Here is a 72,089-nt window from a genome sequence, read left to right on the forward strand (position 1 = left end):
ATTTCGCGCGCCAAATGGTGCTCGACTGAAAACGTGCGCTTTGTAATCCCTGATAATGATGCAACAAGCATTCTACCCATCATTCGAAAAGCTGGCGGTCTTCCCATCGTATCCCGTCAGTCCGATAAGGCTTCGCCAACACTTCTTTTGGATTTTACGAGCTGCTCGCTGCTGCAGTCTGGCGGAGCACTACTTCGCGTATCAAGCCGAATGATTGAAACACTATGCCGTGCGCATTTTCAGAAGACCGCCGCTCCTAGCAGAAATAGACACGGCCACAAAAATATAGCGCAGCCATTGGTACATTTCATGCGGGCACTCGCGCGTCCTGTGAACTTTTGTCCCTGATTGTACGTCCTGGATAGCTTGCTCTACATTTTGCTGCGCGCTTCCGGCATATGTTAAGAATATTCCAGCGCGCCATATGTCGACCGAGAAAGTTCACCTTTTGCAAAAGGTTTGGTTTCTAACGTCGCTCACTTCACATCACACTGCACGAAATTTCTTCAAGAAGCGCAGCCCCTCCGTATGTGACAGTGGACGAAGCTGCATGGCAGCGCTGGTTTGTAAACATGTAGCGTCTGAGCGACACCACCATGTGGCATCCGCAGGGGAAGCCGATAAGTGGATCAGGATTGCTATTGCCTCTAAAGGTTTCAAAAGCAGACGGCTTAAAAATACGAAGGAAAATTTGTACGGCTTTCCTATCCTCGAGATAAGTGACGGGACTACAAAGCAGCGCGAATATTTTCTTTGAATTGGCAAGTGGTTTTCACGGCAGGGTCCTTGTACATGCATAATCTAACGACGCAATCAGCGAGAACGCTCATTCTCAGCCCTGTAGCAGTTCGCGGTTATTCCTCTCCTCACCCCAGACCTTTCTCTTTTGCAGAAAATTTAATTGCAACTTCTTCTGAGTAACTTTAAGCTCCACAGCGCTGTGAATTGAGCCCATATCAAAACTTTCATAATTTCAATAAACACTTTCAAGTGGAGATTGGTTCGAGAAATAGATAGGGAAAACGGAAAGAATTCCAGCAGTGAGAAAGGCAATAAAACGAATGACGACCATCGCGCCCTACAAGCAGAGGCAACAACTGCCCACAAGTATTATCTTTCAGAAAGGAATAATCAGTATATCCTTCCCCTTTTTGGGCTGCTGTTTCAACTTTGGCTTAGAGGAATGTAGTATGCTAAGACAGTTTCTTTTGTAGTCATTCTAGGACATATCTTTTCGAATACATTTGCCACTCTTCTGCTAAAACTTGCCATCACCCCAATGCCTTTAGTTTCGAAACTGTGAACACGTTCTAGGCGGATATTGATGGTTGGAGCAAAATAAAATGTGTGGTTTCAGTTGTTAGCATTTTACATCCAACTCTCGGCGTTAATTTACATCCTTGAACCGCAAACATGAGCCACCGAAGCGTATGTTCGGCATTATAAACATAGGCCAGTACGGTGAAGCCGTAAATATTATGACACGCCCGCCAGAAACGAGAAAGTTACGCTTTCTCATCGATTTTTTTTTTGTGTTGAAAAGTTCTACCATACTTGTACGTTTTAATCAAAGAGAAATAAATTGTTTGCTGCACCTGCGCAAAAGTTCTCTAAATATTTGTATAATCATTGACACGAGCTGCTGCACCTCCGTTTCATGTAGCTTACAGCCATTCTTTTTTTAAATCATATTCATTCAGAACATCAGGAACTTTTCCAAAAGTAAATCAGCGCGGAATGTTCTTGATGTGTGACATTTAATTTTTAAAATATTCCGAAAAGAAGCAGTGATCATCGCTCCGTGAAATCACAGAGTGGCGCCGTCTTTAAACATCGTCTTTCTTTCGTTTGCGATGAAGCCAGAGGCGGTGAACCTAACAGTGCTGCTTATGTTCAAGAGCGAACGTAAGCAACTCACAAGACTCACAAAGAAACGCAAAACATGTGAAACGCTGGCCATCCACTTGCTTTCCGGGTCGCGGTTAAGTCGACACGAGAACGGAACTCCGTGAGAGTAGTGAGGACGTGAAAAGGCGTGCACGACCCAGAGATTTACTTTCGGACGCGGCTGCACTCTTAATTAATTATGCGCATTTCTTTCCTTGCGGAGGAGACGCACGCATTCAGGAAGCTGTATGCAAAGCAGGGCAGTCCTCACTCAGCATTTTTATGTCCGCTTATCTTCGCCCTATGCTGCTAGCTGTTACCGTTGACATCTGCGCGTGTGAAAGAACGACCTTCTCTTGCGGAGTAATTTCAGATAGACGCTGGCAGAAGTTCGCCGGCTCCACTTGTTTACGCGTCTCAAGCGAGAAAGTTTTGTATGAATGCGCCTGTTTATTTAACTTTGATCTTTTGTCACAGCCGTAGGCGGTTTTTGTTGTTAAAAAGGCGGACTTCAAATCAAGTTACCCCGGCGCTCGTTCCAAGCCCTTCACAGAGTCATTCATTGAAACAGAAATTTAACGAATGCCACTTTAATACTCGTTAAATTCTTTAACAAGTGAAGCTGCTTTCTTTTTCATGTCGCACTCAGTGTCTATCGAAGGCGGAGAAAGTGTGTGTCGGTTAGGTTTTTTTAACACAACCATTGTTTTTTTTTTCACAAAAAGCAAAATTTTTGCTATGAAACCTTTGAAGGTTGCTTTGTAAGAGCCTGCACGATGCACATTAGAAAAGGAACAGCCGCTCTGTAATAAAGAGAAATCCTCGTTATATAAATTTTTATTCACGGTTTTAGTTTCCTACAAACCTACATCGCATTTTTACATAATAGACTTTCATTTATAAGCCATTTTTGTAAAGCTGCACCAGCCTCTTTAATTTCTCGATATAACAGTTTGCAGCACTAGAACACAACCAGTTGACAACGGCGGTCTTGATTTCCTCGCCATTTTAAAACCGTTCTCTACAAAGGCACTCTTTCAGATGCAAGACGACTGCCGAATCATGAGAATCACTTCAGTGCCTTTGGAAACAATCAACAGACGGCACTGCATGCGTGGAATCTTGCTCTGAAGCGCTAATATTTATTTATAAGCAAATGGCACTGATTTTTGTAATACGCTTTGTAGTTAGCGATGTGGAGGAAGCAGCGCCCAAGTAAGCGAATCATCATAAAGATTCTGCTATTTTTTATTCTTTCAGCAGTTTTTGCTTTGCTTTTAGGCTACAAAGCCCTTACGATGTGCAATAATTCTTAAAATTTTTGCAAATCGGTCTCTGATCATTCGTGACGTTTCAATTTTAACAACATGCCTTTCGTGCTGGAATAATACTTCTGTTTTACTCAGTATTTCCGAAAAAAAAAAAAAACTGTTATCTAGTGTTTATGCATCAGTCAACCCATTCAGACTCGTACTGCGAAAAATACTGAGAGTGAGTCGTAAGAAATGCCCTGGCAGCCACGATTATATTACCCTTAATCAAAATGAAATTACTGTTGCAACCATCCGCTAAAAAGTACATTATTGGGTCAGAAAATTAAAAACCATTCAACCCTAATTAGGAGCGTTGAAAACCTCCCCGATTGGATTCTCTTGTTCTCATTTTGCAGTGAACACATGCATTTGTCACAACTATATTTATAAAAACGGCACAGTTCGCTCGTACTGCTCAGCGCTCCTAGTGGTAACGCGGCGAGCACTTCGGGAAGATATAAGTTTATATAATTAAAAAAAAAACTACCGCGTGACTAGTTTAAGCATGACAGTAATGAGAATAATGACGGCAAATGTACTGTGGCACGGCTATAGGGATTGCCTAGATGGTGCTGCAAAAATTAAGACGGGAAAATGAGGTCGCCAGAAATGTTAACACTGTCTGAAGTGATTAAATGGCGCCTCGCTACTGGTATAACTGTTCTGCGTGCAAAATAAGCAAAATGACGGTCAGGCACGTTTTCAACGTAACACGCAATCATGTTAACAACAAGGTTCGAGTAAAATGCGAAGCATAGTCGCCGCGTTCACTGCACTCCCTGCAACTGAATACCATCTCAGCTGTGCGCCTGCTCCGATAAGCACTGCTCCCCTCCAAAACTCTGCAGTGGCTTTTTTGTTTTGTTTAGCTCAACAAAATAAATTTAACGACGAAAACCTACTGCGAAGGGTATAATGCCAGTCAATGTGACAAGTAAATGGGGCTGTCGTGCAGACCACTCCACGAAGGACTCAACCCAAATGGCGCTTGGCTACCTCCGGTAAACACGCGCATTCGTAGTGGGCTATGTAAGATCGGTCTATTAAGCACAACGAGCATCGCTTTCTTCTGTTCCTCTTCAAGTCATTTATTTCCTCCTTCCTTCAATGCAGAACTTTCTTCAGGTTTTGGGACCTATGTGCCAGTGCAGGTACTGTCTATAACTGAACAATGTTTTTTTGTGATACCGGCTTTGAGTGTCACTGCGTGGCCTGGCAGGAAGACAATAATGGTACTCATATCATTGAGCATTAAATACTAGAGCTTGTAAGCCTTTAATTTCTTGCCAATAAGGAAAGGCACAGCTTTAATAATCACTGCCTTACCCCATCTGAAGATTCGTGATCATATGGCGTGGAACAGAGATTGCGTCGATAACGCCAGTGTGTTGAGACCAAGCTCAGAGTGGCCTCAATGCAGTTTACGCCTATCCGTAAAGCAAGGCCCAAGGTCAATAGAGGAAGCAGCCATTGCTATCCACCTAAGATAAGCCGCCGCGGTGGCTCAGTGGCTATGGTGCTCGGCTGCTGACCCAAAAGACGCGGGTTCGATCCCGGCCGCGGCGGCTGGAATTTCTTTGGAGGAGAAATTCTAGAGGCCCGTGTACTGTGCGATGTCAGTGCACGTTAAAGAACCCCAGGTGGTCGAAATTTCCGGAGCCCTCCACTACGGCGTCTCTCATAGCCTTAGTCGCTTTGGGACGTTAAACCCCATAAACCAAACCAAACCACCTAAGATAAAGAACAAAGTGCTGCCGAATATAGATTTCTTTCTTACTACCAATAACTTAAGAGTAGGGCCGCTTGTGAAATAAAACTCTCTCAGAAGGGCAAACAGCGATGCTAGCAGACAAAAGAATGCACTGGAACATTTGTGCTAAAGAAAGCCGAAAACGACCGGAACCGGAAATCCACCTCTAACAAGCGGAAGGCTAAAGAAGCGTCTACCGGATGTTGAGCTGCCCGGTTGCCGAAGCCAAGGACATTCATCATGATCTAGAGCGGAGCGGTGGGGTAGGAGTGAAATGGCCCTCTAAACCCTTCTTTAAACATGCTTTTATTGCCTCATGTTTTGCTTCCTTGCATTACTGCTTCATTTTATGGAGCTTTCTGTTTATTTTTTACGTTTTTCGGTGCTGCAGCTCTGTTTTTCTTTCATGCCGTTCTCAGAAATGTGCGCCATCGAGCACAAAACGATCCGTCACCACACTCATTGTATCTCACACTTTTTTTCTCAAGCGTGGACGCATTTTAATTCTCCCTGGAAGCAGCATTCTCGATCATAAAATCAGAAAGAGGAATGAAGGCAACCAGACACGCAGAAGCGTTTCAGAGGTGAGCCCTCCTGAATACTGTGGATCAGAGAGTCGGAATAAAAACAGGTTAAAGAAAAATGGTTAAATAAAAAATTATTGGCGATAAAAACGTGTTTTTAACTTTGATATATGCACGATAGTGCCTTTCCGCCTTATGGAGCCCTCTGATGAGCGTGTTGATTGACATCTTATAACATGTGTACAATATCCGAATACCACATATCTTCACGGTATATTTTATTGCATATCTGTGGTTGTCAATCCAAAGTTCCGAAGTGCACAAACCTCTTTTGTGGTCAGTAAAATGATTAAAACAAGAAGCTCCTTGGACTATACCCCAGTCCTGAAAGACTAGATATATATATTTTTTGATCAGTCGATACCATGTCTGGCGGGCTTGCTAAAGGAAACCGGCATTCGTTTTCGTTTTCAAAACGAGCGAAAGGTTCCGAATCTGTTGATTTTAAGGACAAAAATTAACGGCCTTTTTGGGTTAGTGGGTAACTGAATCGCGCTTTGAGCAACGTGACAGTATTGTTTATTGTTTATTGTAATACCCACAGCGCCACAAGTGGCATTACAGTGGGGGGGGAATAACACATCATGCAAACGAAAAAAAAAAGGTAACAAAGTGCAGCACAATGCAACCATGATGACATATTAATACAGCCTAAAAACAGCATTCACAGAGATGAAGAGAATAAATCACCTGACGTAATTAATACCACCTCTTCAGAGAGCCGGTTCCAATCTCTTATAGACCTAGGGAAAAAAGCATATTTGTACACCTCTGATTTACAGTTAATTTCCTTAACTTTTAACTGATGGTCACGGCGTAGCGAATATAGTTTGGTGAATGGATGTACAGGTCACGGTTAATGCCAGTATTGGAATAGTAAATACTATGAAAAAATTTTAACCTCAAACAATATCTACGTTTTTCAAGCGTCTTCCATCCTAGCGAGTTTTTTGCACGCGAAACGCTAAAGCTCCTGGTATAGTTGTTAAAGACATATCGGATACCCAAGTTTTGTACCCTCACAAGTTTATCTATATCCGTTTTATGCCAAGGGTCCCATACAGCGCAGGCATATTCGAGAACCGAGCGAACGTTTGTCATGAAAAGTAACTCTTTCGTTTCTAAATGGAATTGCTTGGTGTTACGCCTTAAAAAACCAAGAACGCGACACGCCTTTCCTGTTACATAGTCGACATGTCGTCTCCAGCTTAGGTTTGAGGTTATGAATACGCCGAGATATTTGTATTCTGATACTGAGGAAAGTTGTGTCCCATTAATTGTATAAGAGAATTCATGGGGCTTTTTCTTTGTTGTGCCTCGCATATACACAGATTTTTGCAAGTTAATAAACATACCCCATTTCTTACACCAATCAGACACCCAGTTCAAATCATTCTGTAACTGCACAAAGTCATTCGGACTATCAACGACCCTATACAATGCGCAGTCATCTGCAAACAGAGGAATATGAGAAGAGATATTAGAGCAAATGTCATTCATAAAGATAAAAAATAACAAAGGTCCCAGCACTGATCCTTGAGGTACACCAGAAGATACAATTCATTCGTTTGATAATTTTCCATTAATAACTACTCTTTGTCTCCTTAAGTGCAAGTAATCTTCTATCCAGTCAATCATTCTCTCATCAATGTTATACCAAGACAATTTTTCAAGCAAAAAAGAATGAGGAACAACATCAAATGCCTTCGTGAAATCCAAGAAGACGCAATCTACAGACAACCCTTCATCAAGTGCACTTGTCAGATCATGAATTAGTTCAGTCAACTGTGTTACACAAGAAAGGGCTTTACGAAAGCCATGCTGCTGATTGCTTAATAAGGAATGCGTATTCATATCATTAATAACGCTAGTGATAAACACATGTTCCAAAACTTTACAAGCAATACTCGTTAAAGAGATGGGACGATAGTTAGAAACAACATTTCGAGGGCCAGATTTGTGCACAGACACTACATTGGCTAACTAGCGGCTAAGTAGCGGCCGAGCGATAAGCGCTGCATACATTTGCGTTGACAACGCTCTCTCACAAGGGCAGCACTGCCCTAATTTTAAGGGGAAAAAATTGGCTGTGGCTTAGCTAAGGTTAAGCCTGGATAAGCGAAAAGCTCTCGGTGCTTTTCAGCCAACTCCCAAGCTACCACTTCTCGATCGGTGTTTCTGGATCGGTGTTTCTGCGTCGTCCGACTGTTGCTTCTTCTTCTCCTTCCATGGCTAGTGTCTGCGCCTGTTCTATGGGCAAGCGCGCCTTATATACGCCTCCTTTCAAATGTGCACTGCGCATGGCTGCGGCGAAAGGTCAAACGGTGGCGAGGATGGCCGCCTCTTCTATGGCCGCCACCGCCGCTCAGGCGTTCTCGCAACGCCTTGCGAAAGAACTTTCTCTTGGGACGGCGGCGGCGACCGTGCGGCAACCACAAAGGGCTAAACTGTGGCGAGGAGGAGATGCGGCGACGCTCAGATGACGGAGTCTGCGCGCGGCGGCGACGACGGCTGTGGCAGCAGCGGCCACCTGCGCTCCGCGTCACGCGAGACCCGCTGTTGACGAGCCTAGTGAATCTTCTCGCTTCAAAAAATTCACGGGCTCTCCGGGTTAGAGAGTAACTACTGGGCTTCTTCGATTATCCGCCTCTGGCAGCCCGCGGGTTGCTTGCGGGCTGCCCGAGCGCGCTCGATTTTCTCGGGTTGCTCCGCCCACTCCCGGTGGCTGCCCGGAACGCGTTCGTTTTTCTCTGGCTGGGCGGTTTCGGGCTCCCAGCCGGCGGCCAGACTCGCCAGGACGATTTTGTGCTGGCAGCGCTCGGGCAGCTAGCAGACGACAGAGAGGTGTATGGTAGCGGGAAGCTCGCGCGGCCATTTTTATAAGGACTAGAAGGACCGCGGTTCTTCATGCGATGTTTTGCGCGATGCAGGCGCTTGTTTCGACTAGGCCACGGTGCATATCGACTCTGTCGCCTGCAATGACACCTTTTGCGGTAGTTCTAGCTGTTTATTGATATGTTTTGCGTGCGTATGCGCGATCATATTTCGATCGTCTCACCACCTCGAAAGCACAATTGCTCGCTTCATATTACGATCGTATATTCACAAAATATTTCGGCTGTTAATTTCGTGCGCCCGGCGGATATTGCGATGGTGTTCGAGGCCTTTCACGAGAGCAGCCGAATTCCAGTTCCGAGTACGCGTTCAGACGCGCGCATATATGCATGTGCTGACCGTGTTTTACGAAGTGTTGGTTGAGCGCGATACGGGAGCGTATGGTCTTCATTGCGTTTGGCGCAGTGCAAAAGTGGATGTACTTTGGAAAACGCTTGAGTGAAACATGTCCTTTATTAAAAGCCCTCACGAGCACATTGCTCGAGACATCTCTGCGGGCATATATGTGGCCACACAGAATTGTCGCGCCGACCAAGTGCTGATTCTGCCGTCACCAACTGTTGTACAGCTTCATGCTCGGGTCTTCTGCCACATATGCTCAATATATCTGAAAAGTACCGCAGGCATGCACCTCCTCGCGTTTGGCTCATTTAAAAAAAATAGATAAAAATGAGCTCTAGCGCTGATCGTCATGCAAACACACGCGGAACGTGAGGCGCCGACACGCAGGGCTTTATTGTAGCGCCTTTCATTTCAATGCCAGTTCTCTGCTATAAAGCTGTATTATCACAGAAACGATAGGCAGCTATAAATTTATACAGTGCACCCGCTTGTTCTAGGTGGACGTTCAACAAGCTGATATGCGCAAATTTTGCCGAGATTATGCGTTCCTTGCCCGCAGCAAAAGCCGGCGGCCGACAGACTGCAGTTGAACGAACGTATCCCGATTCTTTTCTGCTTACTGCTTACAGGAAGCAGGTTACGAGCGTAGAAATCGCAACGACCACAGCAGAGTCCATCAGGGTCGATCGTCGGCGGTCATACCAGTCATATATACTTACTGCGTAGTAAGCAAACACGCAATAATCCGAGAGTACGGCTTGTCGTTTGATAAACAACGCACGGGCAGTTTTTCCGTTCTATGTGGTGTCGACTGAAACACGTTAGATTGCGATTGCTCATCGCATGCTTTTGAGGATTTCTTGAAGCTTACACAGTGCACCGAAGGCACACGCTCGCGTTGTCGTTGCCGATGTATACGAGTGCGAGCTTGATCAGCTGCATGTTCTGCAGTCTGCGGCACGCAGCCCTCAATAACTGCAAGTCGTTGTTTTCGATACCAAGCAGCCTATTTCTACCGTACGCGTGCGTAGCAATGAAACGCAGAACGCGAAGCTAGAGAGATCTGCCCTCCGTGATCCGCGCATTGCTTGCCGCCGTGATTGCCGACCGGCTGGTTCCGGTGGACGCCAGCCCACGTGACCATGATGTGTTTTCCTGTCAGAGACGAACTTGCGGGTCGCCAGCGGGCTGCCCGAGAGCGGTTAATCGAAGAAGCCCACTGAATCGCGCTTTGAGTTACGTAATAGTAGCGACAGAGCGAAGAGCCCTGCATACATTGGAGCTGACTACTCTCTCTCAGAAGGGCAGCACTGCAGAAATAGACCACCTGCATTCAAGTAGCAGGTGTAACTGCCTCACTAGGTTAGTGGACCCCACAGTTGGCTTTGAGTAGGCTGTGGTGTGCGCCTACAAACGAGGCAGTTATGCGGCTTTCTTTCCCTCAAAGCGAGCGGAAGGTTTCCAATCTGTTGATTTTAAGGAAAAAAAATTAGCGGGCAAATTTAGCGCAAATTAGCGCAAAAAATTAGCGCAACACATTTTTCTCTCACTTGTATCATGAACGTAACAGTTGAGCTGCTACTGATTGGGCTTGATTCTATTTGCGGAAGATCTTTAGTGGGTTCCGAGAAGCCATTTGCTATGCAGGCTATCGTCTGGAGTCACTTCTGGACAAAAAAAAAATCCATTCGCCTATAGCATACATGTTCTCAACCTGAAGCTGAGTATCGCCATCTTCTCTTCATTGTATTCGTGCTCCTTCAGCAGCGACGATGAAATACATACTTGAAAGAAAGCAGAAAAACAGTGGTAAAAATTCCGGTTTCACCATTATTATTGTGCAGTTCTTCAGCTGGACATTACTTCGAATACATGGCTCTCCATTGCTGGTTGTAAACCAATCGATTTTTTTTGCTTCAGATAACTAGGAAATTGGCCAGAAAGTACTCGCGAAGTAAAAAACTGATCGTAGTTCAACCGAAGGAAATCATTGATACTAACCAGATGTAATCTGCAGGCAGCCTAGAAATCTGCCCGTGCTGCATTATGTTTCGGTAGCTTTGTTCGAAAAATAGGTTTGCCCGAAGATACACTTTTTCAGACGCCGTTAGCCAGCAGTGCAACGTACTGTGCACCACTCGCATTATAAGGGACTGTTGATGCATTGTAGAATTTTTCGTTTCTTTTTATAAAAAAAAAATCAGATGCACGCACGAGGCTACGAAACTCTTGGTTTGGTTTGGTTTATGGGGTTTAACGTCCCAAAGCGACTAAGGCTATGAGAGACGCCGTAGTGGAGGGCTCCGGAAATTTCGACCACCTGGGGTTCTTTAACGTGCACTGACATCGCACAGTACACGGGCCTCTAGAATTTCTCCTCCAAAGAAATTCTAGCCGCCGCGGCCGGGATCGAACCCGCGTCTTTTGGGTCAGCAGCCGAGCACCATAACCGCTGAGCCACCGCGGCGGCCTACGAAACTCTTCATACGGGAGAAACTTCATCTTGGTTAGCAACCGCACCTATTGAACAGCTTATCGAATCCTTATCGCACGGCCAAGCAAAAACACACAGGCACTGTGTCGTATAAAGAAAATGCCTTGCCTCTTACTGTCATATCCGTAAGCCCCAGTAGGATATTCCTAGGCGTTGACACGGATGGCGTGCGAGCTGCTCATTTCAGAAACGGCACATTGCCTGCTTTGCTGCGCAGGCTTGTAAGTCACAACTTCACAGATAACAAAAGCTCAAAAAGAAATCGAACGTTCGACTAAACAGCACGTCATTCACGCCTGCTGTCGCTTGAAGACGTTCCGAAGCCCATTTTCCTGGGCATTTGTGTACCGCACTGTAAAGTTTTTGAAACGCTTTGACGCAGTACTTGAAGGAATCAGCGGAGCATCAATGAGGCTTGGTTCCTGTTATGATAATCGGGATTCGAGAATATGCCTGTCGCAGCCGTTTTCGGGAAGCACAGTGTGTAATCGGGAAGCGAAACCTGAAAGTGTATGGCCGGATTGAAGGAGAAAGGGAAGTGGTCTCGTCGCTGTCAAAAGACTATATGCGATTTACATGAAAGCATTGAGGCTGCCCAAGATAGTCGGGACAGCTCGCCACGCTGTGCCAAGTAGCAACCGAGCAGCACCGTCCAGGTGTGCTGCAGCGGTGTAAAGACGGCACACTGCCAGATTCGTCATAGTCTCGGCCATAGCTGCGAAAGGCCACAGAGATTGTTTAAAAAACATCTACTGGGGTACATAGCAACCCTTGCAGCTTTAATATTTCGGAAAGGCAAGGACAAGCTTTTTTGTGTTCATACTCTTATCTAAAAGTGCGTTCCACAACACCGCAACCTGTTGTAGCTTTCAACGAGGAACACTGTGCGAGTGACTCTCTCTTTTATTTTGCTTTATTAGTGGAATCGAATTTCCTTGGCTGACGTGCGCGAAGAAACTGGCGCTGCGCTTCAGAAGCAATCACAAGGTACGCGCTTAAGAATTCAATAAAGTATTGAAGGAGAAAAAGTCAATTACACGATTAGTCATTGACATGAGTTCCTTTTTAGAGTTAAGGAGAGCAAATTCAAACTCCTTAACTCACCGAAAACGCACTTTTTCAGAGCAACGATTCGTTTGCCTCAGCGACAAACTATTTTAAATCGTATGAAACAGAAACCTTAAGCGTACTGTGCAATGATTGAAGCGAATTATTCCAAGGCTTTAAGAACTGATGTTTAACGGCAGTTATGTTAAGCCTGCTCCTGTCTCAAGTACTCAAAACTCAGGGTCAGAAAGCAGTGGAGTTCCTCCTGATTCCAGCTATCCCCCTTAAGGCTGCTCTCTTGCGCAGCCCCGACGATGTGTCATAATTCATAGTATAACATGTCGATGCTCACTGCCCCATGCGATAGCAGCGTTCGCGTCTTATGCTTATGGCACAATCCGACTGCTAAAAGCATTGAGTGTGATTGTTCATGGGTGTAGACTTCAAAATTTTAAGCAGATATTCTTTCACACTATCAGAAAATTTCAATTCCACCTTCTCACTAATATCTCTCGTTAAACTGCTTTAATTTTCATCCACAGAATCTCTAGATTTTTTTTAAAACATGTGGCATTGCTAAAACAACGAACAGCGTTTCTTTTTGCTTTAAATGATTAATATTTATTTAATGCATATTTTTTGCACTAAACACAAACATCAGTGATTGAAATCCACCATGAAATTCACAGTATCTGTGGTATACCGCTCCGTTAGTCAGTCAGTAACCATGCACTTTAATCAGCTTACACTGGAAACTTAAATGAATAGAAACAAGCCGGAAAATAAGTGCGTTTCTCGTTGTAATACTGCACTGCTTACATATTATCCCAACGATAAACGCACATAACGGAAATCGGCAGATAACCTGATGATCAATTCAGTCCCTCACCGTAATTTTAATCACTGTCATGAAACTAAATTTTCACTACTGCTGCTGTCGCAACGTCGATGAATTAGCCGTCTTTTCTTGTTGCATAAGACATCTCACCAAGACGCCATCCTTAAAAACAGATTTTTATCCCCAACATATTATGTATCAGCCCGCATCTATCATCGCCATAAAGATAACATTACTCGACGTCAAACAAGGTTCGTACAATTGATTCTTCCCCAAGACATTAGTGAGTTTAAATCACCTTGTTTGGACTCTCGCTAAAATATGTGATCATTCTAAATTTAGGCCCAATTTTATGTCTTCTTAAGCGCATTAAATTTTGGTATTACTACACTTTGCTGTTCTTTTCTTTACCGTTTCCTGCAGTTCATTTACTTGTTCGACCGATGTTTTTAAAATTTTTTTACATTTTTCTGCGGGTACGCATAACACGCCACTTCTTTTTTGCCCGTCATTTCTTCTGCGCCATAGCTTTTTTTGGGGAGGGAGCTCTTCGTGACATGATATATTCAGCCGGACTGACTGAGTGCTCTCCGGTCGCAGCGGTGGCTAAGTGGCAACGGCGCTCGGCTGCTGACCCAAAAGGTGACTGTTCGATCCCAGCCGCGGAGGTCGAATTTCGATGGAGGCGAAATTCCACAGGCCCGTGTGCTGTGCTATGACAGTGCATGTTAAAGAACCTCAGGTGGTGGAAATTATCCTGAGCCCTCCACTACGGCGCTCTGGGTAGCCTGAGTCGCTCTGGGATGTTAAACCCCGATAAAATCCAACCCAAATCATTGTTCATATTTCTTGTTTGTTTTTAGTATTTGTTGCTGAAACCTGCTCCTATCCTCGTGAGCTTGATTTATATTTTGTTTTGTATTTTTGCATTTCTCTTCAATCTCGCTAATGTAAACTACTTCCCTCGGCGGATTTCTCAAGGCTGAAATAACAATGTAAATGAACAAAGGAAAATATAATTCACTTTTACTGCTGACCAAGTATGAAAGAATACATGTCGCAGAGAAAAAGCGGGAGAGTAATTTACTAATATTCGATGCACTGACACATCAAGCTCATGACTGTGTAAATAATATGCGTAACGTATTATCTGCTGCAAATCTACTTTGATGTTGTGAAATACCGCCCATATCATTCACTTTGAAATTAGCTTTTTTTCGCTTTTCATGGGATTTTATTATAATTTGTAGAGACTGTATTATTTCTTCCTTCCTGTTGTTTGCAAGACACAATGATGGATGTCTTGTATAATGGCGCCTCGACCTACTTGAAGTTGCTGATTTTGAGACGAACCTCAAAAATATCGAAACAGGTTTTGCATACATTGCACTATAGACGTGGCAATTCCGTCTCCCTTTTGCCTCTCTCGTGAATATGTTGGAATAGTATGTTCTTCAGTTGATCCTTCAGCCACTCTGTTAAATTCCTAGTTATCTGAAGCTCTCTTTTTCCTCAAACAAGGCAACACTAGAATTTCCTCGCCGCACTCGCAATGCCCTAGCTGTCTCCTGCGCAACAGACTAACAAAAAATAAAACTACCCGGATGGGACGTTTTTATGTAATACACTTCGAAGTTAGCCAAAACGGTCATTATTACGCCGTACGCCGTGTTCGCGTGGACTTCAATGCGCATTTTGTTATTTCCACTGAATAGCAATTGTGTACAGCTAGATGTTTAAATTTAGCAGGGTGTGGGCCTTTGTCCTGTTTGAGCCTTCATAGGATTTGTCTGCATGAAATACAATACACAACTCCTGCTACCTCACGCTCCCGCATTGGCGTGCATGGGTGTGTTTTTGTGCTTTTATTTGTTCAGGTTTGATCTTTGTTGGATAGTTTTTGTGGGTGTCGATTTTCTTACTGCTCGCACTAAACGCATGTGCCCGTGTCAGCGCTGGCGTCTGTACATTCTACTTGCTTGAATGTTCAAGCTGGAACTTGTGAGAGGGAAAGAATATTGCGGATAAGTCAGACATGTTGTTGCGTGTGCAGTATGCTGTTGGAGAGTTGCAAAAATAAGCGGAGTAGAAAGGCACAGTCAAATAAAACTAGCTGCACCAATGGCAGCGCGAGACATGTGAGTTCATTTTTGCGGAATGGGAAATGCAGGTGCGACACTGCCGAGTGATGCAGTTGCGAATGGAGACATTTGACAAGAGAAGACAATGCAAATCAAATAAAGACGGAAACAAGACGACTTGCCTCACGAGTCTCTATTGGTGATAACTTTATCTTCGTTTTTGTTAAATTGATATTAAATAAATTTAATTATTTACCTTTTTATGATATCAGCAATTCGATGCGTCCAAGCTGTTACCACGGCGGCGTCAGCAAGAGCGAGACCGATATGCGAAGCTATTTCTACAGTGCACTCTAGCGGTTACGGAAGAATTTTGCTTGGTGTGCCCTCTGTACCCCACGTACAACCGCTGCCACGACCTGGAATTCCAGCGAAAAGCAGAAGGCTGAGCGTTCTGGTGCAAGAAGGAGGAGATCAGAACTGCAGCTTTAGTATAAGAAAACGTTACACCGGAAGTTATACAGGGGTAGATGGACAAAAATAAAAACAAAGCAATAAAACTAAACATGTTAAATATCCCATGGTCATGATTATTTCTTTTTTATACCTTTCAATTCAATAAACTCACCCGCACTTTCCTCATTCAGTTCCCTATCTCTCGCGCAGAGATGAATTCGTTTTTCACTTTCATTCCACAAAGCATTATGGTCTTGCTGTGCGGGATTTGCAAACATTGCTGTGCGCGATTTTGCGTTGTAGGAGAGGAAGAATTGCAATTTCCGCTCTGCGTCGGTGTTTTTGCCAGAGGGTGCCGACTGGTATGTGAAAGCTTTCTGTCCTATTGTTTTTCTCTCTTTTTCCACCGTTTTTTTTTCACATTGCATTAAAAATGTTTAATTGCATCGGCATGGCTATGTTACCCTCAACTGTATGCATAGGTTACTCCTTTACGCACATGTTTGCAGCGGTTCGCGAGCACCTCCGTTCATTCATGGGCAAAAATGCATCTTTTAACTACGAACCTGCATCCACCACTCACCGACCACCAGCTTATGCCATCCAGAAGCCTTCAGAAGCCATAAGCCCCAAAAGCAGCGGTACGAGAAAGCTAGGTTTAATTCAACTGCGAAGATGCAACGGAAGGCGAGCATTTTAATAACGAAATGCAAAACCAGTTCTGCAAACGGAAGACTGCTGGTTCACACCGTATGATCGCCCATAAATTGTTCTCATAACTTATCTTTCACTTTTTACTATATCTAGAAGGCTGAAATGAAGCTTTATTCTTCTCATAAGGTCTCTTCAATTCGATGGAGTAGCTTCTCGCAGTGCATGAAAAGTACAAGATGCAGGAACTTCTTGGACAACTCTTGAAATGTGGCAAGAATGAGCGCTCCTCCCCTCCTTGTTCTCAAGAGTACTTCAAAGGAGCAAGCACGTTGTGAATGTACTATTCATCGATGTCTAGCGAGTAGATTCTGACCGAGCTGAAGGTTAAGGGATGCAGGTCACTAACGCCGTTAACACTGCTTTGCATCGGCAACCGTAACACCAGCTTATCAACCCTTTAAACGAACATTACATTGAAGGGATCATCGTTGTGTTGCGCAAGGTTCTCCTTGCTTAATTTTAAAATCAGCTAGAAGCGCTTATCACCTGTTTGTTAAATGAAAAGGTCTTACTGGAAGCTCTTATAATCTGTGGTGCACTTCGATGAGAATATTTGAAATGATATTGGGGCTATGTGCATTGTGTAACTCACCGTTCGATGACGTTCTACGTCACATCAGCGGTAACTCAGGACGTGCTACGTCCGCCGCTAAAGAGCGTGGGTGGCGCTGATGAACACTCTAAAGGTTAGGTTATTTGCAAACATAAATACCCCCGAAAGCAGAAGAATTGAAAGCCGTCGCCGTAGCTCAGCGTTAGAGCACCGGACGCGTAATTCGGAGGTCGTGGGTTCGGATCCCACCGGCGGCATGTGGTTGTTTTTTCTTCTGCTTTTCTAATCAATTAGCTTTAAGCGATAACATTAAGCGATACGCAACCGGACCATCGCTACCCCCATGCCTGCCAACGCCAACCAGCCAGCCGGCTCTTCGCCGGCACCCGTTGCTTGCCATGGTGCGCTCCGCCAGCGCGACCCGGCCGTCTTCAGCGGCACGGACGACAACGACTTGGAGGACTGGCTGTCATCTTACGACAGGGTGAGCGCTCATAACCGATGGGACGACAGTATGAAGCTTAACAACGTAATCTTCTACCTGACCGGCGTTGCCCACCTTTGGTTCCAAAACCACGAATCGGACTTCACCACTTGGACCGAATTCAAAACCAGCTTCTCTGACATCTTCGGCCGTCCGGCGGTACGCAAACTTCGCGCCGAGCAGCGTCTTCGCGTTCGTGCACAGCAGAGCGGTGAATCATACACTAGCTACATCGAAGACGTCGTCAATCTCTGCAAGCGTGTCAATGCGTCCATGGCAGAGGCCGATAAAGTTAAACACGTCCTTAAAGGAATCGAAGACGACGCTTTCAATATGCTTGTGGGCAAGAACGTCACCTCTGTTGTTACCGATATATTCGACCACTGCCAAAGCTACGATGAGCTTCGCCGACAGCGCGTTTTCACTCGGCAGCCGTCTCCACAGACAGACACAGTTACTAGCATCAGCATGACGACAGAAGACAGCTCGCTACTGCTCCTGATCAAGCAGTTTGTCCGTGAGGAGGTTGCGCGGCAGCTGTCGCTTCTTCCTGCTGTTCCGAGTCCTTCTAACCTAACTCCGACACTTCAGCACGTCATTCGGGAGCAAGTGTCCGAAGCCCTGCCATCGGTTTCCTCTTCGCCTCCCGTCGCTGCGCCACTTACCTACGCCGAAGCCGTCAGGCGTCCCCGGCCAGAAACGTTCGTTTCGTACCAGCATCCACCGCAGTCGACACCATTTCGTCCTGCCCGGCCACCACCGCAACGTTTCCGTCCATGGCGGACACCGGACAACTTCCCCATTTGTTATGCCTGTGGCATTCCTGGTCACGTGATGCGTCACTGCCGCCGCCGAGTGTTGTCCCCTGCTGCCGATCCCGACCCTCGAGGTTACGCCTACGCCCCTCCCCAGCCTTTTCACCGCACTATGCCTTCTGAGACCACTGCTTCCTCCGATCTCAGCCCGTCTATTGGCCGCCGTTCTCCAACCCCGCGTCGCCGCTCGGTTTCCCCGATGCGCCGTCGTCCCTCTTCCCCTTCGGAAAACTAGTGCCCGCAGTTCCGGAGGCAAGAACTGCGTGCTCGTCGCCAAGCTCAAGACCTCGACTTTCTCCGACAAATTTGATCGCGGTTTCTGTGGAGGGCACCGATGCTTTCGCGCTTGTTGACACCGGTGCTGCTGTATCTGTACTCAGTGAGAAATTGTGCCGCCAGTTACGAAACGTGATGACTCCGCTATATGGTTTTATGCTTCGCGCCGCTAATTCGCAAATTATCGCGCCTTTGGGGGCATGTACAGCTAGAGTTACTATTCAGGACGTTCTGTATATTGTTGAATTCATCGTCTTCCCATCGCCGTCTCACGACGTCATCTTAGGCTGGGACTTTCTCTCCCAACATGACGCTGTCATCGACTGCACTCGTTCCGAAGTCGCCCTTCTTCCATTCGGCGACGACTCAGTGAACGCTTCCACTAACTTGTGCTCCAAGCTGACTGTGGCTGATGACGTCATGATCCCGTCGTGCTCTGCTGTGCTCGTCTCTGTTCATTGCGACTCTGCATCCAACGGCCCTGTCATCTTCATCCCGTCCGACTCCTTCGCTTCTCGCCACTGCCTACCCCTGCCATTCGCCGTGCTTACCGTCTCAGCCGGCTGCAGCGCCTTGCCCCTGACGAATCCATTCCTGTGCCCCTCCACTCTTCTTCGCGGTGAATGCTTGGGATATGTCCAGCCCTTCGCCTCCGTCGTCACCTGGGACCCTTCTGAGGACGACTCCTGCCGCCTGCAAGTGTCGTCACTTACTTCTTCCCCACCGTCTCCTGATCCCGCTCCCGAGGCCGTCTTCGCGGGCTCAATCGACGCGAATCTTTCGCCACCGGAGAAGACCCAGCTTGCGACCCTGCTAGATAAGTTTCGGTCATCGTTTGACTTCTCTCACCACCGTTTGGGCCGCACTTCAGCTGTTACCCATCGGATCGACACAGGCGCCAACGCCCATATCGCGTCTCGGCCACCGAACGCCAGGTTATCGACACCCAGATGAATGATATGCTGCAGCGTGGCGTCATACAACCATCACTCAGTCCTTGGGCTTCCCCCGTCGTCCTTGTCACCAAGAAAGCCGGCTCTATCCGCTTTTGCGTTGACTACCGGCGCCTCAACAAAATCACCCGAAAAGACGTCTATCCGCTGCCCCGCATTGACGACGCACTTGACTGCCTGCAGGGAGCTGAGTTCTTTTCATCGTTAGATCTCCGTTCGGGGTATTGGCAAGTCCCGATGGCCGACGATGACCGCCCTAAGACAGCCTTTGTGACGCCTGACGGGCTGTATGAATTCAACGTCATGCGCTTCGGACTATGCAATGCCCCTGCCACTTTTGAGCGAATGATGGACACCGTACTGCGCGGCCTGAAATGGAAAACCTGCTTATGTTACTTGGACGATATCGTTGTTTTCTCCCCAGATTTCCAGACGCACCTCGTTCGCCTAGAGCACGTTTTGAGATGCCTCGCGGCAGCCGGGCTTCAACTCAATTTAAAGAAATGTCGCTTTGCTGCTCGCCAGTTGACGATTTTGGGCCACGTCGTGTCAAAACGGGGTGTTCTTCCTGACCCAGCAAAGCTTCGTGCTGTCTCTGAGTTCCCGAAGCCCTCTACGATGAAGGAACTTCGCAGTTTCATCGGCTTATGTTCTTACTTCCGACGCTTTATCCGAAATTTCGCTTCTATCATCGCACCTCTGACTGGCCTTCTTCGTGGCAGTAGCGACTTATCAAGCTGGAGTCCTGCCTGTGACGAAGCGTTCACCACGTTGCCCCGTCTACTTACTTCTCCATCCGTACTGCGCCACTTTGACCCTGATTCTCCAACTGAAATCCACACAGATGCCAGTGGCGTTGGTATCGGTGCTGTTCTTGCTCAACGGAAACCGGGGTGTGCGGAGTATGTTGTTGCATACGCGAGCCGCACCCTGACGAAGTCAGAGCAAAACTACTCCGTCACTGAAAAAGAGTGCTTGGCAATCGTTTGGGCAATCGGGAAATTTCGACCTTACGTATACGGCCGGCCTTTCGCGGTCGTCACGGACCATCATTCCCTATGTTGGCTGTCCTCCCTAAAAGACCCAAATGGCCGCCTCGCCCGATGGGCCTTACGCCTTCAGGAGTACGATATTCGTGTGATCTATCGCTCTGGCAGGAAGCATAACGACGCCGACGCTTTGTCTCGTTCACCTCTAGCCAATGAATGTGCCTCTCCTCCCGCCATCGACTGCGCCCCCTTGTCATTGGACGATATGCCCAACGAGCAGTCCAAGGACCCGTGGATCACTTCTCTTGTACGTTATCTTTCAGACCGTTCTGTCGTGTCGGTACCGCGTGCAATCCGCCGTCAGGCTGCCCACTTCACTATTCATGATGGGATTTTGTACCGCCGAAATTATCTCCCTGATGGCCGCAAATGGCTCCTAGTGATCCCTGGACATTTACGCTCAGAAATATGCGCAGCCTTTCATAGCGACCCGCAAGCTGGTCACGGCGGTGCTTTCAAGACCTACAGCTGGCTTCGCCTCCGCTATTACTGGCGCGGCATGTACAACTACGTTCGAAAATTCGTCCGTTCCTGCCCCGATTGCCAGCGCCGCAAGCTCGGTCATCATCATTCGACCGGCCCTCTGCAGCCTTTGCCTTGCCCATCCAGGCCATTTGACCGAGTTGGCATTGACCTGTATGGACCCCTTCCGTACACTGCTGCAGGAAACCGCTGGGTTATCGTCGCTGTAGACCACCTGACACGGTACGCTGAAACAGCCGCCCTCCCAGCTGCTACAGCGCGGGATGTTACCACCTTCCTCTTGCACCATTTCATACTTCGGCACGGAGCACCGCGTGAACTGTTGAGCGACCGTGGGCGGGTGTTTCTGTCAGACGTCGTTTCATCTCTCCTGCAGCAATGGAACATTACTCGCCGCACCACTACTGCCTATCATCCCCAGACGAACGGCTTGACTGAACGTTTCAATCGAACATTAGGTGACATGTTGTCAATGTACGTGGCGGCCGACCATACTAACTGGGACGTCGTCCTCCCCTTCGTCACGTATGCCTACAACACCGCTACGCAGAGCACTACTGGTTTCTCACCATTCTTCCTTCTGTACGGCCGTGAACCGTACTCGCCGCTCGACACTATTCTTCCTTATCATGCCGATTCGTCAGAAACCACAACCGTATCTGAAGCCTCCAGACACGCTGAAGAGTGCCGCCAGCTCGCCCGGTCATTCACGTCCGACGACCAAGGGCGCCAGAAATACCGCTTGGACCACTCCCATGGCACCGACACTTTTCAGCCGCAATCCCTTGTTTGGCTCCGTGTGCCTTCTGCTGCACCAGGTCTCTCTAGCAAGTTGCTGCCGAACTACCAGGGACCCTACCGCGTCCTTGAGCGCACTTCTCCCGTCACTTACGTAGTTGAGCCCGTGACGCCATCACCCGATCTCCGACGACGTGGGCGCGAGACCGTCCACGTTTCGCGTTTGAAGCCGCACTACGACCCCTGCGTCGTGTTGACCCCCTAAATCGCCAGGATGGCTCTTTTTCCCCCGGGGCCAAATGTAAAGAGGAAGATCATCAGCAGTCAGAGCAGCAGAACCGAGGCGAGGCGCGAGACGAGAAGACGACGATCGGCAGCTGAAGCAGCAGAGCCGACGCGCGGCGCGAGACGAGAGCGTGGACTGTTCCGGGTCCGGACCTGTGCTTGCTCGCTCTAACCGGCCTTCACAACTGTCAATAAAGGCCGTTACAAGTAATATTCTAAATCGAACAACAGCACAAAACAAATAAATTAATTAAAAATCCCTCGTGTCCCTTGGTTTCTGTGGCTGTTGGCTTCTCTCATATTTATAACGAGCCCCTCTTCCCCCTCTCTTGTTTGCTTAGTTTCTTGAATGGTACGCGAATACGCGACCTCCTTTTCTTCTCCGAGCTTGGTTAAGGCGCTCGTAAGTACGCGTTTTCTGTCTTCATAGCCTAACCTATTGTAAGTCAAAAGCCCTCCCGCACACGCCCTGCATCCGGGTCTCACGTAGAGCTCAGAGCATGGTGCGCGCACAGTGCTCTGTATAGCGAAAACAAATCTATTCCCACTCTTCTCAGGATTTCCTTCCCATCGATTTTTATTGTCTTGGTTTTTGAAAGGTAAAAGCCGTCCTTTTGCGGTCTTAGGCATTCTCTCATGATTTCTGACATACAATTGCACAAATGTATTTAATAGCCTATATCGACATTTCTGGTTCCTGTGCTCGGGCTTCTAGCAGCAAGAGAAATATTTAATGCGAACAGAATAAAAAACTGGGGCGTCACTGCCGTCTTTTTTTTTTTGGTACCTGCTCCGAAATGCACTGCACTGTCACTGCATGGGACCTTGTTGGTTACATGGACCACTGGGTTCGCTATTACTGCTTTCTTTGCATTCAGCTTCAATATCTTGATGCCGACAGATTTCCAGCATTTCTTATAAAAAATTAAAAGTTCACGCACATCCTTGCGCTTTTTCGTGATTACACATTTCGCCCGACTGCTTCATACACTACAGTTCAGCGCGTCCTTTTATGAGGCGGCCAAGTTCAGTTAACATTTATTGTACGAAGACAGTTGCCTAAAAATATGTCCCCAGAAGCCGGTGTTTCAGTCATGTACGTGCAGCACTTAGCAAGTCTTATAATCGCAGAATATCTCAGAATGAGAACAATAAGGCCAGCTCATCTCTAAATAAAATATTTCAAAGACGGACGTTCTAGTGACCTCTCGGGGAGCTTCTCGTTTTTGCTGAGCAAGTGTGACTCCAAACCCACTGGCTCGCTCTGTGTCCTTGTACTACCGGTGGTTCCAATGTTGATTGGGAAGAAAAACCACGAAGCCTAACCACGGCTGCCTCGCGTGGCTATGAGGCCGTGTTTTAATTGCGCTGAAATAACAAACATGGTCGAGTCCTCCCCCTTTCCCGTTTCCTTGAAGAGCACCATGCATTTGAGGCGATCGAAATTTCTATTAAAAAAAAAAAGGTAGGGCAGCTTCATTGATCTTATAGCTGCAAACAAGATGTCTCTTTCGTCTGGCATGCCTTTTTCTAGCGCACCAGAAGGACATCACAAGTCGGGAAGTTGCTGAAATGACTTGCATTAACCGAGTGTAAAATTCATTGCGCGCCTAAGTGAAAAAAAATACACCAAAGTTTAGACGTCATCCACATTTGTGAGCAAATTAAAGTAAATCACTGAACTAGCAATGCCTCAGAAATAGTGAATGTGATAAAACAGGCAGAGGGATGATTTAGTTCTTGAGGCTCAGGTATTATACTAAGCCTAAAACTGAGCGACCGAGACATGAGAAATGAAAAGGAAGCGGTCTCAGAAAGAGACTCCTCACGCTAGAAAGTTCGCGAATAGAGCACCACGGGCCTGCCCACTCCGGAAAGGGGGAGATAGAGTGAATGTAAAGATGCGGAACTGAGACTTGACAAACCCGCAAGAGTACTTTACCAATCCGCAGAGAAGATGCCTTAAATAAAAAGCGTCTTGCTCACATTCTGCGCATATTATAATCTCAAACAAATACACAAGAACAACACCACGCACGGTGAGCCAACGGGAGGTCCTTGTCGCACTAGAGCCGCTTTTCGTGGTTTCTTTTTTGTATTTTTCTTGCGGCGTTCTCTACGTTCTTCATAGTTTCACAGAATACAAGCGAAGGATTTTTTCGCCCCTTCTTAACGACTTTGTTCGCTTCCTTTTTCGTTTTCTCCTACAGAGCTCACCATCCCAAAAGACTCTTCGATGAAAGACAGCCGGCGCCACTATAGAGAGCAGTGTGATGCCATCCGTGCTGGGAAAGTGCGGCAGGCATACTTCCCCTACTTGTCACTGCACGCTCTGGTATCTTCATGTAAACACTGCGGCCACCGCACTTTTCAAGTTTCAGCTGTTATTTTCTTGTTTCCTTTCCTAGCAACTCGTGCATCTTCCTACCGCGATAGAATTCGACAGAGGAATGTTTACAAGGCAAAAATGGGTGCCCGAGATCTACTCTGAAGTATAGCACGGGTACAGGCAGATTCTTCCTGATTCAGCCTTTTTTTCTCGAATTTTAACCCACGCAAAAGAAAAGGAGCTAGGATACGGTAGAAACATGCACGGGAAATCGTAAAGCACGGAGGCTTGTGTACGATGCGTACGTAATATTTCTACGCCCGCTTCTCAGCCACACGAGAATAACAATGGGAGAAATTGGAGGGAACTGCTGCTGCTGCTTTCGTGACGTGATCCACTGTAGTGTTTAGTGGAAGAAGCCAAGCCGGGAATGTTTTCAACGACACCACTGGAACGTTGGAATTTGTGCAGTGTCCTGAAAGAGGACTAAAAGAGCGAAGTAAAACGAGGATGGAGGAAAGTATGTGGTACGTTTTTAATGCAGCTGGCATATGGCTTCCCACTCGCGAATGTTTAATGTTTTTGAAACATGCATACCAGTGAACGTACGTGACTCAAACGTAATTCTTGAAAACATCTCATCTTGGCTGTCCACCTTTAGCGCATGTTTTTTTTTTCGGTTACTTAGAATGTTTTCACGAAGACGGTGAAAGAGCTTTAAACAGTCTGTAATGAGCATGCAGGCTCAAATACTGTTACATGAAGGAACCTGTTGAGGACCGAGAAATCTTTGAAAATTCTCGGAAATTAAAGGTGGTGCAGAAAGTAGTCGACATCCACGCGGCACTTTACAACCGCACTTAACATTTCCCTTTTAGTAACTAACCTACTAGCATACTGTCTGAAAAGCAGTGGATATGTCGCTGCCGCATTAGCGATGTGAAAAGGGTGGATTCAGCCTGGTGCCTTGGTGCCGCAGCAGAAGTTGAAAGGGGAAACTCTAGATGCTGCGTGTGCGATTAGGGAGGAAAAGATCAAAATTTAAACAAAAGACCGCACCTCGACCCTATTTCCTAATCGAGTGCCATTATTTTCAATGAGAAAGTTATAGGAGCGTTTTTGCTCTGACCAGCTCATGCTCTCGGTGAATTGAATTAAACACTGCTCATTAGCCGGTGGTGCGATGTACGCCTAATTAAGGTTTGCGCTTTAACGTGGTCGTCCCAAGATTGTGCGGATTGCTCGTGTGTTTTGGAATAGTGTCAAACTCTGAACTCGAGAAAAAAAATTCAGGAGGATCGTTTCGCGGATAGATGAGCTCACGGCCCGGCTGGCCCACAGTGAGTAGATGATAGTATTTCGCACCGCTGAACTGCAAGATGGACGTGCAAATATTTCATTTCTGAGAACAAACTAAGACTATATGAAGTTGCAAAACGACGATCTGATTGCTGAGAGTAAGGCCACGTAAGCAGATTACGAGAAATTAAAGGAAACAAACGCTGACCTTGGCAGAGGTCTAGTACAGGTGGAAAAGTACTCGCAACTCAACAATTTCGAGATATCGGGTATTACTAACGCATAGAATACATGACTGTGCTAGTAGCTAACATTAGCTAAAGTGTAAGCAGCACTGTTCTCCCGTCTGACGTCTACATGGGGCACAAGGTGCGCATTTCAAAAACCGTTAAAGCAAATATCATAACCGCCAGGTTTGTATCCCTAGACTGAGAGTAGTAATTGCAGAAAAAAATTTCAATTTATATCAAGTGGATTGACGAGGAGGAATTGCGATAGCATTCTTCTGTCAACCGCCAATATATTTATATTTTCATTATATTCCCATTCTAATTATGTTCTAATCCTACATTAATAGAATTTCCCTCCTATTTTCAGATTCTGATTCAATTATAACTCCGGCAACGCAACTACGCAAAATGTATTATATTACCGGATAGCAGCAAGTCCACATACCACTACCGGTTTAGCTATGAAGCACAGCACCGGCAGGTGGTTGTGTCAAACGCCACCACCGGTTGAGCTAGTGAGGCCCAGTTTACTCTTCTCGAGCAATGCGAGAAGAAATAGCTCCTGCAAGCCTCAATATTACATAGTTCTTCTGGAGGCGCTCTGTTTTGCACGTACTACTTGCACGTAGGTCTTGTTTTGTAAGTGTCGTCTACCTTTCGTCAATTTTTCATTTCTGCTGAGTCTATTGTCTTTCTTTCACTACAAGTGAAGAGGGGTGGAGGACAGGGGAAGAGGGGTTGTTTGGCAGGTTGCAGGTACCAGCTGTAGAGATAAAATCTCTCTAAACACAAACTGCCACGATTGACCGGTGGAAGTCTCACACAGATGCTGACGCCCCGAGATGATTTTCGCCTTCATAGCCATCCTAAAGCTATCGCATTGAAAAGGAAGCAAGGCTCCTAATTGCAAAAGATATTGCCAGTGGTCGCACAACTTTTTAACTATTCCTAAGGGATAACACCCCAAAACAAGACACTTTTCCTATGAAGCATTCAAAGGCAAGAAACGCAAAAAATAACAATCCTTTTGGACCAACCAGTGGGTAAAGAAGCGAGAAAAACCGCTGCAAGACCTGTCCACGTTCCAACCTGTCTGGATGGACTACGCATCTTCGATTAACCCGCGTTGCATATCACCTCCCACCTCTTCACGGTGTTCAATCTCACTGAAGTAGTTTAATTTCAGCTGCGAGTTGTAACATTGTTCAGTAATCATTTGTTCTCCTAAGTATCACAGTCTTAACAAACAAAATGACTCTCCACTAGGCTTTGGTCAAATCTGATCAATCACTTCTAAGCTTTTTTTTATATCCGAAGCATGGCTTAGCAAAATAACACACGAACACATACGAGCAGATCCTATTACTCACCAGGGTACAACCTCGACATCAAGAACCTATCCGACAATTTATCTAAGCATATAGTTCATAAAAACACGCATGCAATCGTAGCATTTGGCGTCAAAGGTACACCGGCGTACAGGGTTAGAAATGCGATCAACCTACCGTTAGAATGGTGTGACGCACTGTTGGGTTAAGTGAAATCACACCTGAACTTAAACAACAGCGTTAGTCCGACATAAAGAGCAGGAATCTAATTAAGTGCAATGCATATCACCACATAATACCAAAGGTCACTTCTAAGGCCAACTTGCACGTGTACTAGACACCAACTGTGATTCTGACAGTGAAATTATTTTATGAGGGACATATAAGTTGGCAGCACAGGAATTGCGATCTAGGTAACACAGCTTGCACGGGATTGCTCACATATCATAAACAAACGCATTTAGTATCCGACTCCACGTGCATTGCTGAAGCAACACACACAAAAAATTGATCATGATTTATTGAGCTACCCTTGTTTCGTAAATCATTTGCCAATTTTTGTGGTAGCGATGCACTCTAAGAGGCCTGCGAGGTTGTTCTCTAAGCAGCGTTGCTCTACAGCTGAAATCCGAGAGGCAACATTCATCCGTCGTCCACAGACCCTTATAGAGCGCTAACCCAAAAAAGTGCGCGAATGACATGAAGGACTAAACTTTTTCATTTTGGCGAGATTAGCCTTCGCGCTTCCAAGTTCTCTCTCTGCTTTGCCGTCTACTGGGCTGAAAACCACGCGCAGAGCTCAGTGCATTCCAATTTGTCATCCCAACTCCTAGCTCCTCGTCTTCCCTTGTTGGCTTCTGTATATATTTTTTAGTTTTTTCGCTGCACGGAGGGCGCTGACTCTGAAACATGAGAGCGGTGCAACCCGAGTCGAAAAGCGCAACGACGTGCTCGGCCCAGTAAGCGCCGTACTGGAGCGATGGGCATTGCCTTGGGACGTGACCGCTCCCACTGAGTCAGGCGAATGCTGTCGGTGCTGACGGCAGCAGAAACCGCACCTCGCTCTCAGGCAGTGCACATTTTAATCGCCTCTGTCCCTGGGGCAATGCTTTGTTGCAACTTCTTTCCTTTTTTTTTTCAGAGCCACTAATATATTAGGTTTTTTTTTTTCCTTCTGACGCTTTTTGTTATATCAGTCTCATTTACACGTTTTTTTTAAATCTGAAACTTACATCATTACTTTCAAAACAACTGCGTCTCTTAAAAGACGGGGCTATGAAAACTGCAGCACTACGCGCATCTGCAGCATTGCAGAAATAAAAATAATTCGCATGGTGAGCGTTAAAATGTAGTCTGAAACATATAGTGGTGTGTAAGCGAGGACAAAAATATTCAGAAGTGAGCTAACTTAGGGTAGCCTCTCCTTTTTGAATTAAAGGTAATCTGACGAGGAGTGCCCCGACATCCTTAACCAATAGGAACTGTCTGTGGTGGAATTGCATCTGAAGATGGCCTCTAATTTCTTGTATACGCTATTCCGTTCTTTACGTGGCACTTCGAGGTGGACTACGAAAATTTAAACACAATCTTTTCTTAGTTATTCGCCATAATACACGCTGTTTTGAGCGATGCCTTTTTTTCACGCTTCTGCAGTTGCGCACTCCAGTCGTGTGAATATAAATTAAATTAGAAAAAAAAGGAGTTTCCACGTATTTAATTACCGTGTTCCCCAGTCTGAAAATTTTGAAGTAAGCGTGCAAATTAAGTGAACTTGTTAATTTTATTTGAACCATGTCCTGAATACATTTCTGTCCCGATCGGATAAGCGTCAATAGACTCGTTTTTTATGGATAAGTGCAGAAGAATAAGCCATGTAGTTAGCTCCCAAATCCGCACTTAGAGATAAGATTTCGAATTCCTTTCGCTATGGAAGAGCAGTAGAACAATAGCTAGCTAGGACCTTATTGGATCGGTGCGGAATAAGATAACAATCGACTAAATGAACCAGCCTCAAATAGTCACCGTTTAGTTAGTTCTGAGAACACTGGCTGTGAAAGATGCAAGAAAACAAAAGTTGTTTTCATCTCTTACGCCCCTGGTACGCTGTTTCTCAAATTATAAACAGCTAAGGCCTTCAGTATCGCTTGCATGCAAGAAAAATTCACCTGGACAGATAAAGCAGTGATCGCCATTGTGCTGCCTGTTAAAAAGGATGAATCAAGACTTATCGGTTTGTTTTAGGACGAAGTACAACGGCAGCCGTATCACAGAGGTGTAAAAAAAAAAAAACCCTTTTAACGCTCGTCATCCTCATTGCAAAATATTTCAGTAGTATCCAAACATGTGCATATCTTTTAAATCCAGCAGTTCCCGGTGATTCCCATAAGGGTTTCAGGCTTCGAATGTTTTGATTTTTACGGCATGTCACTGCATGTTCTTGCATGGAGCGAATATTTTTTTTTTGTCAACTCCCATCGCTCCCATTGGCATACGGAAAGTAAAGGGCGTTTGCCATTCCTTGTGGAGTGTCCTTTTTGTGTGTATTTTTTTCTTGCAGAGAAAGGATGAACACAGAAGGAGAAATCTTGTTTGTCCAAAAATAAAAAAAACGGCTCCAGATGCAGCCTTTTGATGACAATGGAATGCGACGGGGTCGCTCAGTGGCTCTGACGTGGAGGCAGCGACTGAACAGGACTGGCTGATTGAACAGCAAAATCTGCACTGGGCTTCTAAGGGCGCGATGGCAGCCGCTAGTTCCGTCGGCGCTGCAGTGCGTCGGACTATATGAGGAGTTGTTCTCGCCAACGTAACGCAGCGTGTGCGAGCACACGCGCGCTTGCTTTGCGTCGAACTATAGTAACGCCGTGAGGTAGAGTTCAACCATCGGGTAATGAATAATAAATAAATCCAAAGTTAATTCCCGCCTTCTTCGCAAAAAAGTATTTTTCTAGTGCGTATCTCGGGTCAGTTGCGGCGCCTGCAGTGCTTAGCAGGTTGACCAGCCGGCCAAGCAGCCAGGTGAAAGGTTCTTTCAAATGGCATCGGCTACGCTCTCGGACATAGGATCGCATGGTAAAGACAAAATTTGTCTTTCTTTTAGAGCTCTTAAATTTGACCTCTAACGGGAGCCGCGCTGCATGAGCAAAATGGCGCGTGACAATTGCCTCGATCTGCTTCTGCATCGACGCCATACCTGAGCGCTTCGCAGTCACGTCCGCCGCTGCGCGGCGGACGTGACTGCAGCCTTGTGGTCTACATCCTTGCAGCCTTGTGGTCTACATTGCAGCCTTGTGGTCTGCAATGTAGCAGACCACGACTGCAGCCTTGTGGTCTACATGAGCCTTGTGGTCTACATCGGTGTTTCTACATCTGTGAGACGGGACGATGCATCAACGATAGACTGCGTGAACATGCAAAAGATATAGAGAACAAGTCTCGCAGAAACCATCTTGCTGTGCACTGGGCTGAGTGTGAAGATTGCGAAGCGCACCTCAATCGGACCACTATCATCGCCCGTTATAAAGATGAGACCACAAGGCTCATTTCGGAGGCTTGCCATATCAAAAAGCTTGATAACACCTGTATCAGCAGCCCATCGATAAATCTACTATCAAAGGAACTTGCGTATCTTAATCAGTGACGTGCCCTTTTTTTTCTTAGTCAAGTTGTGTGGTTGTGCGGTATCTTTCTCTCATGCTTATTTTGTGTTTTTACTCGTGCCATTTCATTTATATGCTGCCTCACCTGTAGCAATAAACCATTTGGTTGTTAGACAGCGCTGGTGTTTTGTCCTTCTTGTGTCTCGTCTTTGATTGCGCTGTTTTTCCAATTCGTAAAACACGTACCAACCAGCCCGTGTTTGCCCTCTACCGAAGAAACCTGTGCGCAAAACTCTCTCAGGTACCTAATTCCTGATTTTCCTCAGGCTCAAGAGAGCTTATATTTTCAGTACCACGACTTGCGCTTCATTATCGCTTTTGAGAAACATTATTCGGTTTCGCAGGGGCTACTTGAAGAGACAATAAGGCACAGATGAGAAAGGGAAGCAACCTTCTTTAAGTTTGCCGCAGAGAGCCCAAAAGCTTACGGCAGGTCTCAGAAAATAAACGTTATTCTCCTTTTTTTTAGGCAATACGAAAGATGCTTACGGTGTGAAATAAAACAAGCCAGAAGAAAGGTGTGAAAGGGAGAGAGGAGACAACATCACTGCTCGAAGAAACTCTTGATAGGCAAATAAAGGATTCCCTGAAGAGTGAAGACAGCATCAGAATGCGAAGCATTCCCAGCGTCTGATCAAGGGAGGAGAACTCAGAAACGGGGCTCTGACGCTCGTAAACAGCAGTAATATTGCTACGTATTATTGTGCTGTCCGTTCGTTCGCGCAAGGCCGCAGGAAAGGGGTGTTATCATTTTTGTTCGTGACGCGAGGAGCGACCGGACTAATATCGATTGATCACAGCCATGAAGAGCTGCATCTACGTTCTTCCAGATTACTGTAGGGGATCTTGACCTGTTATCTCGCAGTTTCCTTGCCGGCTTTAAATTGAGCGATGCAGCGAGCTGCGGGCATTCGTAGTTCGACGACTGACCAGCACGTTTGTTGCTTATGCCACTGCCTTGCTCTTTAGTTCTTTTGCTGGCGTAAGTGCGCCCAAATAAAGAGCTTCGGTTACAAGCCTTTTTGCTGTCTTCCTGACCCCTGGACAGCCTTTACTACAACGTGACACTGTTTACGAATGCACTTGTCGTCTTTGGTGGCCAAGACATGCGCCATGCGCGTCCTCTATGTGCGTGCGGGATGCATGCCGTCCCCAAACTTCCTATGCGCACTGCGCCACGCCTTGCCCCTCGCCTTGCAACAATCTGCTGTCCAAAACCCTCCCAGCCATCCTCTTTTTTTTTCTCGGCATCCTGCTTGCTTTCTATCCCCTCCCATTTGCAACCTCAATCCGTCGGCGCAGGGATTGCGTGAACCTTGCAGCAAAATGCTAGTTAGCATCCCTGTCTGAAGAGAAGAGAGAAAGAAAAAAACAAGAGTTGTGCATGCACGGGCCAGCTTATCGCACGCCGTAGGGAAGCACAAAGAAGGACGAGGGGTTGGCGTCCTAGCGGGGATACGGACAGCGCGAGTTTAATGAGGCGGTCACGATTAGGGAGCGCCCGTCGGATTATGAGGCTACGCGTAAGAGCTGCCTTTCCACAGCGCCTGGCTGAAAAGCTTTGGTGGTATGGCGGCGGCTGCTTCGCAGAGACGGCGGGTGCGGTGTTTGGCGAATTGGCAGCAGAAGGAAAGGCACCGAGATAAATTTGGTCCATGAATTGTGCTTAAATCTACACAGTCAGCAGGCAGGTAGGAACACTGCGAAGCTTACGAATGGAATGTCAGGGCACGCAGTGTGGTCATATTGACCGCATCGCGGTCGTAGTCGGCTTTCCATGTTGAAAGGGATTTCTGTGTTGAAATAGGGCTGTGGCTAGTGCCAGATTAGAGTAAACCAGAATATGCACGAGCGAGCAGACACGAAACAATATCTTGCCGTGGTTTCTTGAATTCTCTTTTCGCGAACAGGTACGGTGATATTCTTTAACGTTAGTAGCCTGATTCTTATAAATTATAGTTGAAAGGACAAAAACGATGAGGCGTGTAGAGGCGGAGGCATGGAAGAAGGAAAGCTTATGAGAGGACCTCGCTGCGCGAGCTGCACAAAAAAAAATGTGCTGGAAGCCGGGCGTTTTCGCAAGAAATTCTGAGAGGCTATGGCAGATGGCGCAGACAATAGTAACGTGTGGCGCAGCGGCGTTGTCTGCATCACTAACCGGTCTGCGATTTGCCGGCCGTCGGGTGCGACACGAGATTTTCTGCCGAGCATGCGCATAGGAGCGTTGAGCCAGCGGTCAACTAGCCAAGGGGAAACCTCATGTCTGGCTTCAAAAATGTGACGTAACGGCCATTACTAAATTCTTTCCTTCTTTCCGGGAGGGGATTACATTTTAATTTCTCCGTAGATGTGCCCCCTTTCTTTCTTCCGCAAAGGAGCAAGGTTTAGCGCTCTGGCGACAACAGCCGACGGAAAACCGCAAGGTGCGAGCCAACAATGCACCCCATCACAGAAAAATACAATGGGTAGTGTCTCTCTTGATGAGAACGGTGTCGTGTTACTGAAGGAATATTTAGACTCAGTGCATCCCCTAACAATTTCGCGCAAGTTTGATGAAGCTAATGCTTGTCTTAGCAATTAATTGCGGAGAAAAAATAAATGCCTTAACCCTTCCAACCGCGAAGCCGCAGTTATCTGCAACGCCATCTTAACTCGCCAGATGACAAGTAAGCAAATAAGTAAGCACGAAAAGTAAGGAAATTGTATTATAAGAAAGCTGAAAATATTGCTTGCTACTAAATGAAACTAAGTTGCCACAAAAAGAGCCTCAGTGGTGACCTCCAGTGTGGAAATGAAAGGCAACGTGCAAAATGTGATGTTTTATGACCAAATGTTTTAGGGGAATCCCCCAAGGTGGAGTAGATTTGTTATAAGGGAGTAATTACTCATTGACGTCCACCCAGGCGCAGCCATACGGCTACAAAGGAGAGCTATACAGTTTTTTTCAGAAACTGGTATAGCGACTGCTCCTGTGAAGCGGTGGTTCCGGGTTCAAACCCCGGACAAGGACGAATTTTTCTTTAACTGCGAAGTTTCTGAGAAAGCTGTATAGCTTTCCTTTGTAGCCGTATGGCTGCGCCTGGGTGGACGTCAATAAGTAATTACTCCCTTATGTGATGTTTTATGTTGGTTTTCTTTTCTTGTTTTAAATGTTTTCATCACTTCATTTCTTCATCACTTCCTAGTTAAGATAATATTTATTAAAATTAGCCTATAGATACAAGACATCATGGAGCAGCCACTGCAAGCAACAACGTGTTTGCCGAGTTCACAGCATTAGTGATACACCCTCAATCTTTTGTTGTCATCTTTTTATTTTGTTGTGCGAACACAACGAGGCAAAATCGACGCGCAAAAGGGCAAAGGTTAGCTTCCCGTATTTATTACAGTTTAATAAAGGAACAGAGAAAACAAAAAGGTATTTCAAGAACAAAAGCACTGGAAACAAAACCCTTCCATAAGCTGAGGAAAGGCCATCCAACTTCCCAAAAAATTACCCAGTGAATTCTTTTGTTTCGTCTTACGAGAAGACACAAACAATAGGGAAAAACTGAGTAGAAAAGAAAACATGAAGGCGATAAATAGAATATGAAATACAGGGAAATTAAATACACCCGGTGCATTTTTAACACCTCATTTCAGAAAATACCGGGCATGCGTCCCCTGGCTAAACAAGGCCGAATGCAGCGCTCCCCATTTCCGGAGAAAGCGGGCTGAAATGCTGGGGAGTAGTTAATGTAACTCCTGTAACTTCCTGTCTCTCTTAACGCAATCTTTTCAGCAGCACACAGCCAGTGTGTTTTTAAGCTCGACTAAAAACTTTCTATGCACAACTGCACCACAAAACAAACACAAAAAAGAGGAAAAGAAGAAGCAAAGAAGAAGCAGCATGCTGTCCTTATAATGAGCATGCAAGGCTTTATAATGGTCATTAGTTTACTGGAAAATTTAGTAAACGCTCTCTCCGGCAGGTGCGGTCGAGGGATGAAGAGTGAGAGATGGCAAAGAGAGCAGACAGCTGCCGGAACTACCTGTCAAAGTGGGTAACTTGTGGTCAGCGAGCAACCAAGCCACGAGACCTGCATCGCATTTATCGCAAAAAAAAAACCTGAAGGGCAAAAATTCCTCTTTCTTTACCACCTTTTCATCCCTATGCTGGGCAAGTGCCTGACTCCTAACCTCTTAATTAGGGTTGCGCTCGGCGGGGCAACTTGCGCGGAGTGCGAAAGAAAAAGGACTGAGTGAAACCTAAATGCAAACAGAAAAAAAAAACTACTCCGTAAACAGAAAGAAAAGAAGAGTTCATGAAGAAGTGCTGTTTTTCTTTTCCTGATATTTTCATCCGCGAAGAGAACGGAAGTAGGAGCAACAGCTTTTTCATTTTCACGTCACGAGAAGATTCTTGCTGGTGCAACTCTCTCTAGCCGCAGACGGGTTTTAATATACCCGGACGTACGCGTCAAGAAAAAAACATCCCTCCGTTCGTTCAAAGCGGTTCCTTAGGCGGGCAGCGCTGTTACGGCTCCTTCTTTCGCTAACCGGTACTTTTCATCCTTTACAAGGCTCCCACGGCTATCGCGGCCGTCACTGCTTTCTTAAATTGCTTATTGAAATTTCTCAGCCGCTCTAGAGGCGTTCGGGCCGATATTTTTGTCCATACAACATCCGCTCTCTCCCCTTGGCAAAGTCACACTTTCTCCTCTTTCGCATCATCGCGCCACCTTATTCCTGCTTCCCATCACCAAAAACAAGGATTTAGGGATGACACAGTAATTGGACGGGTCACCCGTAGTGGCAGTTATCCCCGTTTTGATGTCTTTGATGCCTTCCCCCATGTCCCGGGCGTGTCTGAAAGTTGTTTCTTAGCGGGATCGACGATGGCTTTGAAGACTTCCTTCTCCTGGGTGCTGTGCCCGTTCCTCTGGTCAGTCGTTCACTTCGAACAACCACTGCTGATGTCATTTTTGTCTTGAACCTTTCTGCAAATAAGGTCAAAGCTCAGCATTTGCATAATGTTCAAAAATCCTGTCAGAGCGACCGTAGACAAAACCAACTGCACAAAATGCAATCTCTGACTGCGCATTTGTTTAAGGGCCTTCTCCGATTGCTTTTATTTTTATTTACCATCAACAAGATTCTTCTTAATCAAAATCAACCTGCCGCGAGAGGGCCAATGTTCATAGCGACATCTTTAAGAGAAATAAAATGAAATTTTGCTTATTTTTTCAGTGTTGTCGAAAAATGCGTGAAATTCGTACTAATCGAGGTTCTGATGTGACGGAATCGCGTGAGGTAAATACGGACAGAAATAAAGATTGGACATATAAAAGCGAAAAATGCAACGAAAGAGGGAAGCTTCTGCTGGAATCAGAGTATCTTGATGTTTTGCCCAGTCCTTCCTGCATTGAACTGCCGCACAGCCATCGTTCGCTCACTCGCTTCTCAAATTTCCGCTTTCGTCGGATCACTCATCTGCCATTCCCATTAACCTCCACAGCTTAGCCCCACATCCTCACTCCTGAACGACACAAGCAGAAAAAAGAAGAAGTGTAATTGATGCCAAGAGTTCTGCACGACACTGCACATGCATTTCATTCAAGGATTTAGAAGCCTTTGCATTAGATTTCATTTATTTGCTGCCTTCGTCGTATACAGTTCTTTTTCTTTATTTTAGCGACAGCATGAGTGCTCTTTCGTACTGACTGGCCTCACTCATGTAGGGCCTCTGCGTCATTGCGAAACCGAGCATATCCTGCCTGCCAGCAATGTAGGGCAGCCTGCCATGTTGGTGTATTAAGGTCACTTTCCGGAGTGACGGTAAGCACTGCAAGAGGATTTGGCCTGCTGCGTATATTTGGGGAAAAAGACAGCAAGTAAAAATGAAGCTGCAGGGAGATAAACCAAGACATCGAAGCAAGAAAAAAAAAAGCACAGAAGAACGAAACGAGGTAGCAAAGGAAGAGAAGCATGCCGTGAACACTGTGCTGATGTAGGGGCCAGCGAACCACGATTCCCATACGTGCTCCCGGAAAACCATTAACAGGGCCGGGCCGGTACCGATGCGACAGCAGCCGCCCATGGCGATGGTGAACGCTGGAGAAAAAAAAAAGTGGAATAAAAGTTGGGGAGGGGGCAAGCATCCTGGAAAGAGCTAGGAGAACACGGCGGCGAATTGAGGCACTTTTTTTTTATCTGGTGTCTTCCATATCTACAGCAGCTGGAGAAGTGAGCGAATCTTGTAGCTTGAGAAAGAAAGCTGGGATACAGAAAAACGTGGGAGAGGAGTTTAAGAGCACGCAGCCCATTCGGGCGGGGCACATTTTGGCTGAGACAGAGAGGAACAAGCGGATGCAGATGAATCGATGATGAAGGCATTTGTCGCCAGCATTGGGGTACATTAGTAGTAAAACCATATTGCCTACGTAGATTTTATGAGGGGCAGCTACATATTACATTTCGTGCGCTTTGCTGACCCCGCCTTACGCTATCATTCTCTCAATTCGCGTTTTCTCTCAGATTTCTCCCGGATTGCTCGTACAAACGCGGAAACCGATAACACAACCCACAGTCGACCGATGTAAGCCTGGAGCGAGAGGCAGGCGTCTACGTAGCGCAGCGAGACCTCGTTTTCTGACCTGTCGATGCATCTACGTACAATCTCTTCATGTTCAATGTATCTCTGTGTCTTCCTTAATAACTGTTAACTACTGAGCTACAATATTTATTTGTGCACCATACACACAGAGACTTCTGAAATACCCTGCGGTATGTATTGTTTGCTAAAGTAAACGTGATTTACATTTGGCTGTCCAGTTCCAAACAGACAAGTCGGCAGCTTGCTTATTGAAAGTTTGTTGTCAGCGGTTTTGTGGGGCTGCCCTCCTTCGTGCAAATATAACGGTTGTTAAAAGGCAAAGTAGAGAGTGGTTTTTTGTTTGTGCACATCGCCACAAACGCATTCATGATAGCAAGATATGCAATTGCACAAACTTCGTATCTTTAGGTTTATTTCTTATTAATCTAGAAGTATTGGACGGCGAACAATAGTTGAAGAAAATTTTTTGTAGCACTGAGCACTGTAATATTCCGTGCCTTAGTCATCATGTTTGCCGAGATCTAAAGATCTTTTGTGCGTTTTGTTCTGTTCAAATATCAACTCACAAAGCAATACTCAATTTAGTTGCGACATATCGAACTATTACATGATCCAAAGGCGTCCACAGTCCATGCAGGTTTCTCAATATGTGTAAACTTTGGTAGTAATTCTGTAGATTACGATAAATTTGCATGCAGTAATAAGCATTTACCCACCTTTTGTCTCAAGCCTCTTGCAGTATGAGCGCCAATGCAGTGCCTCAGCCATTCAAGTTTTTTTCAATCAAATGAATTCATAAAAAAAAATCTCGAATGAAGGTCTTCAACTTTGTTGCTAAATTCAGAGACAGTGCTAAATGCGCAGTGCTAAGTGCGCAGTGCTCAATGTTGCTACTAACGTCGTTTGATCTGGCTGTAGGCGACACTGACATGGAGCATTAAAGGTTTAAAACGCGGCGTCCTTTTCAGCAATACATTCCACTGCCCAAGACATCCATGAAGCTACAAAGTTTCTCAGATGGCAGAATGATGCTACTATATTTTCGAGGTATTTGATTTTTATTTATTTATTGTACCCCTCAGGGCCAGAGGCATTACAGAGCGGGAGTTGCAAACCACAAGAATAAGAGTAGAAAATACAGCAAAGAGACAAATTTAAAATACACCTGAGTATACAATGCTTACTATAGCTTCGCGGAACATATCATAATTATTGATATCGGCAATACCTATGAGAAGGTGATTCCAGTCACGCAAGGTAAGCAGCAAAAATTACTGGGAAAAATATGTGGTATTAGAAGAAACTAAATCGACTTTACGATTATGGTCAGTACGATGGGATACATAGAATGGCTGTGGAATAAGGCGATCGCGCAATACAGGATGATGGTACAACTTGTGAAATAAAGCGATACGAGACACTTTTCGAGGAAGTGACAGCGATGGGAGAGAAAGGCTAGACTTCATAGTAGTTATGCTGGCAGTGCGATTGTAATTAGTGATAATGAAACGGGCAGAGTTATTCTGAATCATCCCAAGAGCAGTAATATGACTGTCATAAGGAGGGTCCCAGACTGATGATGCATACTCCAGTTTGGAACAAATTAGTGTTTTATATAACAAAAGTTTCACAGAAGAAGGAACGTTGAAAAAGTGGCGACGTAAGTAACCTAGCATGCGATTAGCGTTGTTGATTATGTGCTCGATATAAAGATACCAGCTTAGGTTAGAAGTGATGTGAACGCCAAGGTATTTGTATGATGTTACAGACTCTAAAGACACGTTATTAATATAGTACGAAAGCGAGGCAGTATATCTTCTTGAAACACGCATGACTTTGCATTTCTTAATGTTTAGTTGAATTGACCATTTATTGCACCAGTTAGCTACAGTGGTAAGGTCAGTCTGAAGTAGGCAGCTGTCGTTAGTATCGGTTATTCCTCTGAAAATAACGCAATCGTCCGCAAGAAGAAGGATATGAGAGTTAACAGGAGATGGAAGATCGTTGATGTAGATTAAGAATAAAAGAAGCCCAAGGACTGAGCCTTGGGGAACGCCAATTTGAGATGCAGGGCTGTCGTAAACCAAGTGAATTCTTGACCCATTCCCAAGAATGAATAAATAAGGGAAGATGTATCGTACATGATACGCATGCGCTGTGCGTGCCAGCCACATCCCGAACCGACCGCTGCCGTTGACGCGACCACGTGCCTACATCGACCTGTTACACACACCAACTGTCGACGGAGCAGCGCTCGAGGCCTCGCGCCGGCACCTCCACCTGTCGACGAGGATGACATCACGTTTTGGCAGCTGCGCCCGTCGATGAGTCACCTCAGGCGCTGGATGTAACGGCGGACGGACGGACGGACGGGAGAATGAGGCATTAAAGGCTCTCGCCTTAAAAGATGATGTTCCGGATGACGATCTCATTAGAGAGTTACAGCATAGACCGTTTACAGCGCGCAGTTCTGTTTGAGACTAGATGGCGCCACAGGTGCGCTCAGAACACGGCGCCATTACTTTCCTCGTAAGTCGCCGGCGTGTATGCCTCGACGCAGCAGTGGAAATGTGGAAAGAGAAAATACGTGCTCTGTTGTGGATTGCGAGAATTGCGACAAACAGTTAAAGGGGCGGGATGCGATCGTTTGCGAGCTTTACGGAACCGAACTGCACTATGATTACTGCCCCTGTTCGCGCCCGTTGGACATCCACCCTTTCCGAACGGGCGAATGCAGCACACATTTTCGCCAGCGCTAGACAGCAAATATAGAAAGAAAGGTCTCGATCTTGGAAAATCTGCGAGGGTAAGTGCGCAACATAGCCGCATGAACAAGCTGTCCCGCCACCGAAACGTCACAAAAAAAAAGACGGCTAACGCTACTGCATATTGTGCAGTGCATAGCCGTGCGAGCGGACAACGCTTACCGTCAGTTCGTGTATTACACACCGCCTTGGTGCTACTGTTGAACTTCGCTCCAAATAGCGTGGTTTTCGTGAACCACAATCGGAATAAACCATTTGTGTTACGGCTGTTGTGCTCAGCGGTTGTCACTTCCTCGCGATCCATGCGAGACAGTCACTAGAAGTGACTACGGCTGATTGCTTACAACCAACGAGACCTCGAGAATTTTCATGTCCGCATATCGAGCATGGAGCGTACCATAATTTTATACTATGTGAGGCTGACATAATTGTGAACTTCTTGTAGTGAACGCTCTGCCATGAGCGCGTTATCACAAATATATCGCGGAATCCTTGTAAACGATTGCATGCAGGCTTGTGAAGGTTTTTTGATGAATGGTACTGCTTACATGATTGGGTAACATTTGTTTGTTCATTTATTTTTGTCGTCTTCCTTTGTTTAGCAAACCAACAGAAAATATTTTTAGGCTTCCTAAGCACCTTTAACAGGTTGTAAACAAATGAGTACGATGTGCATGTGAGCGTTTTAGAGCAGTCTCCGCATGCATGTACACAATACGACAACGACCTGCGCAGCCGCAGGGTCGTTAAACCTTGCTGTTTTAGATAATAACACTAAAAAAATATTATGCAAAGCCTTGCGCGGCATTCAGGCGATCCACCCGTTGCCTCGAACAGACTGAGAGCTCAGCGGCTCTTCGCGACATGAAGCCCGATCACGTTTTCACGCCTAAAGTCATCAAATGAGGGTTTTCACATGTCCTTCGAAGCTTCGGACCAAACACAGTGTCGTCTTTTCACTCCTTTCCAAACTGTTTCAGCCGAAACACTGCCTGTCGGAACTGAAACATCAGACGCAGCAGCCATCGCGACGAGGCGCGCGCCGAGCGGTCAGGAGGCGAGTAATGGCGGCGTGATCACGTGATCAAAGATGGCAGCCCCCATGATACGCCGCTGTAAAGCTACAGTGAACTAGAATATTGGGTAGTGAGCTCACTGCGCCGCGCCTCCATAGGCCGAGGTGAAGCCGCTGGTGTCGACATTCTTTAGTTTCCCGCTTGTCCGCTAGGTGCCGCCGCTGTTCCGAACACTGTAGTCGGCGCGGCACAAGTAGGCGCGGTCTCGCGCTTTGGCGTTGTTTTGGTCGTCGTTGTGTGCTGCGCTCAGTTTGTGCTTGATTTGACGGATTCACTGGCGTGCTTAGAACATTATTTCGTGTCCCACAAACTTGCAACGCAAGGATACAGCATCCTGGATAAATCGCAAGAGTGTTCAGGAAAGGAAAAAAAATGCCAGGTCTCCGGCAGAACCATTGCTTCGCGCCGGGTTGTAATACCGGCTATGCCTACAAGAAAGATGGCCCGAAGATAGCCCTCTTCAGCGTGCCGAAGGACGCTGCTTTGAGGGAACCGTGGGAAAGGAACCTCCGTCGCTCGGACAAAAAACTTGACGACAGCTGTGCGGTGTGTGAGCTACATTTCGAGACGCGCTTCGTCATCCGCGATTACGTCCACGTCGTACAAGGGAAAGAGGTTCGTATTCCTCGCGGCAAGCCAGCTTTAACACCTGATGCCATTCCGACCCTCTTGCCGAACTTGCCGAAATACCTGTCGAAGAATATGCCGCGGCAGAGACAGCCGAGGAAGAGAAAACGGTCAGTCGAAGAAAGGACCACATCCAAAGCTGCACATGAAAGCTGTCGCCAAGATACCGGAGGTGCGGACGATGTAAATGTTGCTACCAACGAAGAACAGATTCTCTCTGGCGCTGTTCCATCCGACGCCTTTGCATGGTCTTCCGTGTCGCTGCAGCGCGAAGACATAGAAAGCCTGAGTGTGCCTTCAGCGTTCTGGACGAAGCAAGCCCTTCCGGGCCAAAACGGCGCAACGTTTTACTGTACATCTGTCCTAAACTCTAGGATGGAAGTGGTGTCGGAAAAAGTTGTCACTTTTCTTCCCGTTTCCTCAGTGCTGTATTGCAAGGTGTATTTGAGGGGCGTTTTACTCAAGGAGAGCCCTGTGAATTCACAGGCAGAAGCTGAAGCCGTTCTGACAGAAGTAGATACGCTTCATCTCTGTCGTGGTGCTTTGCATAGTAAAGACTATGTCGAAGATTTCTGGACCCATAACTTGAAAGCCCACGCTGTCGCCCGTGACGAGGTCTACTTCAGCAGAAGCTGCCTTACCACTGTTCCAGTAACAGGTAATGACATATTTCAGTTCACATTTTCCTCGTATGGTGCAGAACATGTGAAGTTTAGTTTATACAGTTTTACAGGGCATTCAAATCTGCGGCCAACCTACATACAGCTGTGGCGTTTTTTTGCTTTTTCAGGTGGACAGTGCGCCTCTTGTAGATACTTCAGGCGGGCTCTGCTCACACGGCGGTCCAGAGTGAATAGGAGAACCCGAAAGTGCATTCACTCAGCTGCACAAAAACTGAGAGCCCTTGCACAGAAGAAGCGCCGACTAGCAGACCGCTTACAGCGCTCAACATCAAGCCTTGCACAAATACAAAAGAAGGCTGCTTCGTTAAAAGAGGATGCTCTGGAGGAAAATATATCAAATCTTCCACCTAGACAGCAGGAAGCTGTCAGGCAGTGTTTTGCAGCTGCGAAGGTAAAGGCCAAAGGTGCTCGATACACTAAAAAGTGGTTGCTCGAATGCATTATGATGAAGATGAAAAGTCCAAGGTTGTACGAGCACCTGAGGAAAAACAACATCCTGTGTTTGCCGAGCAAATCCACTCTAAAGCGCCACATGGTCTCCTACCGATCATCATTCGGTTTTAACAGCAATGTTTTGAGACAGCTAAAAGACTAGACTGCTGGCATTGACCCATACAAGAGACATGGAGGCTTGGTAATTGATGAAGTAAAGCTGTCTGAGCATTTATCTGTCAAGAAAGCCGGTGTTATTGAAGGATTTGTTGATTTAGGAAAATATACATCTGCTGACCAGCAACATGTGCCTTCTGACCATGGCATGGTTATTCTTTTCGTGCCTCTTGTCGGCAAATGGAACCAAATAATTGGCTGTTTTGCCACCAGGAACAACATGAAAGGTAGAATACTTGCTCAAGTGATCACGGAAGCGACGATACTTGCTGAGAACAGTGGGCTGTTCGTCGATTTTATAACTTGTGATGGGGCAAGTTGGAACAGGGCGATGTGGAGCATAATGGGAATACGGGGCAGTGCATCGTCCGTGAAATGCAAAGTGCGCCATCCTGTGGACCATTCAAGAAGCCTATTCTTTGTGTCCGACTTCCCCCATCTAGTCAAGTGTCTGCGGAACTCTCTTCTGAAGGGTCCATTCAACACTCCAGATGGTCACGTAAGTTAAATTTCACTATTATTTCCTTGCACTGGCATTTCAGCAATACTTGAGACCTTGAAGGAGTGCTCATGATTGGCGCACTTATGTTTTTATTAATCTCTGTTTGCAGGTCTCCATGGATCACGTGAAGCAAGCCTTCAAAATTGATTCCAATAATGTGACATTGAAGGCGATGCCAGGAATTACAACACGCCATCTGCAGCCAAACAACTTCGAGAAAATGAGGGTCGCCTATGCCTTTCAGTTGTTCGCGCGAAGGTGCTTCAAGGACTTCATCTTTATAAGGCAGATTTGAAGGATAAATGCGGTAGCATATCTGCAACTCAAGTTTTTTTCAAGTAAGTATAATTGCATTTTCTATTAACGTGTGCATTCTTCCATTATAAATTCCTGTTTGGCAGGAAGAACATTTAACATTTTTGCTGAGAAAAGGTGCAAGGCCTTTGTAATAGCACCACCTCAAGTTAAAAAAGTGCTTTTCACAGGCCATAGTTGCACTGCTCTAGCAACTCTTATTCTTGCATTTCTTGTAATATTTGTTTTCTATTGCAGGAAAATCCACCAGCGCGCTTTCCAGCAGAAGCCCTGCGGCCAAACTCGTCTCAAGTTGCTGTGCTGAAAGCATTTTTGATATTCATTGATAAGTGGGAAGAGCATACTAAGGGCAACGGTGGGTTCATGAGCAACTCCACTGCTACTGGTCTTCGTGTAACGATTTCAAGCACTCTAGAATTGCTTACGTACGTCACAGAAAAGCTGAAATATAAATACTTGATGTCATCTAGGCTGTGCCAAGACCCGCTGGAGAACCTTTTCGGCATTATAAGGCAATCGTCTGGCAGTAATGAACACACGACACCGACGCAGTTTTTAATTGTAGTAAACTGCCTTTCATTTTATGGCTTGGTGAAATGCATTTCTCAGGGAAACTGTGAAGATTCTCTGTTGGCCTCCTTGCTTGATGTGGGAGATAAAGACTCTGCCGAGATACCTGAACGTCGCATGCCAGCAGGAACTACAGTGAAGTTGTCAGTTGATCAGGCTGGAGCGTGCCATGATCATAGTCAGCACATAGTCAAGAGTGACTCACGACTAGTCTTTCATATTGCAGGCTATGTAGCACGAAAATGTGTTATGAAGGCAAAGTGTGAAAGCTGCATTAGCCTCCTAACTATGCCAGCCACTGATGACAGTTTTCAGCTGGCTAGGTACACAAGATACTGCGACAGGGGAGGACTCATCTACCCTTCCGCACAGCTGTATGATTTTGTGCTGAAGCTTGAGAACCTTTTTACCGAATGCTTCAGCCAAAGCAAACTCCATGCAGAGAGTATCTTTGATGTGCTGGACGTGGTCAGGGCAAGATTGTGTAAAGAGGTCGGCTGCCATCTTCACGCGGAAGACCTTTCGAAGGAAATTGTCAAATTTTACATTGTAGCCAGGCTTCACTTTTTTGTGAAAGGAGTGAACACTGAGAGGCCTAGCAGACGTGAACGGGCCAAGCACTTGAAGTTGAGCCGTAGCTAAAGCGCTGCCACAGTTGCTTTCCTGTGTGCTTATCGCAAACAATGTAAATAAATTTGTCTTTTGCCCAATTTTAAGTTGATGGCTTTGTGTACTGTTTCATTTCAAATCTGCTGAAAATTAACCCTTGGGCTGATGCTATGGCACAGGATTTACTGCATGCAAATTCAAAGGAATGGGTGGGTACAGGCAAATCAAAAGCATGAACGAGTCGCGAAATTAACTGCATGGTAGTGAAACGCCAGGGTTGGATCTGCGAGCATGTGTAGAATTTCACAGCAGTCTGAAACGATATTTGTCTTTAATATTAAGCATAATGCGACACGCCGTAGCCGAACTGGTGTGCTCTAAGCATTAGCTTAAAAGTCGCGCTGGTAGGACCATACTGAGCGTCGTGTTTGCAATTTGAGCCGATGAGTTCTCGGAATCTCAAAGTGGCGGCCGCTGCGCTCCACGCGCTAGACTCGCCCTGCCTTCGCGCTGATGAGGATTTCATTAAACCTTGATCAGCTATTGTTGGGCAAAACACATGATGCAAGCTAGTTTACTCCGCGCAAGCGCGATCTTATGGCAATAACGCGGCCTTATATCCCGCATACGCTTGGACCGGTTTTCCCAGCCTTCCTACAGTGAACACGACAGCAGCGCCGCCACGGCGCCGCGGCCGTTTTGCGACACCGGTGGCTTCACTCCAGCCCGGCCAGTGAGTACACTACCCCTATTCTAGTTCACTGTAGTAAAACGTCTATAGTACGATCCGCTTCCGCAAGACGGCACGCACTTTCGAAGTGCGAACTTATTACGCTAGATGGCGCCACGTGCCCGTAAGCTGCGTGCGCGCTTGCCACGTCGGGACCAATCGGAGCCTACGCTGTGGTGCCCCGCGGAAGCGGATAAAGACTGAGCGTCATGTATGTACGCGAAAAAGTAAGCGACGAGGCGGCGCGGCGACGACGGCTGGCGTTCGCTCTGTCGCCCACCGGCCAAACTCCATGCGTTGCGACCAAGGAGGTTATATTAAAACTTCTGGAGTGGAGGGGGCGCTCGAAAAGTGAAGCCGGCGCTCACTGACGCGGCGCCATGTTGCCAGGGGCAGGAAACAGTCAGAACGCGTAGCGTCCCCCTACAGCACGGAGGAAGAAAAACTAGGAGGGAGCATGACGTCACAATCGTGAAGCCTAGTCATAAAAAATATAATGAAAAGAATCATGGGAAATAGGCCCTCACGTGACAAGGCAGTGGTAGCTCTTAGCCGGATTTCGGTTTCGCTCTCTCGCTGTACGAGCAACTGCGCGACCATCTGCTTGTGTCCCCGAGCGACGCGTGCGCTGACTGCGGCCGTAATGGAGACATTTGAGCACATGCTCCTTCGCTGTGCCGCTTCTGCAGTGCCGCGTCGCGAGATTCTCGCGGCCTGCAGGGCGCTGGGAATCATCCCGGACAGTCTCGAAGCGCTCCTGTGGCCGCGCGGCAGTGCGCGCACCCGTGACAGAACAATGGTGAGCCTCAGCGTTCATCGAGCAGGCGGGCTTGACTTCCCGCTCGCTCTTCGCCAGGTAGTGCACGCGTGACACGAACGCTCCGTGGGTGCTACCTCGGACGGTGTACGCGGCCGGGCGCCCCACCCCGGCCGCTAATGCAGTCTGCCGCGCGCGCGATTAGTCCGAGACAGGACTCTACGAGCGCGCGGCTATGTATACATACAGTTTACTTCTTTTGTAAGTGATTGTGCGCAGTGGCCGGGAGACCCCGCGCAGGGGCAGACGTAAAGCCGCCGGCACTCTCTCTCGACAGCGAGAGAGAGAGAAATACTTCACTGCTGCATTTCACGTCGGAACCGCGTATGTGCGCGAGCGTATTCGGCACGACTTGTGCCGGGCCCATGGGCGGGCCGAAGTCCGCCTGAGAAACAGAATCTTGCGCAGGGCGCCGGAGCGCTCGTTAAACACGTCCGTCCGCCGTGAGCGCTCTGGAAGCCGCTGCGCCCTTTTTTAGAGGCTCGTTTCTTCGCCTACTCTCGAGTTCTCCGCTTACAGCATGCGCTGAAATAAACGCTCCGTATGTGTGTATAACGACGAAAGGAATTCCTCTCCATTCTCTTTATGAACCACAGTTGAACAGTGACGAGGTCGCGGCCGCACCCTTTGATGAAAAGTTTACCTGCAGTTTTCTACAGTGCACCCAAAAATTCAAGAGTGTGATCAACAGAAGTGTTGAGACGCGGAGCCTTCAGACAACCTCGAGCTCGGTACGCATTCAGCCAAAGCTGCAAGACAGGCGCTGCGCTTCAGCGCTTTATCGGAGCACGGACGTTCACTAAAAAGCACCGCTGGTTGGCAGTCTGGTAACTGTGGAGGAGGGCCTATTTCCCAAGAGTCAGTGCGCAAAAGGGCCCTCGGCAGCGGCGTCAGAGGAGGATGGCTTGCAGAGGCTGAGCGCACTCTCTCCTAGTTTTTTTTACCTCCATGCCCTACAGCTTAGTGGCTCCGTGGTGTTTTGCTGCGGTTGTGCTAGTGCACTGTTTCTTCAACGGACAGCAAGCGACGGCATCGTCAATGGTGGGGTTGTGCGTCGCATTCGGATGTACGAATCGCGTCAAGGCGCCGGGAATAACGTTTCATTTGTATTTGCGCAGCAGTGTACTAGGCTTGGTCGATCGCACCCGACACCATACTGCATGTGCACGAACACAACTGTGCAGATTACATAGCGCTTTTGAAGCGAAAAGCTTCACTAGGCAAGTCAACACCAAGGCTAGCGTAGCGTGGGCCCCGTGAGAAAAAAGCGCAGGCGCGCATGCGCGAACTGCGTAATGTCACGGTGGACACCGGAACCGCACGCTGTAAGGGCCTTAAGGAAAATGAAATGAAATGAAAATTGCTTTTAAGGAAAGCAAATGCCTGTATCTCATATCAAGGTGTGCAGAAGAGAGGAATGCACGCCACAGTACATGTCTCTAAAGCAACCTTCTAAGGCAGCACCGTATTCACTACACGCGCGGCTCCTCCTCCGCCTTGCCGCAGCTTTTCGCTTCGAGATATCCTGGCTTAACCTTAGATAAGCCACAGCCAATTTTTCAGCACTTTATTTTGCTGTAATGGAGCGTATACCGAGCCATGTTATCATGTTTGCCATTAGATAACCATATTTACAACATGTCCAAGAAAATTGCACAACTCTACCTGAAGGTCAGAATTCATCACATTGCTAAGGAGATGAACCGAGGAAATTCCAAAGAGAAGGTGCACACTCTCTTGTCCAGACTAAATATCTTTAAAAATCAGTGACTCTGGTATGCATTACTCAATGCAGTATAGATACGCCAGTTTCAGATAGTCGGCATTGCTCTTCTTGAGAGTGCTCTTTATGTGTCAGTTTTTGTTTCCGTAACTTGCTGCTTTTCATATTTGCCTTTCTACCTTAATTTCCCATGGAACCCTGATTAAATGAAAGTAAAGCACGCTTTTGTTGTTCATGTTTAAACAACCTTTCGGCTTAAATTGAAACACAAACTGCATACACATCTTTATGGCACCATGAAGCAGTTATTAAACTGCAGGGCACTGGCGATCTGGTCTATGTACGGCAGATCTTAATCCAGGCAGCAATGACAGTCTGCTCAAACATTGCAGTCGCTTTCGTTTCTTTCCGCATGTTTTAGATATTCGAGAACCCTACCATGTATTACAGAATTAACTGTAAACGCTTAATTGTCCTTCCCAGTAAAGAGTATGTTCGTCAGTTAATTTTCCGTCCTATCACTGCTAATGTTTCATTGCATGATTAGCTGAAACGACACGCTTTACGCGATTTGTTGAGAAAATTATCAGCTTTCCAAGGCAGCGACAGTTAACAGGAGAAATCGCCTACCAGAGCCTTTCAGGCAAATTCACGCGAAAATTAGGGAGATTATAGAAGCGAATTTAGTGCCCTTAGAAGCAACATCCCTACCAGAAGATGTTTCTCACTTAATCTTGCGGCTGAAGCGAAAAAAAATCGCAAAATTAGTCGTTCTCTGCTGGCGCGCATTTCACCACGGCCTGTTTTCGCCCCTGGCAAGATGGCCGCCGGTCGGTCTGGCTGGCTTCACCTATTTCTGCATGCATGCATAGGGGACCTCCACTCCAGAAGTTTTAATATAACCGCCTTGGTTGCGACAACGCGAAACAGACTCGAACGCGAAATGGAGACGACGATCAGTGTTGCTAGCATAATACACCACAAAGTTGTTTTGACCAAATGTTTAGGGGAATCCCCCAAGGTGGAGTAGATTTGTAATAAGGGAGTAATTACTCATTGACGTCCACCCGAGCGCAGCCATACGGCTACAAAGGAAAGCTATACAGCTTTCTCAGAAACGTCGTAGTTAAAGAAAAATTCGTCCTGGTCCGGGGATCGAACCCGGGACCACCGCTTCACCGCAGCAGTCGCTCTACCAATTGAGCTAATCGGGACGGCAAGCTTATGGTAGGGCGAGAGGGAATTGATCAATAACTCGAAGTGGGAACAGTGTTGACCAAATGGCTGCGCTCGGGTGGACGTCAGTGAGTAATTACTCCTTTATTACAAAGTTGTTTTCGCCTATAACAAGAGTCACATTATTCCCAAGGATTAAAATTTTTGGCAGAAAAATGCTATATAAAATGTGTGCACTGCTTTGTTAGTGAGTAAATACTGTTTAACTGAACGCTTACGTAAACCTTTGGTACTTGGTTGTGGAGTTTTGGATTGGGCGGTTTTCCCGGCGCGCTTTTTCCCTTCTGAAATGCTGGGCGCCTTATTTTTTGCTGCAGGTCCCAAAGAACCCGCTCTGACTTCACGGCGTCGATGAGCCTCTCATTGAAGCCTTGGGCTTAGGCGTGTGCAATGGTAGTAGAAGTGTATTACCTACGGGTTCTAGAAAAAACTTGCCAACGCAAAATGCGGCACTTTTACCGCGAAATTACCGGCAGTGACGTACGCTGCCGGAGTAGAAGCTAGTGGCTAATCACGTAAGCAATTTCCGGGCGACGAGCAAAATTTTCTGTGAGTGCAGATCCGAGCGACACGACAAGCGACACGGGCATTTCGCTTCGCGCGACGGCGTCGCTCGTCGTTTGCCGCTGTCGCCTTCGCGTGAGTTTTCGCGTACATGGAGTTCAGCCTTAACGGTGTGGGGTCGCGGATCACGCTATGCTACAACTCTCTATTTTCTTCCATCGTCGGCCTGGCGATGCTGCTCGCGGTAGCCATCACCACGTGATATACGACTTCAGTTTTATTTATTTATTTATTTTACCCTCAGGGCTTACAAAAGCATTGTAGAGGGGAGGGGCAGAAATACAAGGGACACTATGCAATTTGGTTAATAAAACGAAACAGAAAAAAAATATAAAGGCAACAACAACAACGACGAAAAAAGAACAAAAATGGCACGTATTCAAAGCACACGGGTCGGTTACAAATGTGCAATAGTTTTGTTGAACAGAATGCAGCAGAGTACAGCATCAAATTGTGGTGCCACAGTTCGCCGCACAGCTTTTCGGTTGGGACTACCCGGACGGCTGTGCACACAGTGTGGCTTTCTATAAACTCATAGAAAGAGCTTTAATGCATGTGCGAACATTACGCGCAAACAAGGCACCCAGGCAGTTTAATGCTTTCTCAATTCTGAAGGTTTATTGAAGGTGTGGCTTATGAGCGTTTCAAGTCTATAAGGCACTCCGTAGTGAAGGGATCCAGAAATTTCTACCACCTGGGGTTCTCTACCGTGCACTGACATCGCACAGTACACGGGCCTCGTCCATTTCGCCTCCATCGCTATGCGCACTGCCGCGGCCGGGATCGAACCAGCGTCTTTCTAATCAGCAGCCGAGCGCCATAACCACTGAGCCACCGCGGCGGCCATTCCCGAGCATAAGCACTGTTAAACGTCTCTGCAGATTTTTCTTTAATTTTGCTTGGTTTGCGGAACGTTCATCGCCTTTTACATATTGTGTTTAATCGCCTGTGCTCACTGCAAAACAACGTAGTTCCTACCATCACGTTTGAAGCAGCCTAACTACGTTCTAGGCCGGACAGATGCCACACATGCCCTTCCATTTCACCCTGTTGTGCACGGTTTAGAACGGTTTAGACAGCAATAAAAAAACCGCCATTCGCGTTGCTCATAGGCGCACTAGATGAGCACTGCGTTTGCGAGCGCGTAGGACAGTGGTCCGATTCTGATTGATAGCTCCTACTTTTTGCTTTTTTCAGAAGCGTTTATACCACGAAAACTATATATCATTCATACATGTGGATAAGATCTCTTTTAGGTAGCATTCTGAGGTGCTCCTCAGTCGATATCGTCGTTTAAACGATTCGCTGAAAACATAATTTTCAACCGCATTTTTTTTCCTGCTCCATGACTTATTGGTGCGCAGAACAGTTAATACTCTGTGGATGAGCGTTACCTTTTTCATTGCATTTTAAAATGTTCTGACTGAAATTTTGCGGATTAAGAAGTTTTCACATCAGACCAAAAAAAGAAACCGGAAAATGTTCTGCTGCACAGTTGCGCATGCGCAGAACGGAAAGCTCCGCGTCGACGAACGTCAGGTCACATCCAGGCAGCACAACAACATTGGCCGAACGTCGCGCAAGTGTTGGCAAAACTTGGCACGAACATCGGTCCTACACTGGCATTTGGGCCGAGCGCTACCACTTCACACATTGGCCTTACTTTCATGCCAGTTTTGGGCCAACGCTCGGCCGATCAAGCGGCCAACGCAGTCCCGATGTTCGTTCTGCAGCATGGACCAGCAAAGGTCTCATACTGGCATCCAACTTTCAAACATTGGTAGCCAACTTTCAAACATTGGTAGCCAGCTTTCGAATAATGGTTTCCAGCTTTTGAATATTGGCATCCAGCTTTCGAATAATGGTTTCCAGCTTTCGAATAATGGTTTCCAGCTTTCGAATAATGGCATCCAGCTTTCGAACACTGGCACATGCAATTAACCCACTCGCCAATGACCGGCACTGTGGATGGATGTACATACATACCATTCTACCGAGCAAATATTCATAAATGAGGTTGCGAAAGAATTCCAGAAAAAAGACCCGTTTATTGCTTTGAGTTACAAGAATCACGCTTCTAGCGCACACAGGATGGTTTGCGCTACCACCAGCCCCCGTGGGGAGTAAAGAAAAGGGGCCCAAGAGCATGGTGGCAGAGGCTGTGGGAAAACAATTTATTTTCAAGTTTGGTGAGTGCCGATCAGGTTGGACAAAGCATCTCGGCAAGCTGCTGCGGCACGGCTAAGGCATCCATAAAGCGCTCAACGGAGCTGTCCTCCAGTGAACTGATCAGTCATATCCAAAGTAATCGTTGCACTCCACTTGCAAGGGGACTGCCGGACTGCATTCAAACAAATTCCTCGTCCAGTTCTTGCACGATGGCCTCACGAAGCGCCAATCCTGCAAAGAGATGCATGATGTCATGGTAAGTTGAATTATGGCCATCACAGAACAAAAACAAAAATGATTAAATAACACCAAATTTTGTGAAACACAGTCATCGTGAAGACACTAGCAACATATTTTACAGGATAATTTTTAATTTTTTCTTAAGAACCAGCACCACATTAGTTGCACAAAGTGGAATTTAATTTACTAAACTTCCCTTATACCAAACGGTTTAATTTAGTTTAATGCGTCGTGTCGCACTCCCAGTAAATATATTCAATGCGAGATAAGCAAATTAATGTGATACTGAAAACAGATTAATGTATTATTTTGTTTTAATATAACTCGTATCTCTAAATTGCGAGGTGATTTTTTATTCCAGTAAATATGCACAGGTTTTAGCGTCTCTTCCACATGGACGTCAGAACAACATTTTTGATTAGTTTTATTTAATGGGGTTAAAAATGCGGCTTGCGATTTTTGACGAAATACGCTGAACGCAAGGAACTCGGGGCACCTTTGTTTTACCTTAGTTGCTTCGCATGCATGCTATAGTTGGATTCGAAACTGCAACTTGAAAACCACACAAAAATACTAGTCTGATAGTCAAGAGTAATGCCCTTTTTCATTGCGAGAGAACTTGGGCAAAAACTTTAACCAGTAATTGCGGATTTTCTATTGAGTCTGCAAGAGTAGAAGACAAAAAGAAACACTACGGAAGTATTACACATATCCTTACCAACTAGTCTGCAGTGGAAAATTAATTAAGCGGTTCTGATTTCCGTCGTGCATAAGCGGTAAAGGACATATTCCCGAATGCATCCTATCTCAAGTCATATGAGTTCAAACCCGCTGTTAGCCAAAGTAGTGAATCTTTAGTGAGTTCATCTCACCAAAGACGAAAAATTAAATTCTCACCATTCGGCCACAATTCCACTGCGCACGACGTCAAGCAAGCCATTTCGCAATGAGAGTGGGTACACAGAAGTCGTCCTCGTGCTTTTTGGCTCGCTCTTTTCTCCTGCCTAAAAAATAAAGCCGCATGTAGTCAAAGCAACATTTACCACAAAAACCACTTTAACTTCCAGACGTATATCAAGGTAAAAGAGTTTTAGTACTTACAAAAGATCTTGCAGGTGGTACGAACAGCGTCGGAGCTCTCCTAATATATGAGTGTGGCTTTTCGCGTGCACAGACTATGAACGGTGCTAGCTGGAGTGTGCATGCATTTTCGTCGCGTTGGTTGTGCACGTGGTTGAGCTCCGCCGTGCAGTCAAGAATGTCTACGAGCAGTGGAGACGATGGTGGGGGGAGGGGGGGGGGGGGTTGGCTGGAGGGGAGAGAGTAATTTTCCTTTACACAGGTTTTGTGGTTCCGAGAAAAGTCCTCGAGCTGAAAGGTGGAGACAGGGAGGTGGAGGAACAGCGAAGCGCGTAGCTGCGTGCGAGGGAAAACAGGTTTGAGAAAGTGACAACCAAAAAGAAAAAATAGCGCTTCGCGGGGTGGGGGGTTAGCCCGCTACCTGGAAAAGGGCACGGCCGGGAGAACAGGTGGGGAGATATTGGACTTGAAGACTTGAAAGAGAGAGGGAAAGAGGCCAAAAGACGTGAAAAGAGTTTGGAATTTTTGGAGAATGAGTCACATGGCCACAGGTAGTACAGAAAGGAATATCTACAAGAGAGAAGTGGATGGGAAACACGGAAGCGTCAAAGTATTGCTACAAAGCTGCAGCAAAAGCCTGAAAATTTTGAAGTGAAAAACTTGGAGCTTCAAGATGCATTTCGCCAAAACGACTTGAGACACTCGCGTATTTTGTGGGGCCGTATGATGTGGCTTCTGTTAGTTCAAGATAGCTTAAAATGTTACCACATAACAAAAATATAAAGCAAAAAAAATATCCAAGCAGAATGCGCGCTCTTTCATAGTTTCATGTACCGTACATGCGCCAAACAAGCTAGGTTAACATGCGTCTAACGCCAGTTGTCACTCCATTTATTCAGTGGTCGTCGAAGAATCCTCAAATTTTTTGTTGGTGTGGAAGTTTCGCGCAAAAAAAGCAAAAACAAACAAAGGCATGTTGAATTGTGGTTCGCAACTACTTTCGATGGTTTTCATCAATAAAGGTGATGTTCGAAAGAAAAAAAAAAACCTGCGAGTAAATATGCAAAGACGTGAGCAAGAGCTATATAGCCCCCAATGCAAATTACGCAACAGTAGAATAAAATGGCCAAAAACAACAATTTCCAACACAACGATTTGCAGAAAAGGAAGGAAATAGCAAATCAGAAAACACGAGAAAGCCGCAATCACAGGGCAAGACGTAGGGAAGCGTAGGAATCGCTTAGCACGTGTCCGCGTGCGTTTATGAAGCACCCGCCTAATATTTCACGAGCGCAACGCATAATTCGAAATTACGAGGCGACTGCTTCGTTTCTGGACGTTGCCAAAACTGAGCACAATTTCGGTTTAGCGAATGCACTTGCGCTAATCTATTACGTTTGTATCGCGATCTCCCTGAAGCAGACACCAGCTGCGCACTGCGGCAGTGAATTCCTAGAGCGAATAAAAAAAGTGATTTTTTTATTCCAAAAATTTAATCAAATGAAACTTATTTGATTTTTGTTGAAGGCACCTGTTGACAATTTTTGTTGAAGGCGTGTCGGGTGTAATCAGAACGTTAATTCTGATCAACAGGACTTCGATCGCAATTCTCCTAAACGTATTATTGCTGCTCACTGCGCAACCAGAGTGCAGCTTTTCCAACGGAATCATGGGTAGCTTTGCTCACAAACTGCAAATGTGTTCGGTTAAAATATAATAATAAATAAAACCAAATCTTTGAACTCGCATGTTTTAGCGCGTTCGAAAATTATGAACTGCCGATATGGTACTCGACAATAAAAATAATTTTGAACCCATTTTAATGGATGACACAATGTTTACCAACGTTTGCCAGTATACTTTGAACACTGGATAAGCGGTGGCAATCCTAGGCCAATATAGCCAGCTCCCCGAAATGGCATAGCCAATTCTGGCAAAGAGTGGAACAACACTGGCTAACATGGCCCATGATAGCCAGGATTCGATGATGGCACAGCCAGCAATGGTAAACAGTGGGACAATCCTGGCTAACGTGGCCCATGATAGCCAGGATCTAATTATGGCTCAGCCAATACTGGTAAAGCGTTGGACAACCAGGGCCATTGTTGGATGTGCTAAGGAGTGGCACAACCAATATCGGATGCTCACTGGCAACTCTGGGCCTAGTTAGGGCCACGCTTTGACAGTGGATTTCCAATATTGGCCCGCTGCCGTGTGCTACCTGGGCTAGCTGTTCACAATTTTTGTTGAAGGCGTCTCGGGTGTAATCAGAACGTTAATTCTGATCAACAGGACTTCGATCGCAATTCTAAACGTATTATTGCTGCTCACTGCGCAACCAGAGTGCAGTTTTTCCAACGGAATCATGGGTAGCTTTGCTCACAAACTGCAAAAGTGTTCGGTTAAAATATAATAATAAATAAAACCAAATCTTTGAACTCGCATGTTTTAGCGCGTTCGAAAATTATGAACTGCCGATATGGTACTCGACAATAAAATTAATTTTGAACCCATTTTAATGGATGACACAATGTTTACCAACGTTTGCCAGTATACTTTGAACACTCGATAAGCGGTGGTAATCCTAGGCCAATATAGCCAGCTCCCGGAAATGGCATAGCCAATTCTGGCAAAGAGTGGAACAACACTGGCTAACATGGCCCATGATAGCCATGATTCGATGATGGCACAGCCAGCAATGGCAAACAGTGGGGCAATCCTGGCTAACCTGGCCCATGATAGCCAGGATCTAATGAGGGCTCAGCCAATACTGGTAAAGCGACGGACAACCAGGGCCATTGTTGGATGTGCTAAGGAGTGGCACAACCAATATCGGATGCTCACTGGCAACTCTGGGCCTAGTTAGGGCCACGCTTTGCCAGTGGATTTCCAATATTGGCCCGCCGTCGTGTGCTACCTGGGATGTGGCAAGGCGGTCTACTGCCACGAGAGTCAAAGAAGATAGTGTAAGACGCTCAAGAGTAGAAATGATACTGATGCTAAAGAATTATTTCGTCAAATTAATGTAAGATCTTTAAGTGTTCTTCATCTCCTTCTTAAAAGGCCGCCGCGGTGGCTCAGCGGTTATGGTGCTCGGCTGCTGACCCGAAAGACGCGGGTTCGATCCCGGCCGCGATGGCTGGAATTTCTTTGGAGGAGAAATTCTAGAGGCCCGTGTACTGTGCGATGTCAGTGTACGTTAAAGAACCCCAGGTGGTCGAAATTTCCGGAGCCCTTCACTACGGCGTCTCTCATAGCCACAGTCGCTTTGGGACGTTAAACCCCATAAACTAAACCAAACCATCCTTCTTAAAAGGGCCGATTTATACACGAAGAATGATGAGAAAGTAGAAGATAAACCAAGGTGCATTTATCATTACTTCCTTTGAATTAGTTTATTTAAACCTCACCGTTTTGTTTCCTCGCTTTTCATTCCAAACTCCTCGAAATATCTCAAAATTCGTTATTCGTTTTCTCAGATTCCTCACTTTTTTTTATTTATGAGCCGCTTGAGATTAGCGTGGATGAATTTTTCTCGTATTTGGATCTGCACCAAACCCTGGTCAATCCCCTATCGTAGGGATTTGCAATCGCTTCGGAGGCAACGATAACCGAAAGAAGCGACACGGACGAGGCAGAGAACGTTATAGTAGTCAACGGTGCTCCACGACTGTCGACAGCTTTAGTCCCTATTCCCTAACCCCTTTAGTCCCTAACCGGCTACCTCTCCGATACTGGGGTCCACGGCGTTCCCCAGTCTAAGCTGTCAACGCCCCTGGAACGCCGACACGACGGGCGACTCTGGCGACCCGCGTCGCTAGAGTTACGCGACGTAGCTCTGAACGGTCAGCGCCACCTCTTTTGGAAGTCTATGCCCCAGGAGCAAAGTACTCGCCTCAATTCATCCGGCGCAGCACTGCGCCGAAGAATTACACGTGCGTGCTGCCTCAAGGGCGATTGTTGTTGTTATTTACCTCAATAAACATGACACATACCCACGCAGGGAGATTAGCCAAGGTACGAAGGTGAGAGCCAAGGAAGTATTTTCGCGGGAAAAAAGAGCGCGAGCAGGCGAAGCCGGATAGAGGAATGACTGAAATTAAAGAGCAAAAATAAGAATTGTTGAAAAATTCAAATGAAAATAAGTAAGTTTGAAGTGCCATGAATAGAATAAAATGCACTTTTTTGGACATGACGCGGAAATTTATATGAAGATATAAAGGTAGCCTACGAGCTGCACTCTTGCAATCAGGAAGATAACCGCAAGCACTACTTCTAGAGGCCCGTCTACTGTGCGATGTCAGTGCACGTTAAAGACCACAAGGTGGTAGAAATTTCCGGAGTCCTTCAGAATGGCGTCCCTCAGAGCCTGAGTCGCATTGGGACGTTAGACCCTTACAAACCAAACTAATTAACATGAATCCCTTGGCGCTCGCACCGAACGCCAGAAGAACTGGAAAAGACACAGCGAGCCCTAACCTGGAAAGAGGGACCTCCTAATACTGGTTTCTCTTCAATGCAAACCGCCGGCAATAGAGTACAAAATGATCTATTGTGTCAACTTCTCCACATGAGTCACAAAGGTTTACCGTAGCGAACCCGCATCTCCATCAGTATAAATTTAGATGAGAGATTATGCACTGCAGAGGTGTCATTGATACCTCACACGAGCTTCATTTAGACGCCCCGACTTATTAAGGTTATTTTAAGTGCTCAAAATCTACGGTGACGAGCAACGGATCATTCGAGTTGGCTGAAATATGTTGGAACCGCTGTAAACGGGGCAAATTTTGACAGCGTTTTCCTTTTTGGTGTGTCCGCTAGCACTCATCCTTCTGTGTGACTGCTGTGGTAAGCGTAAAATTTCGTTTCTAAATTTTGTGCGTTGTTTACGTGTGTGCTTTTTCCTATGTGTATCGTATACAGAGTATTTCACCTAAGATTGTACACAATTTATACAAATGAGATTTTCGAGTTGGAATAGCGCTTTTTTCCCCATAGCACTGGGAGCGGTTTAGTACATCAGAGTACAGCTAAGACGTGTCAACTAAAGGGATGGTTAACTTGAATAGTTAACTTTTCAACTATTATCACTATGCTCCTTAATTATTTACAGGCGTGTAGCCCACCGCAAGTATGTCAACGCAATTTTGATAATTTTGAAGACGCGGCTGCTCTCGATGCTCTAGCCCAACAAATTTTGCCTATTTTACGAGTTACGTATGCTGGAGAGGTTGCTTTGCCTGCAAGCTTCTCGAAAGATATGTATTTTTGCGAAATGTAGCAAAAGTTTCTTTTTATCACAGCGGCCAGGGTAACAAAGATCTAAAAATTGTAAAAACCTATGTAAAAAGGGAAGATATGAGCGCGCAGTTTGAAACGGGGTGGTGGCAGTTGCCAGCATGCTCGACTTTTTTCTCTTTATTTTTCTTAAAACTGTGTTCGAAATTGCTAATAAAATTCGCCATTTTCTTTAAAGGGGTTTTTCTACGCTTCTAACTTTACGTCATTTCTCCGCTTTTGAGCCACCAATCTTCGAATCGCTTTTTGCTAACTTCCACCACAGATTTATTTACATGACCATTGTTATCTCTAAACCGTAAAACCTCAGCTAGATTATATGTGCCTGCATCGACAACCTGATGGATACCATCACATATGAGTATGACGTGCTCAATTGCTTCTACAGATCTTCCACGCACAGCGCATGTGTCATCCTCTTTATTAAATTTCTTTTTTGAGCTGCTCGTTCTAAGAAACTCGGACCTAGCTTCAAATATTAAGGCACTGTCTTGAGTTATCATAGAACAATCCCTTCCTGATCGGCCTTTTCCAATATTGATATAGTTCTACACTCTGCTTCTTTTCCATTGAATTAATCCAATTTTTACCTTCCGCTTTTTTTACCTGTCGTTTAATAGTCTTTCTCTGTCTTCGTGTCCGGCGTATTTATACGTTAGTTTCCTAGTTCTTGTACTCTATTTTGAGTCAATGCTCTGTCTGTATAAGTATTTAAAAATCTAAGCTGCCAACGTGTTGTCGTCTAATTTCTTCAAGCGTTCTTTATATAGTATTTTACTCTGAGCTTCTGGTGCTTCGAATGACGCCCAGCACATATCTCCCTGTACTGCCTCGTTTGTGGTTTCGCTGTGGACATCTAGTGCTAATCTTCAAACAACTCTCTTACTTACTTCTAATCTCTGCTGAGCTACGGTCCTCAAGCACAGAGCCGCATTCCCGAAAGTAAGCCCCGAGAACATTAGGGGGAATAGCCGCACAGTACTGCGCATGCGCACAACGCTAACAGCCCTTGGGAGTTTGAGTGAGCGCGCGACGCTAGCGCTAAATCGGCGAAATAGTGTGTGCCCAACGCTGCTTAACGTTCGGTCAACATGGCGCGCCCGTCGAACCGGGGCCTCTCGCACCGATTCGTCGTTGCCGCTACTCTGTGGCTCACGCTCACGGCAAACGAAAGGCGCAAGAAGCTTTCGCTTTTGCTGAAGGTGCCTGAACCACAAAATATTAACAATAAAACACGCAAAATTTTCGGACTGCTTCCGTGTTTACAGCGCTGCTAGGCTTAGCGAGCGGGTACTGATATATTTTGCCGTGCTAGTAGCGTGTCCCACCAGGCATCGGGTCCAAGAACACCGCCGCTGTGCCGAAGGAGGAAGGAAACGTGGGCCGGAGACGGGGAGTAGGGGAAGTGAAGGAAAAACTGTATTCACATTTTTACATTATTTACATAGAGCGGGACTGAGAATGGCTCTCAGTGGAAGGGGAACGTCTTCGTCAACCGTAGTCGACTGGAGCTAGCAGGCTTCTCTCGGCCACACTCACGGCCGAGTTAAATATCGTTCGGTTTCCCCCAGATCCCTGGCTGGGGAATAATGGTCGACGAACACTGTCCAATCGGATGGACCGAAGGGGACGTTCTTGTTACCACCCACGGCTGGGCAGGTGCGGGTTTTTTTTCACTCTCTAGCAGCTGGGTCGATGAGAGGGGGAGATGCTGACTCATCCAGCGCTGCGGGATAGGAATCTCCCGAAGTCCTCCAGCAGGTGAATAAACTTGCTTCCCCGCCGAATGCCCAGAACGCGAGTCGGGGACACAGAATTCTTCAATTATCCGCCAGCGTGACCGGCGCCGGCTCGTCGCCTTGGTGTGGTCGCTCGGACAATAACTCTGGCGCGTCCCCGGCCTTCGCCTCTATATTGGTCACCTCCGCTCAAGGAATTTCGCTGGGGCTACTGCTGACAATGGCCCTTGAAATTCCTGCTACACTAATCCGCTGAGGCTCGCAAGGGGCATTCCAAGCATCCCACATCCCATGGTCGTCGCGAGGTTGTCGGCCTTGGTGATTGTTCACGGTAGATGCCTGATCGGGCCCACGTGGTCCGAAGTACAGTCACAACAGCACGTCCGCCGCCCGAAGAGGTCTCGTAGTGGTTGCAGCCAACGCTGCTGCGCGCAGAGACCTGGAGTTGTGTCCGTTCGGCTTTTGGTCACAGCTGGGCCCAAAGGTTCTTCTTGCTTCGTTGACAACTGTAACGGTCTCAACCAGCAAGGTACACAGCCCAACAAGCAGAAAGCGCCAAACCGACTTTAAGAACTGCCAAGCTGTTTTTGGTCGACAAAGTCTGTTTAGAGAAAATGAGCTGTCGCGTGAAATTTACGTCCTCCTCCGAAAGTTTCCAAGTTTGACCAAACCAGAATACACAGAGCTTGTTTAGCCAAAAGGGAAAAATTTCCTAAAATTTTGGGGGGGGGGGGGGGTGTGCCGTAGCACGGTTTATTGTCACAGAAAGCCACCGCCCGTGAGAGCACAAAGGGAAGGTGGAGCTGCTGAACACACATAGAAAACAGACAAAAATGATTCCCGCTAAAGCAAAAAACAAAATACAAATTTGCATAGCGGATTAACGTCCGGGGAGTCAGCAAAGGGCATTACACGGGAAAGCTTCGGCTGAGGCCATCAGCGTTGCCATTACCTCGCAATTCTCGGCAACGCATGTGAGCTGAGTCCCGCAATGCCAAGCTCCGAAATTTCGCTCTCATTTCGCATAGGAGGGTGTAATGAACAAAAGACAAAAAACAAGCATTAAACTCAATAGGAGATTATGCGTCGTATCCGCCCCTTGCGCGGCCGCGGTCCGACAGCTGCCTTAGCAGATGAGACATTACATAATGCTAGGAATTTCAGCTTGCATTTCTGTACAGGCGAGTTAAATGAACAAAAAGAAACAAGCAATAAACTGAACAGGATTATTCCTCGAAACCGTCAAAACAGCGTTACGATTCGAGGAATTTACTGGTTCCTATTCTTCAGCCGCCCCCTGCGCGGCCGCGGTCCGATAGCTGCTCTAGCAGGTGCAACAGGACACAAGGCTAGGAATTTCAGCTTGGGACCCTTAACTGTTCTTCGTCCAAGTCTCGCGGTTCTGAAGTTTGGCTGACGCTCAGAAAGCAGAATGCGAGAAGGGAACGAACGAGTGCGAATGCCGTGCCAGCGTATCCGTCGCTCTCGGATTGGGTTCGCGCGTGGCGTTCTCTTGGCTTGTGTTCCACGGGGCGGGTGCGAACTCTTGAGCACCGAGGTGCCAAATTGGGGCGGCTACGCGGTTCGGATTTCAGTCGAGCAGTCAACAAGAGCCGCACTTTCCCCTTAATTAACTCTTCCCGTTTGGCCACCTCTTTACGATGCCGCTCCGTGGAAACCCTCGCTGTTGGTTTACGGGGCGCGTCACTAGCCATCGCGGAACCGTCACAGGTTAAGTCGTCGGCGTTCGCCTCATTTCCAATTTGTGATCCAGCCTGCTCTGGCTCACTACCGTGAGAGTTTATAAGGGTTACAGGGCCGCGTTTGCCCTCTACACCCGCGTGCTCTGCTGGCGCTGCGAATTCTGGAGCCTTCGACATGGTAAGGACCTGCGCAGCATTATCTCCAAAACAAAGGCATTTTTCTTTGGGCAGCATATCCAAGCGATTTGAGAAAATCGAGGGATATTGCATAGGCAGGTTTTGGGAGACGGCTGCCTTGGTCAGACGCAGCTCGAGCGGGCTCTCGATCGCGACGCGGGCAGAAAGTTGGTCGTGTTGGATACCTTTCCTATCCTTATACTGGCGGTACAGCAGGCCAGAAAGGAGCTGGAAAGGTATGTTCTTCCGTGACACACCCATGTCACTTTGGTGACTCAAGTTTCGTAGAGTCTGGTCTTTCTCTTGCTCAGCGGTGAACGTTTCTCTGTCCACACGAAGGAGTTCGAGAAAGCCATCTGAGTGGGGCGACACTAGATTCGTTTTCAGTTTCTCACCTAGCCCCAGCTCATCACTTGCGCCTGCTTCGGAAGACTCCCTATAGCCTGCACTACTATCGGTACTCTTTACCCCTGTGCTAGCAGTGAGTAAGTCCTGGGCTGGCTCGTCATTAGGTAACGCGGAGCCGTCACAGCTTAAGTCGCCGGCGTTCGTCTCATCGTCTGTTTGTAACAAAGCCTGCTCTAGCTCATCACCGTGAGAATTTACAGGCTTCGGGCTTACAGGTTGAGGTTTGCCCTCTTCAACCACGTGCTCTGCTGGCGCTGCGACCTCACGAGCCTTCGAAATGGTAAGGACCTGCGCAGCATGATCTCCAAAACAAAGGCCTTTTTCTTTAGGCAGCATATCCAAGCGATTTGAGAAAATCGAGGGATGCTGCTTAGGCAGGTTTTGGGAGACGGCTGCCTCGGTCAGACGCACCCCGAGCGGGCTCTCGATCGCGACGCAGGCATTGGGCAAAGACACACTGTTTTCATTGGAGCATAACTCAATTTCGGGTGTTTGGTCGCGAGCGGCTGTCGTTCCCTCATCGTTGAAGTGATCATTGTTCCGAGGCAGCGATGAGGCGCATTCCTCGCTTACAGTAGAACCCTCATCTGTCGCTTTCAGCGCGCGACTGTTTTCTGGAGGACTATATCTCGGCGCTGCGCCTACACCTTTCTGAGTTGCAAGGGCAATCTCTGCGGCCTCCCGCTTTTCAGCTAACGCTGCGTTCTGGCTTGGAGCGCCACAGTCGCTGTCAGGTGACTGACAACGACGCTCTGTGCCGTAGATTATTGCGTCAACTTCCCGACTGCCACTGTTCTTCTGAGCAACTACATTGTGCGTAGCTGACCAAGCGAGGCTCTTTGGCTGGTCACTGACGCACTGACGGGAGCGCGGCCCGCTGCTATCACTTCGGCTTTTAGACTCGGTCTGTACGCGAATTCCGAAGTATCGGAGCACTTTTGGCTTTGTCGTAGTTTCTGGCATCCTCATCGGACAGTCTCGCTAATACGGCGCTGACATCGCAAGGAAGGATGGCCAGCAACATCATTGACCATTCGCCCTGATCTAGTTCCTCCTCCGCACATACCTGTTCAAAATTCGCGAGGAACGTTCTGAAGCTCTCGCCTCTCTGAAAAGTCCGCAACCGATCTCGGGCCCTTCGCTGTCTGAGAAACTGAGTAGTACGTATGAGCTCCTGCTGTTCTCGTTTTCGTAGTTCCTCGAGCTCAGCGAGTCTCTTACGGCATTGCTCCTGCCATTCTTTTTCAACCCTGTCGGCCTCCTTTTTAGCGGCTTCCTTGCGGTAAAAGCATTCTTTTTCAATTCTGTCAGCCTCCTTCTTAGCGGCTTCCTTGCGGTAAAGGCGTTCTTTTTCAATCCTGTCGGCCTCCTCCTTGCGTTCCTTTTCAACCCTGTCGGCCTCCTCCTTAGCGTTCCTGATTCCCTCCTGAATGACTTCCCAGGTCTCCAAAATTTTGTCTCCCTCCTCCTTAGCACCACATTCCTTAATAGCCTCAACCAGCTGCGGCTTTCTGTGACTCTTCCTGGCCTCAATACCCAGCCTTTCACACAGCAACATCAACTCTGGCTTCTTTAGCTTGCTCAAATCCATGGCAATTCCCGAACGAGGACTTTCATAAAATAAGCTGCTACGTGAAATGCTTAAGCGAGCACGTGCAGAAAAACAATCTACAGGAAGTGATAAATTTCCAGAGTTATCAAGCCTGGCAGATTCTTAAAGAAAGTCAAGCGCTCACCACTGCTGAAGCCAGGACCAAGCGTGGAAGATCCCACCGCTCCCAACCAGTTGATATATTTTGCCGTGCTCGTAGCGTGTCCCACCAGGCATCGGGTCCAGGAGTACCGCCGCAGTGCCGAAGGAGGAAGGAAACGTGGGCCGGAGACGGGGAGTAGGGGAAGTGAAGGAAAAAACTGTATTTACATGGTTACATGAATATTTACATTATTTACATCGAGCGGGACTGAGAATGGCTCTCAGTGGAAGGGGAACGTCTTCGTCAACCGTAGTCGACTGGAGCTAGCAGGCTTCTCTCGGCCACACTCACGGCCGAGTTAAATATCGTTCGGTTTCCCCCAGATCCCTGGCTGGGGAATAATGGTCGACGAACACTGTCCAATCGGATGGACCGAAGGGGACGTTCTTGTTACCACCCACGGCTGGGCAGGTGCGGGTTTTTTTTCACTCTCTAGCAGCTGGGTCGATGAGAGGGGGAGATGCTGACTCATCCAGCGCTGCGGGATAGGAATCTCCCGAAGTCCTCCAGCAGGTGAATAAACTTGCTTCCCCGCCGAATGCCCAGAACGCGAGTCGGGGACACAGAATTCTTCAATTATCCGCCAGCGTGACCGGCGCCGGCTCGTCGCCTTGGTGTGGTCGCTCGGACAATAACTCCGGCGCGTCCCCGGCCTTCGCCTCTATAGTGGTCACCTCCGCTCAAGGAATTTCGCTGGGGCTACTGCTGACAATGGCCCTTGAAATTCCTGCTACACTAATCCGCTGAGGCTCGCAAGGGGCATTCCAAGCATCCCACTTCCCATGGTCGTCGCGAGGTTGTCGGCCTTGGTGATTGTTCACGGTAGATGCCCGATCGGGCCCACGTGGTCCGAAGTACAGTCACAACAGTACGTGTCTTTTTTCGTCAGAAAGCGTGGGAGGTTCGAACTACTGATCTCCACAAACAGGTTTGAAATTTTGGTACCAAGAAGAGGCCACAAAGAATTGGCATCCCGGTAACACACTGTTCTTATTTACGCAGTATATTTTATTGGCGCGGATGTAAACAAAACTGAAAATAATTTCATTTGCGAGAGTTACCATTGCGGGTTCCGCCCGATATGGCGTTCCACGTGGAAAACAATAAAAAAATGCTTTGCATATTGTGCAAAGCACTTCTTGTACAGCTAGAGCCGAACCGAGCGCAGAACGCATGCAGAAAATAAAAGCAAGGCACGCTCACCGAGGCAATCGGCTGTTCCCGGCGGCAACTTCCTGTGTGGATAGTCTTGGCTTGAACATCTCCGCACTATAAAAAATATTGATATCATTTTTCACATTTCCTAAGTAGTAATTGGTTACTCCGACAGTTTGCATGTCGTTTTATTTACACAATCAAAAATGCAGCTTACATATTAACTTATTTCTCCTGATAACTTCTTTTTCCCGCCGTCATGGCGCTGCCTTCAAGCAACGCACAGCGACCATCCGCGGACACTTTCTCTAAACAGAAAACTGGAACGCTTTGTGCGCATCAAGTTTGCAGCAGATTTTTTATGTGCCGTGATATAACCAGCTGTCTGTTCAGTGTTGCAGTTAAGCGGCCACCTTGTGTTAGTACTCGGTAGCCAATCCGTGCACGACTTGCAGCTATTAATATCGGTTGACCGCTGTCTGCTACTCATGAAGGACACATCGTGGCTAAACAGCTTACGATTGATTGCCCAAATCTTAAAACTGGCGCCGCACAAACCCATATTTCCAGCGGCTGTAGTGCGCGAACTGCTGAAGCTTCACAGACTGTGCTTCAGCAGAAAGGCGAAGCGTCTTGGCTGCCTTACTTACAGGACAGGAGGGTCAATCAAATACTGTCATGCACTTTCAGTACGGATGGCAGACCCAGCAAGAATTCTTTGCAGTTTTTATTGGCTTCGAATGCACAAGATCTGAAATCTATAGGCCGGTTCGCAGCAACGCGATGTGCAGTGATTCAGCTATATTCACTATCAACAAGTCACTTTTAGCACGCACAGATCGCAAGTTGAGCTCAAGCTAAACGAACAGGCCTTTGGAATAATTCGCCTCTCCAAAAACGGCATCTTCAGCACTGTATTTGGAGTCCCCAACTTGTCAAGCATTTGCACCCTCTCATAGATTTGTATGATTTAATTTCTTGGCCAGTCGGCAAACTTAAGCTGTGCACATGGCGAGCCTCGATATCATTGAATTAAAAAAAAAAGAACCGTAAACACACGAAATCTGGTCGGTGCTATTTGAAGTAGACATTTTCTAGAAAGGTTTTGAAGTGTTTGTTCGTGAGTATTCTTGAAAGTTGATTTTTCAATGGATGTTATGCGTGCGTTATTCTATGCGTTGTTCATTCGAATTGGTGCCATATGAATTCACATTATTATCCAGGTGTAATGTGTATTCATATGGCACCAATTCGAATGAACAACGCATAGAATAACGCACGTATAACATCCATTGAAAAATCAACTTTCAAGAATACTCACGAACAAACACTTCAAAACCTTTCTAGAAAATGTCTACTTCAAATAGCACCGACCAGATTTCGTGTGTTCAAGGTTCTTCTCTTTTTTTTTTTTATTATCCAGGTGCAGCCGCCGCGGTGGCTCAGCGGTTATGGTGCTCGGCTGCTGTCCCGAAAGACGCGGGTTCGATCCCGGCCGCGGCGGCTGGAATTTCTTTGGAGGAGAAATTCTAGAGGCCCGTGTGCTGTGCGATGTCAGTGCAGGTTAAAGAACCCCAGGTGGTCGAAATTTCCGGAGCCCTCCACTACGGCGTCTCTCATAGCCTTAGTCGCTTTGGGACGTTAAACCCCATAAACCAAACTAAACCATTATCCAGGTGTCACAAAATTCGACGCATTTTTGTAACAAACAAAGAAAAACACTACCGCGCGCACGGCGTCTCGCCGGCGCGAGCCGAACGGCGGAGAAGGAAAACCCCGAAGATCTAACTGTGGCAGGGTGCAACAGAAAGTTATGTGGGCGGATGAAATTTGTAAGTTTGAAGCGACAATAAGGCCACAGACTGAACAAGACAAGGTTCTTTGGGGACTTCCACTGCAGATTTATTTATATGGCCATTGTTATCTTTAAACCCTAGGGCCTCAGAAAGAGTGACTGTGCCTGCATCGACATCCGGAGAATAACGAGCGCCCTCTATAATTTTCCAGCCGAAAACCCCCGTACACAGAGGGCAATCTCGCATTCTTCTTCGCAAAGGGAGAGGAGAGACGTCCCTTTATCTGTATGGGAGGAAAATTGTTCAAAAAGGACACAATAGAGCCGAGGCGCGAACGACAGGAGGGGGTGGAGACAGGTACTCGTCAAGCGAATGCATCATTGTAACCTTTGCACAACTTTCCTTTACACTCTACCTCGAAAGCTGGCAATGTCCCGCGGGGCTTTAGGTTCACCCAGATTTGGGGGCAGCCCACACCTTTTCGAAGAAGGACACAGCGCAGGGCTGCTGACTCATCCCCCTTCGCGCTAAACCCTTCATTCAGCAGTGCAGGAAGCGAAAACGTGTCTGTGAACGAGGGTTTTTGGTTGGAAAACATCTTCTGTAATTCAGCTTTCCCGCAATTTTGCAAGTTGTCCATTCAGTTTACGCAGACGATCGAGCATATCACTAGCAATAAAAGAGATACTCGCTCATGTCCGAATGGTATTAAGGCGGAAGCCTTTAATGTCTCATCGTTGTAAGCAGCAGTTGTCGACAGAGAATGTCACGCTTTTCAATTGGTGGAAACGGTCGTGACGTCACAGTGCGCGAATTTCAAACGGGGCCAATTGCACTTTGGCTAGTAACCATACAACCAATTGAAGGGATCGTATCCCTTCAGGGATCGTATAGTGATGCTCCAAGTAAGTGGGACTGAGCTTAGTTAATTGCTTAATTACCCAATTAGCCTAATTAGCTTTACTAGTCAGGCCATATAAATAAATAAAGGCGATTAAGAAATTGGTCGAGCTCAGGAATCGAACCCCGGTCTTCGGCGTGAGAGACGAGCACGCTATCCACTCCGCCATGCCAGCTCGATGGTTTGGAATGAACAAAGGCGCGTCTAGTGAATACGGTGTCTTCACTCACTCTCATCCTCCTCCATTCCCTTCCGGCGAGGTTTAGGTGTCCACCGACAAATGAGAGCCAGATACATTTCCTTTCCTCAAAAACCAATTTACCGACGAGCGAGGCGTAGAACCGAATGGGCGATGGCGTTCTATGGACTCCTTGGCAGCGTTGCAAGACGCTGTCGCGGTCCACTCTTAGGGGCGAAGCTTAACATCTTAACCGCACATCAGTGACCACACTTTAGGTCAAAAAAGTGCCCCCCTGAATTTTGAGGGGTGTCCACCGAGATATGTGAGACAGTTACTGCATAATTTCCTTTCCTCAAATACAATTTTCATTTTCTTCATTACGGCTCCTCTTTATCTATCTTCTTTCACTCCCACCTCCCTTCCTCTACGGCGCGGTCCAGTTGTCCACCGAGATGAGAGAGAATTACTGCGCCATTTCCTTTCCTCAAAAAGCGTTGCGTTCAAAGGGCAAGGCATCGCGCCGAACGGGTGGTGGCGTTCCGTGGACTCCCTGGCAGCGCTACAACGCGCTGTCGCGTTCCACTCCTAAAGGTGAAGCTTAAGCGTCATTAGTTAGCAGTTAATTAGTATTCAGGCATTAATCAGTAATTAACAATAAATTAGTGATTTGCCATCCCTTAGTAATTAGTACTCAAATATATGTGACGCCACCAGTGCCACAGAAACAGCGAAGGTGGAGCGGAAAACGCTTCCGCCTCTACCCACTTTAGACAGTCAAAGTGCCCCCTGAATTTTTGGACTGCGTTTTAGGTCCCGTGCTTGCGCAGGGAAGTAGCGCTGTATTTTGGAGTTTTTCGTACTCTATTCGGAGGACACGAAACTAACACAGAAACTTAGCTGGGTACCTTTTAATGTCCATGCACCGTGCGGAAGACTTTTAGTAACGGAAGGCATTTAATGGCTACATTGTCAACTGTCTTTGTCCGGAGATTTTGTCCGTCTATCCACATAATGTGACAACCCGTAAAAAAAAAAAAAATTGGAAAGGTATAGATGTGAGTAGCAGTCGACACTGCGCCCTTTAGGGGCGAGTATGGACCGGGGGAACGTATGTGCTTAGGCCATTTGTGCCCACGCTAGCAGTTGCCGCTACTGCTAATTTAAATTTTTATGCATGTTGTAGATGCTTATGCAAAGGCACATGCTCTGCTGATATTTATCTTAAAGTTACTGCGGCATAAAAAAAGCCTGCTAAATGCAGCGTTCATTTCGTACGTTGGGAAACAAGGAGGATTGTGAAGAGTTATAGAAATGTTGCCCTAGGAGAGATCAATTTTATTTGCTTATGAATGCACAATATCTTTACGAGATGTCCAATGAGGCGAATTATAAAAGTGGAACCTTTCGGGGTTTTGGGTGTGCGCAAGGTGTCTTTTTTTGTTGTGCATTCGGTATTTCGTTCTAGCATGCGTTCATGCCTTATTTTCGCATGTGCTCTTGTCCATGCTCACACGTGCTTGTAGTGTGCACTTTGGTTCTTTCTGTGCGAGACAGTTTGAAACACATATAAATATGCTTTTGGTAAAGCTAAGGTCCATGTTTGCATCCGTCAGGGCCACCTCACATTTCTCTCTCGGGCGGACCAATCAGAGAAGTGGCAGAGCTCCGGATCCTTGGTCTGTTCATCAATAACAGGTTTAGGCAGGGCTCTAGCGAAACTCAAGCGTATATGCGAAATGGTAGACCGCATGATACACCGCGTTTCCAACAGGCGGAGTGGACTGCGTGACAGGCAGGCGCTACCGCTCACCCATGCCTTCGTGACCAGCCGGTTTGTCTACGCGGTGCCGTACCTACGCACCACCAAACAAGAAGACGAGCGCATTGACTTCATCATCAGGAAGGCAACAAAGCGAGCACTGGACCTCGCGGTGGCTACCTCCAGCGCCAAACAGAAGGCGTTGCGGGTGGTAAAATCCATTTATTAGTTGCGTGAGGCTAACCTCGTGAACGAATATACGCGGCTCTCACAGACGGCTCCTGGGCGCTGCCTGCTCAACAGCTTATACATCCTAAACACATGCATGCCAGAGAGGATGGAGAACAACCCGGTGCTGTGGCGCCATATGCTCTGGGTCGTTCCGCTCCCACGTAACGCTGACATTACTACACATGAAGGCAGATGAGAAGCGCCAATTCACATCGCAAGCTTGAGAGGCAACATGGGTCTAAACACGGCGTCCATTGCGTGGACATCACAGGGCAGTCGCCCACGGGATTCGACATGGCTGTCCTCTTCCACTGCGGAATGAATGTCGAGGGCTATCTTTTCGGGCTCCAAATTCAACGCGAGCGGAGGAGGTCGCACTAGCTCTCGCTGCCACGGATCCAAAATCGAGAACGGTTATCACAGACTCTCGCCGGGCCAGTGAACAATATCTTGCAGGGAAAATATCACCTGTTGCATCCCAAATTCTAAAGCCGGCTTCCGCCGATCCAACTCGCACAAAAAGTAGTCAGAGCTCCTGGCCACCAGAGTCTACGAGGAAATGAGGCCACTGATGCGGCCACCCGAGCTCTCACACACCGAGGTCCTCATCCTAGCTCAGAAGCTCATAAACCGCTTCTGCGGTTCAGCGAAATCTTTTTTCATTACTGCGACACCCACCGCCTCTACCCGGCACCTGCAAGGGGGCTGAGCAAGTCGGAGAAGCGAACTGTGCGGCGCCTGCAGACAGGAACTCTTCTCTTTCTTGCCAGGGCCAAACCATTTGTTCCGAAAATAGATGAGCGCTGCCGCTCTGCAAGCCGATCTGCGATATCTTTCACGTGGTGTGGGCATGGGAAAGTGCCCTCCTCAAGTGCTCCACTCTTGAGTCCCAAAGGCGTCTTGTAACGCGGGCGCGAGACGGGGCCTCGTGGTGCGGTGCCCCGGAATGAGGATACCGGCCATGTAGAGAGGTCTTCTGACCCCCAAACGCTCTTTGATTATCAAAAAGCTTTTCACCACCACCACATCGATCACATGATACTTTTGGAAAGTAAAAAAAAAACTGTAAATAAATGCTGGCGGTTAGATGCCGAGAACAGACGACGATTCTAATAGGTATCTCGAACGCGCCACGTAACTGCGGCTGCCACGTTGGTTTTTGCAGTGATGCAACGAAAATAGTGCCTAACGT

General features: G+C 46.9%; 1 protein-coding gene across 1 annotated transcript; it reads left to right on the plus strand.

The window, feature by feature from the left end:
• Positions 1 to 41,690: 41,690 nt before the first annotated feature.
• LOC149371117 (uncharacterized) lies at positions 41,691 to 43,579 on the plus strand. Its single transcript, XM_089584789.1, has 2 exons — positions 41,691 to 42,117; positions 42,736 to 43,579. Exons 1-2 carry the CDS (start codon positions 41,691 to 41,693, stop codon positions 43,221 to 43,223), a joined length of 915 nt encoding a protein of 304 aa, XP_089440915.1. The 3' UTR covers positions 43,224 to 43,579.
• Positions 43,580 to 72,089: the final 28,510 nt, after the last annotated feature.

The sequence above is a fragment of the Amblyomma mixtum genome, chromosome 1 (assembly GCF_055824585.1).
Source record: "Amblyomma mixtum isolate Tamu chromosome 1, ASM5582458v1, whole genome shotgun sequence".
Classification (NCBI taxonomy): Eukaryota; Metazoa; Arthropoda; class Arachnida; order Ixodida; family Ixodidae; genus Amblyomma; species Amblyomma mixtum.

Excerpts from the sequence above, each read along its gene's own strand:
- LOC149371117 (XM_089584789.1), top strand. The coding sequence starts at position 41,691 with ATGCCAGGTCTCCGGCAGAACCATTGCTTCGCGCCGGGTTGTAATACC. Across the intron at positions 42,118-42,735 it reads CTGTCGCCAAGATACCGGAG|GTGGACAGTGCGCCTCTTGT; the intron begins GTGCGGACGATG and ends TTGCTTTTTCAG.